Below are 72,089 nucleotides of genomic sequence, written 5' to 3' on the forward strand. Positions count from 1 at the left end.
AATTCCAGCTCTGCCACTAGCTATAAAAGCTTGGGCAAGTCAATTAAAAATGAAGATTTTTAATTGGTAATAATGAAGATTTTATATATACAATAGATATAAAATGAAGTTGTTATAAAGTTAAACAACTTGAAGTTGTTTATTTTTTGTTTTGTTTTGTTTTGTTTTTGAAGTTGTTTAAAAAATGAAGTTGTGGGGTGCCTAGGTAGCTCAGTCGGTTGAGCATCCAACTTTTGATTTCGGCTCAGGTCATGATCCCAGGGTTGTGGGATGGAGCCCCACGTTGGCCTCTGTGCTGAGGGTGGAGCCTGCTTAAGATACTCTCTCCTTCTGTCCCTCTTCCCCACTCGTGTGCACTCTGTCTCTCTCTCTCTCTCTCTAAAAAATAAAAAATAAAAATTTAAGAAAAATAAAGTTGTAATAAATACATAAGTTATGGGGCGCCTGGCTGGCTCGGTCTGTTGAGTGTCCGACTTCAGCTCAGGTCATGATCTCACTGTCAGTGGATTCAAGCCCCGCATCAGGCTCTGTGCTGACAGCTGGGAGCCTGGAGCCTGCTTCAGATTCTGTCTCTCCCTCTCTCTCTGCCCCTCCCCCACTCACGCTCTTTCTCAAAAATGAATGTTAAAAAAAATGTTTTTAATTAAAAAAATAAGTGCAACAAAGTTATACTACATATATATATGCAACATGTATACAGTTGATTCTTATACATATCCTAGGATAGGGGTGCTGTGGAAAATTCCACATATAATTTTTGATTCCCCCAAAACTTAATCACTAATAGCCTACTGTTGACTGGAATCCTTACCAATAACGTAAACAGTCAACACATAACTTAGATGTTATATGTATTAGATACTGTATTCTTACAATAAAATAAGCTAGAGAAAAGAAAATGTTAAGAAAATAATGAAAAGAATACATTAACAGTACTATAGTGGTTTATAAAAGAAAAAGAATCCCCATGTAAGTGGACCCACAAGCCTGTGTTGTTCAAGAGTCCACTGTATACAGTTGTTATGAGGACAAAATGTGTTACCAGTGTGCACTAGATTGATCATTTCCTGCCAACTGAACCTAAGAATTTCTTCATACCTCAATTTTACTTATTTCCTACTTTAATCCTAACCAGGTTAAGTATGTTACACTTAATTTTAAGTTTTCTAATTTTTTTTCAAGCTCTGTATTTCGGTATACAATTACTACCTCTAGGGACATCTTAACCTTCTATGCCCTTAAAATACTCCAAACATTTCAGTAACAAGAAATTTTGCCTCAACCAAATTTTTTTTTTTAATCTATGCACACAATAATTTAAAATACACAGTTTTGGGCTGAAAATATGATAGTGGTAACAGTGGCAGAAGTGGTGGTGGCTGCAAGGATCAGTGATGCCCCACTGTGCCGCACAGGTACGTTTTGCAGTACAAATGTTAAAATAACAGCTCCTAAAAAGACCGTACTCAAACCCCTTTAGCTGGGAGATAAGTGAAGTTTGCCCCCTATCATGCCCTGCTCCAAGCTGTTAAGTGTCCTTCTATGAACGTGTGAATAAGGTCGATCACATTGCTATTAAAATTCAGACCCGACTGCAGAAATATTTCCTGATTAAAAATTTTTAAATACGAAGGCCAGTGACCCCTGATTCCGACACTTGTGTAATAAAAGAACTATGCTATTAAAAGAAGAGAGAGAACTATGCATCTGATCCTGTCCCCAAATACTATAGAGTCCATTCCGTGGTGGGCATTCTTTCAGGAAACCTTTATTATCCTACCGTGTGCTAGACCTTGCACAGTGAACACAACAGATCAAAAAAAATCCCTGCCCTCCTAGTAACAGGAACATCTGCCCATACTCTAAGGCTGCCCAAGTCTCAGTTCCTCCAGACCAAGCGCTGGCCGCACCCCCACACCACAAGGGTCAATCCCGGTGACACTCCACCGAAACCAACAAGCCCGCTAGCCTTGCAACCCTGACACACAGCCTCGGCCCCGGCGTTCTTAGCCATTCCGGCCCGGACCACTTGGGCAGGCTGGGGAAGCCCTCCAAGCGGCCACTCCCGCGCCACCCCGGCGGGGAGACAACCGGCGGCTCACCCCCAGACGCGCCACGTGCGCACCCTGCGCGCGCCCCCGCCGCCCTCCGCCCGTCCCGCGCAGGCGCAGGTGCCGCCGCCGCCCTGCTCGCGAGCGGCCAGCAAGCCGCTCGCGGCTCCTGACTCGCGGCGGGGCCTCATCAGACCCAGTCCCACGAAATCGCGGCCCGGACCCCACAAGCCGCCGCCTCTTACCGGCGCTCTGGCCCAGGCGCCCCGGCCTCCTGGCTCCCGGCGGCCGCCTCGCGGGGCGCCTCCTCCTCCTCGCCCTCCGCGGCCGCCGCGGAAGCCCCGACCGCGACCCCGGCGGCCGCCTCCGTCCCCGCCGCCTCTCGCCACCGCCGCTGCGGCTCCCGCCCGCTCGCGGTCGCGGTCCCCGCCCGGCCGGTCGCGGCCCGGCCGGCGTCCGCGGCCGCCCCGAGCTCCTCGCTCCGCCTGCATCTGGCCGCCGCCGGCGATGCTGAGTGTGCCGGAGCTGGGCCGCGGCGGAGACGCCCTTGCCCCACCGGAAACAGGTCGCTCGCAGGAGCCGCGAGCGACAGGCCCCCGGTGGCGGCGAGTGCGGGGTGCGGGGCCGGGGATGGAAGCCGGCCGCGGCGGGGGCGGGGCGGCCCGGGGCCTGGCAGGTGGGGCCGGAACCGGGGCCCCGGGAAGGCTGGGGCTTCAGAGGAAAGGCCCACCCGTGGGAGCGGGAAGTGGGGGACTCGGTGGGTCTGGGGAAGGGGCCGTGGCTCAAGGACGGGTTATAAAGTAAAGTAAATGGATGGGTTAAATTGTTTGTATAATTGGAACTCGTTTTTGTTAAAAAAAAAATTATGAATATGAGTGTATTTGCATTAAAAAAATCTAAAAAGTATATACCAGAATGTAAGCAGAGGTTAATTAACGGTAAGGTGGGACACCCAGTGAGTTCATTTTTCCTTTTTTCCCCCGTTTAATCTCTTAATTATCAAGCATGAATGTGTATAATTATTAAAATTATTCTGAACTCAGGGTTCAGGAGGAGGTATGGAGGAGAAGGTGGGGGGGGTCTCGGGTGAGAGGTGTGTACTGCAGCAGGCAACTGGGATAGCACAGTGCAAAACTGGTGATGAGTGGAAGGGCTCTGAAGTCCTTGCGAGAACTTCTGTAATAATGACTACTTTAGCCCACACCTATTGAGCACCTGAGTGTTTAATTCTCCTGGCAGCCCTTTTAGGTAGATACTAGCGTCACTCTTATTTTGCAGATGAGAAGCAACCCTAGAGGCTAAACAACTTGCCTTATGTGGTACAACTGGCATTTTAACTCAGGTGGACTCACTACATTCTATTCAGTGTGTGTGTGTGTCATCACTTCTTTAGTAGAAACTTGTGCGACTTACCCATGATTGAATAATTATATTCCTTTTTATTGCTAAGTGGTAGTCCATTTTATTTATCCAGTCTACTTTTTTAACCAGGAGAAGAAGGGCAATTGGTCATATGGATACATGGGAGCCATTTTTAACTTTGTATTACTGAAACCACATAGAATAAACAAGGGCTAACTAAAACTCCCATCATCCAATCAGCATAGCAAAACAATTGGGTTTTTTTTCCCCTCTTCTCAGTCCTTTCTTATATCCCTATGTACTTAACACTGTTCATTGCTTCTAATCGTCTTCCCTATGCCAGCCACACTGCTTTTGTCCTGGAAATTTACAAAAAAAAACAAAAAACAAACAAACAAAAAAAACAATCCCTGCCCTCAAGAAGCTCTTTTATTTTTATTTTTTTTAATTTCAAGAGAGGGAGACAGAATGCAAGCAAGGGAGGGGCGGAGAGAGAAGGAGAGAGAATCTGAAGCAGGCTCCAGGATTTGAGCTGTCAGCACAGATCCAGATGAGAGGCTCAAACGCATGAACCATGAGATCATGACCTGAGCCAAAGTCAGACACTTAGCTGACTGAGCCACCCAGGCTCCCTGAGTAGCTTGCTTTCTGTAAGGATAACCCTCTAAACAGATGATTGCTCTGGAGTGCTGAGTGCAGTGGGAGGTTCAAGGTGAAGGCCCAAAGGAAGAAACTAGGCCTAAATGAATAATAGCTCAAGGCCTCATGAGAAATACGACCTTGAACAAAGGCCTGATGGCTAAGCAGGAGTTTGCCTCATTGATAAGTGGGATCTGGGAGCTTTCTAAACAGAAGGAACCACTGAAGGATTGTAAACTGGAAAGAAAAAATCTTAAACATAGTGATGCAGAGCATAGTTCAGAGTACAGTTCTGAGTACATGCTACATAGCACCTGATGTAAACCTCACAGCAGCATTAGGAGGTTGTACTAGTGTTGGCCTGGTTTTACAGATGAAGAATCTAAGTAACATCCAAGACTACACAGCTAGTACGTAATTGAAGGATTGGAACCTAGGGCAGTCTGAGCCTATGTTGTTAACCACTACACTCAGAAAATCATCCTATAGAGGAGCATTCAGACTCTAGGCAGAGCCATTAGGAAGCTACTAGAATAGTCCCAGCCACAAATGATTAGGGCCTAAATTAAGTTGAGAGCTGAGGAGGCAGGTAATGAGAAAATTGATAGGACCCCTTGTCCAATTGTAATTGGGCTGGGGGGTGAGAAGTTGGAGGTGATGCCCAGGTTTCTTTCTTGGTAGTTAATGATGCCTTTAGTCAAGAGAGAATACAGTGTGGAGGGAGATGTGTCACAGAAGGTTGTCAGCATAACTATTTTTTTTTCTTTTTTTTTTTTTCAACGTTTATTTATTTTTGGGACAGAGAGAGACAGAGCATGAACGGGGGAGGGGCAGAGAGAGAGGGAGACACAGAATCGGAAACAGGCTCCAGGCTCTGAGCCATCAGCCCAGAGCCCGACGCGGGGCTCAAACTCACGGACCGCGAGATCGTGACCTGGCTGAAGTCGGACGCTTAACCGACTGCGCCACCCAGGCGCCCCAGCATAACTATTTTTTAACATCATATTCTATATTTTTCTGTGTTAATTTGTTGTCTTCATAGTTAACATTTTTTGTTAGTGGACACTATTATGTCTTACACAGTACATCAACTTTTCCTTGTCCACTGATCTCCAGCCTTTCCCCCTTTTTTTTTATTCCCCCATACCCTATTTTCCTCATTTTTTTCCATGTCTCTATTTGTGAAATTAGGACTGTCAGCACCCAGGATTAAGTTACTCATCCCCATGCTAAACTCTCAAATTCAAAGTCCCACCTCTGAACACTAAACAGGAAGATGAGAATAGTAACAACAAATGTATCCTTTTCCCTGTGCACCAAAGAGGAGCTAACAGGAGTTACAAACAGATAAGAAAGCCTTGTTTTAAGACTCCATTGGTCAGCCTGGACCCCCATCTTCTGTGTAGCCAAGAATTAAAATGTTTTGGTACATTATCTCATCCTAACTCTACATTCAGTGACAAAGTTGGTAGCTTGAAATGGGTCACAGTAGGGATTTTTACACCACAGAAATTGGCAAAGTTTTGCACATAATTTGCTCAAATTTATACGTGACAGAACTGGGATTCATACCCATTCAGTCTGGTTGCAGAATCTGTGTTCTTAAGTCTATGCTGCAGATGCCACCAGAGGTCCAGAGCCTATATTACTCCCCTTCCCCTTCTGTCCTTTTGAGTTTTGTTTTGTTTTGTTTTGTTTTGTTTTTAATTTAGCCAGGAGTATTTAGATATGGAGAATTCTTGTATTTTAATGTTTATTTATGTTTGGGGAGAGAGAGAGAAAGGCAGGGAGGGTCAAGTGGGAGGGAGAGAGAAATCCCAAGAATGCTCCACGACACTATCCGCGCAGAGCCCGATGCTGGGCTGGAACTCATGAACCAAATGGAGATCGTGACCTGAGCGGAAACCAAGAGCCATATGCTTCACCAGCTGAGCCACCCAGGCGCCCCTAGATGTGGAGAATTCTGAGATCTCCCTGCTAACACCTCCTAACTGGAAGGACACCTCTAGCTGAAGTTCTTCTAAGATGTTGACTATGCTTTCCTCATTTGATTCTGATCCACATGGTAAAGAGATCATCAAGGATAAAAAAAAAAAAAAATTTCTTGCATTGCAAGAACCCAGAGACCTTTTGATTTTATAAATAACAAAAGGAAGGAAGGTTTTTCCTGCTATTGCTTTCACTTGATACTCCTGATTTTAAACGTATGCCATTGCATGAATAAAAAATTCAGTTTTCCCTTAGGTAGTATTCATGAGATATCAAAAAGAAAATGCTGAATTACATAGGTAGCTCTTTAAGAAAATAAACTGCACTATTTGCATATTTTTTAATATACATGACTTGATTTATTACCAAAAAAAAAAAGGCAGTTAATTGCTTAAGGCAATAGTTTTCAAAATGTGGACCAGCAGCATAGCATTACCTGGGAACTTGTTAGACATGCAAATCTGCAGGCCTCACCCCAGAATCAGAAACTGGAGATGAGGCCCAGCAATCAGTGGTTTAACAACCATCCCCATCAGGGGTTCAGATGCATGGTCAAATTTGAGAACCACTGAATCAAGGTAGTATTTCAGCCTTCAAATATCACCCGGAAACCTAATTCCTAGCCCGAGCTTATACATTCTCACTGTTTGATAAAAGTGGATGTTATGATAGGACTTAAAACTCTTTTTTAATAATAAATTAAAGGGGCGCCTGGGTGGCTCAGTCAGTTGAGTGACTTCGACTCAGGTCATGATCTCGCGGCCTGTGAGTTCAAGCCCCGCGTTGGGCTCTGTGCTGACAGCTCACAGCCTGGAGCCTGCTTCGGATTCTGTGTCTCCCTCTCTTTCTGCCCCTCCCTCGCTCATGCTCTGTCTCTCTCTCTGTCAAAAATAAATAAAAACATTAAATAATAATAAATTTAAAAACACTGTCCCTTTGCAAATAAATGTTCAAGGGATATGCATCTTCCTGATTCTTCTCTTCATAGGCAGATTTTCTAGTTTTGTTGATTTCTGATGCTTAGTATATAAACAGTATAAACTGGAGAACATTGATAAGGTCTCTCCAAAAGCGGTCTCTGTATCTAGTAGATGTTTTTGAACAGCCACAGCCACTGTGGAAAGTGCTCCAGGACTGCAGGGGGAGGAATCTGGCCAGGAACTCTCCTTTCAGCCCAGAATCCTCAGCCTGGAACCTGGTAAAAAGATAAGAGCAAGTGAACTGCCTGTAAGGTCACAACAGTGCCCAGGCCTCTAAAGCAAGAGTCGAGGAACAACCGAAAATGAATGGGGCAAATTCCCAACATACAGGATTCACGACTTGCTCCCTCCTTCTCTCTCCCTCCATCCCCACTCTCAGCTGCTGACCTTGCTTTCTACTTCACAGAGAAATGAAAGCAATCAGGAAAGAATTTCCACTGCCATTACTCACAGACTACCTACATCAGTGCCCGTCTGCCCTGCCGTGTCCTCTCCAGGTTACTACAAAGAGGTCTCTGCTCCCGTGTGGAGCCTGGGGCCTCTATTACTGCACTAAGTCCAATCCCTGCTCACCTCCTCGAGGACATCTCTCCAGCAACTGCCCCCACTCTGTCCTGCTCGGCAGTTTTTACCTTCCAATGGATCATGCACATTAGCATGCAAATATGCTATCCCTCTGCCTCTCTAAAACAAAACAAAAACAAGAAAACTCTTGGCCCCATATCCTATTCCATTTTCATAATGGATTTCTATAGCAAAGCTCCTCAGAAGAGTCCTCTGCGGCACTGTCTCCAGCGTCCTCCGTTCACTCTCTAATCCGCTCCACGAGGCCTTCACCATTACCACCTCACCAAATGACCTCCCAGGGTTGTCTGGGATCCCCATGTAAGTCAGTCCAATTGTCAGTCCCCGGTCCTAGGCTCTTGTTCCATGCACCTCATCTGATACAGTTCATAACTCCCTCCTCCACGGACTGTCTTGCTGCTGCTTCCGGAACAACACACTACCCTCAGAACGCAAAAATAAATATATTCGCCATGCCTTTAAGTCTGTCGGGGGGAAGACTTGGACAATACTGTCCGGAGCTCCCGGACTTCCAGATTCTCACATAAACCCGTCTGGGCAGCACCTCCCAGCCCGTTTCATGTCATGGCACACACAGGAAATGATATTATCCAGCACACTGGGATAACAACAAGACAAGGCTGGTCTCAGCAGGAGGAGTACCTGCCCTGCAGAGGCAACCTCAAGGCGTGGTGGGGCACAGGCATGCACCGAATGGCTCCAGCTGATGCTGTCTTGTAAAGCAGTCCCACCCGTCTTCCTGTCTTACTCTGAAAATACAGTCATTTGATGTGCTCTGTAAGACTTCTGTCACGTTGTCGTGGTATAAAGGCACGACTTCACTCTTCTATCCTCTTTTTCTTAGAACTGTAGACGTCTAACTCCTTTACTGCAAGGACTACTGTATATCTCTTTTATATGCCCCCCTGGAATCTAGCACAGTGGTGAACACAGAATATGTTTTTAAAAACTTATTACGGGGTTGGGGGGAAGGCGCCTGGCTAACTCAGTCGGAAGAGCATCTGACTCTTGATCTCAGGGTCATGAGTTCAAGCCCTACATTAGGTATAGAGATTACTAAAATAATAAGTAAAACTTAAAAACAAAAAATAAAAATAAAAAATTAGAACTTACTGTGTTATTAATAATATTGTAATAACTTAGTATGGTGACAGATGGTAACTATGCTCATCATGGTGAGCATTTCAGAAAATATAGAACTTTCAGATCACTATGTTGTATACCTGAAATTAATATAATATTGTATGCCACCTATACTTCAAGTAAAAATAATAAATACATGGGGCACCTGGGTAGCCCAGTCTGTTGAGGATCCGACTTCTGATTTCAGCTCAGGTCATGATCTCATGGATCATGGGATCGAGCCCAGCATCAGGCTCTGTGCGACATCACGGAATCTGCTTGGGATTCTTTCTCTCCCTCTCTCTCCCGCCCCCTCCCCCCCCACACCCCGCCGATTGTATACACACATTCTCTCTCGCACTCTCTCTCTCAAAAATATTCTTAAATATTATTTTTTTCATATTTAAAAAATGTTTATTTATTTACAGAGCGCCTAGGTGACTCAGTTGGTTAAGAATCCAACTTCGGCTGAGGTCAGGATCTACAGTTCGTGAGATAGAGCCCCGCATGGGGCTTAGCATGGAAGGCAGAGGCTACTAGGCATTCTCTCTCTCTCTCTCTCTCTCTCTCTCTCTCTCTCTCCCCCGCCCCTGCTCATTTTCTCTCCCTCTCCTTCTGCTCCTCCCCTATTCATTTTCTCTCTCTCTCTCTCAAAATAAGTAAACTGAAAAAAAATTTTTTTAAGTGTGTTTATTTTGAGAGAGAAAGATCAGGGGAGGGGCAGAGAGAAAAAGAGAGAGAGAATCCCAGGCAGGCTCTGCACTGTCAGCTCAGAGCCCGACCTCATGAACTGTGGTACCATGACCTGAGCCAAAATCAAGAGACAGACACTTAACCAACTGACTCACCGAGGCACCCTAAGAAAAGAAATTTTAAAAGAGTGTGCATTGCATTAAAATTCAGGCCCAGATATTGCTTCAACAACATTAAGAAGTCATTTCTTAATCACCAGAAATCTTTGGACAGCATTCTATTAATTGAAAGAGGTTAGATACACCTACTTTAAAATACAAACAAAAAAGGTAAGTTCAGAACCTCTTTTACTCCTACATTCCATCACTGGAAATTCTTCCTGACATCTAACCCAATGTTATCATCTGTATTTAAGCTTACTTTCTCTCGATTTATCCTTGAAAAGGAAGGGGTTGGGAGAAGATCAGCTCATGAATACTCTGCATAACAACCTGAGCTGGTTATGATGATGTCCTGATATCACTAGATTGTAGATGCTACTGACATTTTCCACTGCAGTTGCTATAGAAACAGTAAAGCATAGTTCAGACATAAAGCTTCTCAGAGAAAAGGTATTTCAGAAAAGCAAGGTCTAAGCATATCTCATGCAAAACCTCAGAAGTCATCAAGGCCACCAGCAAGGAAAAGAATTAATTTGACACATTGTGTTACCTCTTTTGGTGTTTATGTTGGTTTCCTTCCTTTGTAACTTATTGATAGCAAAGAAGCAAGAAGCAACGTGCCAGAGTTGGGAACAAGGAGACTTTCATTGTTCTGGGTTTGTCTTCTATTTGGGGGTGGAAAATACACCAGGGGTGACTGCTCTCTGCCTAGGCTAGCACCCTAGAAATAAACATACTCTCCATAAAGTTGTGGAAAATGGGAACTTTTAAAATTTGAGTAACCAAAAAAGAGCTCAGAAGAATTCTCACCCCCTCCCCCAGTAACCACCACAACCCCCAAAACAAGAATTACTCCTCCATAAACATAATCTTTTACTCAAAAACCTTTTAAAGGTTCAAATGTTTATTTTGGAAGACTGTTCTGCCTGAAACTCAGTTTTCACACTCAACTATCACCCACACAAAAAAATCAGTCCTTCAAGTCATGGAACCTACCTCATGTCCCTACCTCATATGCTTTTGACATATGCGATCTGTCCATTCCCACCAGCTTAGGACTCAGGAAAGATCACCCTTTCAAACATGAGGGGGGAGGGGGAATGGAAAGAACAGAGAGAAGCAAACCTGGTAGGGAAGTATGTATCAATTTCAAACAGGAGAAATAAAAATAACTCAAATGTCCTTGGAAGGCAGAGTGGGATCCAAATGTTATTGCACATTTCAGTCAGAAAATTCCAATTTTAATAGCACCTGTGTAAAGCTATGGTTGCCCTCTTCTAGGAAGATCAGCAATCATCCTCTGTCTGGCTATTCATAGTACAGTTCAGGAACGCCTCTGACTTCAGTCAGTTAAGCCTCTGACTTCGGCTCAGGTCATGATTTTGCAGTTCATGAGTTCGAGCCCGGCATCAGGCTCTGTGCTGACGGCTCGGAGCCTGGAGCCTGCTACGGATTCTGTGTCTCCCCTCTCTCTCTGCCCTTTCCCTGCTCATGCTCTGTCTCTCTCTTGCTCTCTCAAAAATAAATGAACATTAAAAAAAATAATAATAATAAATAAATAAAGTACATCTCATGGGTCAGCAGCATAGACAGAATGCTCAGGAGCTGTTGATATGGGGATGATGAAATGTAGGATTTTAAACTTCGCTTTTCTGCAGATTAACTAGATCCTCCAGGTAATGCACAAGCATGTTACATTTTGAGAAGCACTGATTCTAGTCCTGGGGACTTTTTCATTTCCAACGTGCTCCAGGGTGGTGCCTGGCCATCAATCGTCTGCACCTTGAGTAGCAAGGATCTAGAGAGGCCACTAGTGTTCCACCCTGGCTTCAGGGGAGAATCACCTCAGGAATTTCAAAACGACATCATGTCCAAGTCTCTCCCACATAGACACCTGTTAACGGGGCTGGGGTGGGGTCTAGACATTAGTAGTTTCCAAAAGCTCCCAGGTGGTTCTAATGAGCTGCCGGTGGATGAGATCCACTTACCTAGACTAACCCTTCATTTTATAATAATTACAACCCCAAACCGACATCAGAATAGGACGTGGTGGTTTCCCTACATTACCTCATTTGGCAGTCCTCAAAACATATCTGTAAGATAAGAGAGAACAGATACTGTTACCCTAGCTTAACAGATGAGAAGCCTGAGGACTCCCAAATTCGTTGAGAGCTGCTTACACTGCACTAACTTCCAGACGGTGGCTGACTGCTGTTTCTCTGGCTGACAGTAGAGGGAAGCGGAGGTCTAAAATTCCTATACTGTCCACTATTTCCCGCAGCGAGTCTTGAAAGCATTTTAGACGGCAAATCATTCATTCCAATCTCTTAATTTTATATGTAGGGAAACTGAGGCCCAGAGATTTGTGTCAAATCACAAGATTTTAGCTGAAATGTGAACTCAGATCTCCATACTCTTGGTTCAGCATGTTTCCCACTAACATGCATCTCCCACCTGTGCTCCACGGATGCCACAGGATGCTAACAGTTGTTCCTCTGAAAAAAACTTACACTCGAAGCCACCTCTGTGTTAAACCAAATTCAATACTGTCCTTGACTTCAGGACTTCCCAGCCTTCTCTGGGCTCATGTGTCTTTTGAATCTCTGTGAGCTTTATATACTATAGGGTATTTTCTCAGCTTCTTTGACTATGCAATCATATCTTTTTTTAAATCAAGTATCTTGAGGTAGCCCTATTCTAACGAGCAGACTTTGAAGAAGACTGTTAACTTGGCTCTCTTCAAGGTTATTCTGCTTTAGTGGATGGGAACAATTCGTTCTGTCCCTAAAGGTGGAGCACAACTACCAAAACTAAAGGGGAAAGTATCATTAGCACCATGAAGCATCTAAAACAGCCACTTCAAGGTTGTGAGAGTATTGTCTTGTCATTTTATACCACTTTGTCCCTTAGTAGACCATGCCTCAGACCCTCTCCCACAAAAGGAAAAGTCATTTTGATGCCCTTCTGCGGGATGGCTACTTTGTAATGAACATTCCCCTGTGTCAGGCTCTATGTGAAACACTTATTGAGGATTATCTCGTTTAATCCTTAAACAACCCAATGAGGTAATAAGGACTCTTAGTATCCCCACTTCTAAGTTTAAAAATATGAGACCTAAAGAGGTTAAGTAACATGTCCAAAGCCATACAGTAAAGAGTGGAACTAGGGGTTTTTTTGTTTTAAAGATTTTATTTTTTAAGTAATCTCTACACCCAACATGGGGTTCAAACTCACAACTCCAAGATTAAGAGTTGCATGTTCTCCCAACTGAGCCAGTCAGGCACCCCTGGAGGTAGGTTTTGAACCTGACACTGCCCACTGCCAGATTCAGTTGTATGATTAAGAGACCACTATAAATGATCTTTACCCCATTTATCAAAGTGTTTATTTCTTTTATGAGAGAGAGAGGGAGAGACTTTTTTTAATTTTTAAGGATTGGGGGGTTTAGCAAGTCTAAAATGTGCAGTGCAGGTTAAAAGACTAGAAATTCCAGCAGGAGTCAGTGTTGTAGTCTTGCATCCAAAGGTAATCTGGAGACAGAAGGAACTCGGCCATTAGCTGATTAGATGAGTCCCACCCACACTATGGAGGATAATCTGCTTTACTCAAAGTCTACTGACTTAAATGTTAGTCACATGTAAAAAATACCTTCACAGCAATAGCTAGTCTCAGGTGTTTGACCAAACAACTGGGAACTGTAGCACAGCCAAGATGGCACATAAAATTAACCATCACACTGTATAACATACAAAATCATGAAAATGTATCTTGCATCCCATTAGTCAAACTTCCTTATTTTTACAAATGAGGAAACACATGGGAGAGCATGAGCCCCTAGTTATACACATGCGTTCGCAGGAGAACATGCACTCCCAAATTCCCAGAACTCTTCATAAATTGCTCACTACCTTCCAATAAAATTAGGTGGAAAAATTAAATCCTTCCAAAACACCATTTATTTCTATTTTGAAGACTTGACTAGAAAAAAACCATCAGTCAGTTCATTTTATTACTTCTCTCCAGACTATCTCCCTCAACACCCTGGATGTTGGGACTACTTTCAGAGCAGATGGGGAGTCTGGAAATAGAAACAGCTGACACAGCTCTCCCAGAAGGTGGACTTCTTTGATCTGAAGTCCACTCCTGTCCCTCCTACCCCACCCCCTCAACCTCTCTAGTCTCACCTCTCATGTCTCTGGCTTCCTCCAGCTTGATGGCTCCTCTCTTTTTAAGTTTTTACTTAAATTCCAGTTAGTTAACATACAGTGTAATATTAATTTCCAGTGTACAATATAGTGATTAAACACTTCCATTCAACACCCGGTGCTCATGACAAGTGCACTCCTCAATCCCCATCACCTATTTAACCCATTCCCCTGCTCAGCTCTGTTAACCATCAGTTCTCTATAGTTAAGAGTCTGTTTCTTAGTTTGCCTCTCTCTTTTCTTCCCTTTGTTCATTTGTCTTGTTTTTTAAATTCCCCATATGAGTGAAATCAAATGGTATTTGTCTTTCTCTGACTGACTTATTAGCATAATGCACTCTAGCTCCAACCATGTCATTGCAAATGGCAAGATTTTATTCTTTTTTATGGCTGAGTAATATTCCATTGTGTGTGTGTGTGTGTGTGTGTACATTTACATATATATATATATACATATATATATATATCACCTCTTCTTTATCCATTCATCAGCCAATGTACATTTGGGCTCCTTCCATAATTTGGCTACTGTTGGTAATGCTGCTATAAACATCGGGGTGCATCAGAATTTTTGCATCTTTGGGTAAATACCTACTAGTGCAATTGCTGGATCATAGGATAGTTCTATTTTTAAACTTTTTTTTAAGTTTATTTATTTTGAGAGAGAGAGACAGAGAGAGCTAGCGTACGTGGGGGACAGAGAACCAGAGCCCGACACAGGGCTCAAATCCATGAATCGTGAGATCATGAGCTGAGCTGAAATCAGGAGTCCGAGGCTCAACTGACTGAGCCACCTGGGCATCCCAATTCTATTTTTAACTTTTTGAGGAACCTCCATACTGTTTTCCAGAGTGGCTGTACCAGTTTGCATTGCCACCAGCAGTGCAAGAGGGTTCCCCTTTCTCCACATCCTTGCCAACATCTGTTTGTGTGTCTGTGTTGTTTTTAGCCATGCTGACAGGCATGAGATGGTATCTCATTGTGCATTTCCCTGACGACTAGTGATACTGAGCTTGGTATCTCCTTTTGCCTCTGGGCTTACTACAAATAAGTTCATCCCCTCCGAGACTGAAACACTCTTTCCCCTGCCCACCCCTACATATCCCCCTTGCCTAGCCAAAGCCCATTCATGCTTCAAGTCTCAGCTTAGACATCTTTTCCTCAAGAAGTGTTTCTCCCCCCCTCACGGGATTGGGTTACATGTCCTTCCATGTACCCTATGGCATGCAGTGCCGCCCCCTTACATTTATTACCTGTTTCTTTATCTACAACCCCACCAGTGTCTTGTTCCACGGTACCCCCACCATTGGAGTCTGTCACAGAAAAGACATTCAATGCATATTTATTGGGGGAAGGAAAAAAAGATAGAATGAAGGAGACCGGAAGGAATTTCTGTGGGTCCTTTCTTGCACGGTGAGACTTAGATCTGCCAACTAGAGACAGCCTGGGATGGAATTTGCTCAGAGAATTGTACGGTGTAGAGCAACTTTCAGGTTGCGCCTTTCAGGTGTTAGGGAGTCAGTCTAGTGACCTGGCATCTGACATGCTTTGCCCTCTTTGGAATGTGGATAACAGCAAGGGGTTATCAGTAGAAGGTAACACAAGGCTAAGCCTGGGTGATAGAAGCAGGAACGTAAAGGGACCCATATGAGGGATATTTCATGGGTAAATTGTACTGCATCTGTTGGAATGTGAAGGAAAAGGGTACACGATCAAAAAGTCAGAAGAATCTAGTTTCTGGCACAAGACAATGTCATCAATTCAATTCCATATGGAATTTGAGGCATTAGAAAAACATCCAAACATGCAGTTGAAAATATAAAACAAAGCCAAGAAAATCCAGAACCGTTCACAAATTTGTCATCTTTATAAAAATAGAAGTTTCAGGACTGGTCAGTAGGCAGAGCAGTGATTGCCCACATGGCATGCTTTGAAAGGGTCATCAAGAAGATTCTCCCTTCATCATATCACGCTGCCTGGAATTTTGCAATTAAAATAGTATTTTTCAGGGGCACCTGGCTGGCTCAGTTGGTGGATCATGTGACTCTTGATCTCAGGGTCTTGATCTCAGGGGCTCTCTTATTGAGCCCCACACTGGGAGTAGAGATTACTTAATAAAAAAAATTAATGATATTTTTCCTATATCATCAAATATATATTGCACATATTATATCTCTGGAAGGAATGATAAGAAATGTTGGTAACAGTGGTTACCTCCACAAAAGGAGGATTAGAAGCTTGGAGGTCAGAGATGGGAAAAAGACCTATCTTTTAGCATTTACATTTTTATACCCACTGAAGCTTTTTATCCTGTACATAGATGTTCAATCTGGAAAATAAAATTTTCCTTTTACTTTTAAAAGTTGGAATTTGTCAGTGAGTGTTGATTAAATTATATTACATCCATTAAGTGGGATAATGTGCAGTCATTAAAATGAAAAAAGGGCTTTGATCCAATAGACATACTGATACAAGAGATCTCCATTTGGGTACCTGGCTAGCTTGGTCAGAGGGACATGCATGCAACTCTTGATCTTGGGGTCGTGAGTTCAAGCCCCATTTCAGGTGGAGAGATTACTTAAAAAACAATAAATCTTAGGGGCGCCTGGGTGGCGCAGTCGGTTAAGCGTCCGACTTCAGCCAGGTCACGATCTCGCGGTCCGGGAGTTCGAGCCCCGCGTCAGGCTCTGGGCTGATGGCTCGGAGCCTGGAGCCTGTTTCCGATTCTGTGTCTCCCTCTCTCTCTGCCCCTCCCCCATTCATGCTCTGTCTCTCTCTGTCCCAAAAATAAATAAACGTTGAAAAAAAAATTAAAAAAAAAAAACAATAAATCTTAAAAAAAAAAGTCCAAGATGAATTGTTAGGTAAAAAACAAAATTCAGAGTGTAAACATTAAGAAGTCACCCATTTAGGGGCCCGGTTTGTTAATCCTCCAACTTTTGATTTCACCTCAGGTCACTATCTCTTGGTTTGTGAGACGGAGCCCCGAGTTAGGCTCTGTGCTGACGGCACGGAGCCTGCTTGAGATTTTCTTTCTTTCTCGCTCTCTCTCTCTCTGCCCCTCCCCCACGCTCATCTCTCTTTCTCTCTCTCCCAAAAATAAATAAACTTTTTAAAAAGTCACCCACTTAAAAATAATTGTATCTAACTGTTCGTTAATATGTGCAAAGGAGAAAGCATTGGTTACCTTTGCAAGATGGAGTCAGAGGAAGCTTGTTTCCAAGCTATACATTTTGACATTGCTTGAAATTTTACAAGAAAATATTACTTTGTAATCAGAAAATAATATAATTTAAACCATTTCTATTACATCACAAATAGCTCAAGAATAGATGGGGGGGAGTAAACATCAGCAGGTGGGTCCAATTTCAAACCCTCTAGATGAAAACCAGGTGCATGCAAGGAGAGTTTGTACATTAAGTCAGGGAGGAGTGTCATAATACAGTCTCGGCTCACAGCAGTACCTCAATAATGTTTAATAATTGTATTTGTAATTAAACTCAATAATGTTTAGTAATCAGACTATAGAGTAGATAATACCTGTCTCTTTCCCCAGCGCATGACAGAATAGGTACTTATCACTGGGAATCTAAAAATGAGTTTCTGGCCTCGAAGCCGTTGCAATATAAAGTAACTTCACATCACCTGCTTTCTTCTCTTTATTGCTCCCAAATTACCCAATTTCCTTTCCCTTCCCCCTTGTCTTCCCAGCCCTCTTCTTTAACTTGCCTATTGCAACCACAAGAGGGCAACAGCCTCAAGCACAAAAAAGGCTCTCAGGCACTGGTACTTGTAACAAGCAAAGGGATGATGTGGTTACAAAAATGTTATAAAAACTTTAGGGATTTCAGCATCTTGCTCTGGATATGTGTGTGACAACATTTAATATTCCATTTCAAATGATAAACAATGAGTGGGGAGAAAAATCTGTGCTGGTGAATGGAGCTAATATACTTCCCTCTCTTCCAGATGCTGGCCAAGAAGAGGTGAGATAGAAAAGAGACGGTCTAGAACCCAAGACTTAATCCTAATGTAAATTCTTGCACCAGGATGGAAGGAGAATCTCACCACAATACAACCATTGTCAATGACACCCCAGTAAATCACCAGCCTTTGGAACGCCATGGGTTGTGGGAAGTCATCACCATCGCAGCTGTGACTGCTGTGGTAAGCCTGATCACCATTGTGGGCAACGTCTTAGTCATGATCTCCTTCAAAGTCAATAGTCAACTGAAGACAGTGAACAACTATTACCTGCTCAGCTTAGCCTGTGCAGATCTCATCATTGGGATCTTCTCCATGAACCTCTACACTACCTACATCCTCATGGGACGCTGGGTGCTTGGGAGTCTGGCTTGTGACCTCTGGCTTGCACTGGACTATGTGGCTAGCAATGCTTCTGTCATGAACCTTCTGGTGATCAGTTTTGACCGTTACTTTTCTATCACAAGACCTCTGACATATCGGGCCAAGCGTACCCCAAAAAGGGCTGGCATCATGATTGGCCTGGCCTGGCTAATCTCCTTCATCCTTTGGGCCCCGGCAATCCTCTGCTGGCAATACCTGGTTGGGGAGCGGACAGTGCCACCAGATGAGTGCCAGATCCAGTTCCTCTCTGAGCCCACCATCACTTTCGGCACTGCCATCGCTGCCTTCTACATCCCTGTTTCAGTCATGACGATCCTCTACTGCCGAATCTACCGGGAAACAGAGAAGCGCACCAAGGACCTGGCTGACCTCCAGGGCTCTGACTCCATGGCTGAAGCTGAGCCAAGAAAGCCAGCTCATAAGGCTCTGCTGAGGTCCTGCTTTAGCTGCCCTCGACCCACACTGGCCCAGAGGGAAAGGAACCAAGCCTCCTGGTCATCCTCCCGCAGGAGCACTTCCACCACTGGGAAGCCATCCCAAGTCACCGGCCCAAGCACCGAGTGGGCCAAAGTCGAGCAGCTCACTACCTGTAGTAGCTACCCTTCCTCAGAGGATGAGGACAAGCCCACCACTGACCCTGTCTTCCAAGTAGTCTACAAGAGTCAGGCCAAGGAAAGCCCAAGGGAGGAATTCAGTGCTGAAGAGCCCAAGGAAACTTTTGTGAAAGCTCACACTGAGAAAAAGGACTATGACACCCAAAAATACTTCTTGTCCCCAGGTGCTGCTCATAGACCCAGGAGTCAGAAATGTGTGGCCTATAAGTTCCGATTGGTGGTAAAAGCTGATGGGACCCAGGAGACCAACAACGGCTGTCACAAGTTGAAAATCATGCCCTGCTCCTTCCCAGTGTCCAAGGACCCTTCAGCGAAAGGCCTGGATCCCAACCTCAGCCACCAAATGACCAAACGAAAGAGAATGGTCCTTGTCAAGGAGAGGAAAGCAGCCCAGACCTTGAGTGCCATCCTACTGGCCTTCATCATCACCTGGACCCCTTATAACATTATGGTCCTGGTTTCCACCTTCTGTGACAAGTGTGTCCCAGTCACCCTGTGGCACCTGGGCTACTGGCTGTGCTATGTCAACAGCACTGTCAACCCCATTTGCTACGCCCTCTGCAACAGAACCTTCAGGAAGACCTTTAAGATGCTGCTTCTCTGCCGATGGAAAAAGAAAAAAGTAGAAGAGAAGCCGTACTGGCAGGGGAACAGCAAGCTCTCCTGAAAAGTAACAACTCCTCTCAAAAGAGTGACCATGGTCAATTTCTTCTGAGGACGGGTGGGCTGATTCTGGCTTATTTGTTTTCAAAAAAGACATATATCATTTTGAGCGCCTGAGGACTTTGTAAAGGCTTCAGATCTGTCACCAAAAGGGAGGAGTCACAGCTGCCACAAGTGCTGCCATATTGAATGATTCTTGTCTAGACCAAGGTCTCCTGATGCCACTGGAGTTCGCTGTTGAAGTGAGGAGACAGACTTGTGTCCCTCCACAGGGGGAGGAACACTGGATCACAATGAACAGTGACTTAGGGAACTTCAGTCCCCTAACCTCTGCAGAGCAGCAGGGACTGGGTGGAAACCTTCCCTGTGGAAACCTGTATTCAGGTTTTGTGCAATATGTGCGTGTCTGTGGGGTTGGCTCCTGTCAGTGAGAATCGGGAGACTGTAAGTCAGTGTTACCTGTTAAGAAGAGTGATATTCAACTGGCGTCTAAGACTCCATTTCTTTATAAACTGATCAGTATCATGCCGATGTTATGTGTTCTGTACTGTGGTATGTTCTTCTGTCCCTACATCTGAGTGAAGCTTTCACAACCGATGCCAATTCCTGGTACCCACTGAAACCCTGCTGGTCTCCATGGAACCATCCTTTCCCCCAGCATCCTGGGTCTGGACTGAAACCTGATCCCACCCAGTCAGATAGAGGGGCCTCTACTCTGCTAATAAAGAAGATCAAGCCTCTGCAGCTGTTTTAGTTTCTACCAATGGGATTTTTTTTTTCCTTTCATCTAAACAGATATTGTGTATTCTATTTTGTGACTATTTGGGCCTATTTATTCATGCTCTGTTCATGCATAAAGGTCTTCTCTGGGCTTTTTCATCACAATTCTTTTAATTGTTTTCAGAGGCCTTGCTTTCTAATCTCTTCACAAGGCAAACCTGAGGCAAACTGTAGAAAACAAATTTGGTTTCACTCCATGCTTTTGAGCTTCTTCCAAAACTCTTTTGCCAGCCCCCAATTTCCCTCATCCAGAGGCAATTCACAGCCAGGCTCAAGCAGGTCACCGTGCAGCCTCCAGCCAGAAGTGCTATTTGGAGGACAGCAGGGGAAAGACTTTTTTTCTTTCTTTTTTATTTTTATAAGTCTTTCAAATCATGGCTCAGAAATGACTTATTCATTCACCTCCAAATTCACCATCAAAGATGAGAAGCTCAGAAAAGTACAGTTAAGGTCCAGCAAAGCTGGCGACAGTCATTAAAAATGAAAGCCTCTTAGGGCGCCCGGGTGGCTCAGTTGGTTAAGCGTCTGACTTCAGGTCATGATCTCACACTCCGTGAGTTCGAGCCCCACATCGGGCTCTGTCCTGACAGCTCAGAGCCTGGAGCCTGCTTCAGATTCTGTGTCTCCCTCTCTGCCCCTCCCCTGCTCATGTTCTGTCTCTCTCTGTCTCAAAAATAAATAAAAACATTAAAAAAATTTTTTTAAATGAAAGCCTCATCTTTAAGAACAAAATGTATATCATAGTAATAAATAAAAATAGAAGTTATCAACATAACATACATTAGAGTATCAAAATGATCAAAAGCAAATTTGATTGGAATTTCTCTTCTATGTGTATAAACAGTGTATATAAACAATTTTTTTTTGAAAATTCTGAGAATAAACCAATGTGCAAGAAATGGAAACTATAAAACTGCATACAATTAATAAAGTGGCAGTGTTTTAGAGATGAAGTTTTAGAGATGAAGTTCTCCCGTCAGACAGAACCCCATTATCTAACCTGTTGACAACATCTGCAGTTGTGTCTTAACACCTCCAGACTTCACTTAACGTAGGCCAGTCGTGATTCAATCTCATTTGCTAAGGGGTTGTATAAATAGCTGCTTTAGTTGTCCTGGGAATTACATATGTACTTGAGTATAAAAGAACTTCCCCCTACCACAGAAGAAGGAATCAGTCTGTTAAACCAGATCCCAAGAAGGCTTCAGGGCGGGACACACAGGTGCACCCAGGTCTCTCCCCCACCCTTATGGGGACTTGATGTTGAGATGAAACATTTTAGAAGCAATGTAGCTGCTGAGACTTTGTGAAGGGCAGGTTGACACCCGCCAAGAATTTCATAAAGAATATTAATTAATTGGCTCAGTTCTCCAGGAGAGAGGCTCCCAGGCCTACATGATGCTAACAGGGTGTGACTTCATAAGCAAACCTGTTCTACCAGCTCTAGATAGACAGTAGATTCTTTTAGTTTAAGACTTTCATTCCTGACAAAATCGCAAATCCCTCCAAGAGCACTTTGAGCCAACACTGGGCATTTACTGTTCACAGCAGAGAGAGACACAAGCTAATTCAAACAAAAGAATGCAGAGGTGGGGGAGGGGAGGAACACTGGGGCACATTTTTCATATGCCACAATTGCCTAGGACTTAGCCTTTTGGGTTTATCTTTTGTGAAACTGAGAGGGCTATGCTTTCCTTTTTTTGTCATTGGATTTGGGAGGCAGCCCATTTTACAGACTACCGACACCCCTTGACATAGACAAAACAAAACAAAACAAAACAAAACAATCTAGGAGAAACTATTCTTTAGAATAGGGCCTATGGTAGGGCCCTCGGAATGAAAAGATCCAATTGTAAACTATAGGGACCTGGCGGGTGGGTGGGTTGGTGAGGTGAGGGCTGACTTTGGATCTTAGGCTTTTTATGCCCCCAGTCTCCCAAGCTCTGTCTATGGTAAACTGTGTACAGCTTTGACTCGTCACCTATTGAATGCTGCTATGTTGCTAACATTGTGGCTTGTTTCTCCTTGACTGTGAATTTGATAGCTTGTCGAGGAATCTGTTTTCACTCTGCTGTGCTCCTTTAGGGAAATGTCCTTTGACAGCAATGCTGATGTTTGCCTCTTTGTAACTGTGAAATCTGTACCTAATCTCTGGATGGGAATATCCACTTGTCTACTGTAAATACTGGAATTACAACTAACGATGTGGGGACTAGGCTGCTTTTTCTGTATCGTGCTAGTATTACTCTGGATATTAAAGAAATTTAACCGTACACTAGTCTAATGGAAAGTGTTTAAATAAGAAAACATGGGGCAACTGCCTAGCTCAGTCGGAAGAGCATGTGACTCATGGGGTCTGGGTGGCCCAGTTGGTTAAGAGTCCAACTTTGGTTCAGGTCATGATCTCACTGTTCCTGAGTTCCAGCCACGAGTCAGGCTCTGTGCTGACAGCTCAGAACCTGGAGCCTGCTTCAGATTCTGTCTCCCTCTCTCTTCCCCTCCCCCTTTTGTGCTCTCTCTCTCTCTCTCTCTCACACACACACAAAAATAAATAAACATTAAGAAAAAAAAAGGAAGAGCATGCAACTCTTGCTCTCAGAGTCATGAGTTCGAGCCCATGATGGGTGTAGAGATTACTAAAAAAATAAATATACATACATAGGAAAATGGTCTTCGTGCCTGGCTGGCTCAGTCGGTAGGGCATGTAAGTCTTGATCTCAGGGTCTTGAGTCTGAGTTCCACACTGGGTGCAGAGATTATTAAAAATAAATAGATAAAAATGAAAAGTGTTTTTTAAAAAAAGAAAGAAAATGGTCTCAAATTAGCTTGATAGATCCATCTATATGAGAGATCCTACACACATTTGCACATTCTGGTCTTTTAAGAAGGGAGGGTCTAGAGACTTTTTTTTCTTAAATTTTATTTATTTTTATTAAAAATTTTTTTTTAATTTGTATCCAAGTTAGCATGTAGTGCAATAATGATTTCAGGAGTAGATTCCAGTGATTCATTGTATAACACCCAGTGCTCATCCCAACAAGTGTCTTCCTTAATGCCCCTTATCCATTTAGCCCATCCCCCCACCCACAACCCCTCCAGCGACCCTCAGTTTGTTCTCTGTATTTAAGAGTCTCTTATGTTTTGTCCCCCTTCCATTTTTATATTATTTTTGCTTCCCTTCCCTTATGTTCATCTATTTTGTGTCTTAAATTCCACATATGAGTGAAATATGATGTTTGATATTTGTCTTTCTCTAATTTTGCTTAGCATTATCCCCTCTAGTTCCATCCACGTTGTTGCAAATCTTTTTTTTAATTTTAAATGTTTATTTTTGAGAGGGAAAGAGAGCACGAGCACAACTGGGGTAGGGGCAGAGAGAGGAGGACAGAGGATCTGAAGCAGTAGAGAGCTCAACTGACTGAGCCACCCAGATGCCCCTGGTGACAGGTTAGAGACTCTTAAAGACAGAGAACTGAGGGCTGATGGAGGGAGGTGGGTGGCGGATGGGCTAGATGGATGATGGGTACCAAGGAGGGCACTTGTGATAAACACTGGGTGTTGTATGTAAGTAATGAATCACTGAATTCTACTCCTGAAACTAATATCGCACTGTATGTTAACTAAAATTTAAATAAAAACTTGAAAAGAAAAAAAAAAGCAGGCAGGGTTGATAGACAGTGTGGATACAGGTCCTTCTTGCTACCCTGATGATTTCCCCCTTTCCTCTCAGCTACCAATGACTAAACGAAGATGAAATAATGATGACAAGATTCCTGTGACTAAAAGTCTTCCCTTTCCCTCCAGGACACGGGAGGTAGGACAGACCCTGCAACAGAACAGAACAGCAGCATTTCCTCTGCAGCTACTCAGAGCTGGTGCCCCAGTCATTCATTTCCATTATAAATGGTTCTAATTTCCATCTCCCCCATACCATTTCACCAGGAAAGTTTGAGAATATGTGTACTCTTGCCCAATAAGGAATCCAGATTGTGAGTGGGAGGAGAAAGGGAAAATTTTTTTTAAGTACCAGGGAAGGAGCCAGAAGGAACTTTAAAAGAAAAACAAAAATTTTTTTCGAAATAATTTTAAACTTAAAGAAAAGCTGCAAGAATAGTACAAAAAACTCCTTAAACTCCTTATTTTTCACCCACATTCCCCAATTGTTAACACTTTGTTACATTTGTGCTCTGTGTGTGTGTGTGTGTGTGTGTGTGTGTGTGTGTACACACATGTATTTTTTCCTCAACCATTTGGAGGAAGTTGCAGACATCATGTCCATTGACTTCTAAATACTTCATTGGCGGGTGGGGCGTGGGAGGCAGGTAGCTGCTTGGGTGGCTCAGTTGGTTGAGCGTCCAACTTCAGCTCAGGTCCTGATCTCAGTTCATGGATTCGAGCCCCTCCATCAGGCTCTGTGCTGACAGCTCAGAGCCTGGAGCCTGCTTCAGATTCTGTCTCCCTCTCTCTGCCCCTCTCCTGCTCGTGCTCTGTCTCTCTCTCTCAAAAATAAATAAATGTTAAACAACAAACAAATAAATAAATACTTCAGTGGCTATTTCTTAAGAAGAAGATTATCTTATATAACCACAACACAAATATTGAAAAATCAGGAAATTTAACATTGCTACAATATTTTTATGTAATACATAATTACATAACTGTGTAATACATTGCATACTCAAATTTTGGCTGTTGTCCAAAATAATGTTCTTTATAAGAATTTATTTTCCAGTTCAATATTACACACTGCATTTTGTTCTCATGTCTCTTTAAACTCTTCTAATCTGGAAATGGTCCTCAGCTTTCCATTGTCATTCATGACATGGTCATTTATGAGTGCATTCAATCCAATAAAAAAAAAAATCATCATTTCCATCGATTTGGGGTTGCCTGGTATCTCCATATTAGATTCGTTTTAATTTGTCTGCTACTTTTGATTTGGGCAAGAATATCACAAATGGATATTGTGTCCTCGGTGTATCACATCAGGAGGACATGATCTTTTATCCCATCATTGGTGATGTTAACATTGGTTACTTGGTTAAAGTGCTCCCCACTGCCTACCCACCCCAGTTTTCTCCACTATAAATGTACTATTTTTCCCTCTGCAATTAAAAATTTTTAAGGAAGAGACTGATTCTATGTAAATTTCTTATGGATTTTCACCCAATAATGGCAGCATCTACTTATTATTCTCACCCAAATAAGTTATTTCTATAATAGCCAAATGGATGGCATTCTACTATAAGGAAGACTTTTTCCATTTATTTATTTATTTGCTTACTTACTTACTAATACTATGGACTCCTGAACTCATTTTAGTAATTGGTTAAAATCCATTACTATCATTATTTCAGTGCTCAAATTGTCATAAATGTAAGCACTGAGAGCCCCTTCCAGATGACTCCTGTGGCCCTTTGACATACCCATACTTATTTTCCAGAGAGAGACAGGGAGAGAGAGCCCCAAGCAGGCTCCGTGCCATCAGCACAGAGCCCGTGTGAGGCTCCATGTCACTAGCCATCAAGGGCATCTGGTGGTATGAGGCTTATTCAAGTATAAGAAGATGAGGACCTTTTGGAGAAATAGACTGCCATAAGGCACACTAATGTAGACAAGTCTGGATGATGGTCAAGCCCAGTAAGCAGAGCTAGACCTTGGCTTTCTTTGCCTAATCACAAATAAACTTAAGGTTGTAGCACCTTCCCCGCACCCACATTAATTCATCAAAGGAGATGGGGACAAGACAGTTCACTGGGAGGGTAATTTACCCTGCTGGATGTGTCCTCTTTGACTTTAATGTGAATATTTAAGTGTCAGTCTTTTGCCTGTTATTACTTAATGTCTCTAGACATTAATGCCCTTATGTTCCTGCTAAGGGCAGTTCTCCAAAGTTTCACTCCCAGGCGTTGGCAATGATTTTCTACGGAGAGCTATCTTGCATAAATGTATCTGCAATGGTGTCCTCATTAAAGGAATGGGGACACTTATCTTCAGCAAAGAGCAACTCATACTCAACCCACTTATTGCCAATATCAGTAGCTGGGAGCTTGTGCTTATTTTTTAGTAGTCCCACATATACCCAAGGATAAGTTTACAGTGCAGCCACTTTCCATTACAATCCATGAAGCTATTGACCATGATATGCTAACTATAGCCAAGTCTTCTTACTATATGGTACAGTAGGTTGCAGAAGAAAAAGCCACCAGCCAGAAGACAGCAAAGAAGAAACAGTACAGATTACACCTGGGATGTGGAGAACCATTCTTCTCCCTAAAAAACTAGATCACCATGGTTGAACACCTTTTGACAGGTCCTTTATACCCAGAAGTAGGGCCTATGCAGGAGAGTCTGAAACAAAAAATAAGATACTAGGTTGTTGGGTTTGTTTTTTAGGCTTATTTATTTATACTGAGAGGGAGAGAGAGAGAACAAGCAGGGGAGGGGCAGAGAGAGAAACCCAAGCAGTCTCTGTGCTGTCAGCAGAGCCCCAGTGGGGGCAGAGAGATCATGATCTGAGCCAAAATCCAGGCTGACGCTTAACCGACTGAGCTACCCAGGCACCCTCTAGGTTTTGTTTTATCATTATTATATTTAATAATATAGTGACTAATAAAATAATACATATTTTCACGGAAAACTTGGAAAATAAATAAGGAAATAACAAAAAACTACCATCAATTCTATAACCTCTGCTAGGTATCTCAGTGTCTGTCCTTATAGTCTTTTCTTCCAAGTACAGACATACACTTTTTAAAACTCACAGAACTGCTATGTATGGTCCAGCAATTTTCATGATCAGATCTTGCAGAAAATATCTGGCGACTCAAGCTTTTCCTAAGCAGAAAATCTCAAGGTTTCAATTAACATGGGGAGCTCCCATCCATAACTAGATTAGAAAGAGGTTACTTCTGTTCTTTTTCATCTTTGATAGATGCACACAATACAGCTTAGTCCTCTACAGTTTGAACTTTGAGATGAACCAATCATTATCCAGAGATATTATTCTCTAACTTATACAGTCTAATTTTTTAAATAACTATATTTGTTTCCTAGGGCTGCAGTTCCACAAACAAAGTAGCATAAAACAATGGAAATGTGTTATCTCAGTTCTGGAGGCCAGAGATCCAATCGATACCCAGGTGTCAGCAGGGCCATGCTGCTAGGGAAGGCCCCAGGGAAAGATCTGTTCTGGGCCTGGTAACTTCTGGCCTTCCCTGGCTTGTAGGTAGCCATTTTTCTCCCGGTGTCTCTTCAATGTCATCTTCCCTCTGTGTCTAGCTGTCTCTGTGTCCAAATTTCCCCTTTTATAGGCACACCAGCCACACTAGGTTAGGGCACACTAAAGATCTCATTTTAACTTGATTACCTCTAGAAAGATCCCATTTCCAAATAAAGTTACATTCTGAGGTACTGGGGGTTAGGGCTCCAATATTCTGGGGGGACACAATTCAACCCACACAATAACCAAGAGAGAAAAACACTTTCCTATTTTATAGATGGACAAACTATAGACCAATGCTGGGTAGTATCAAATGGGAAGGATTTCAGGGTCACTACTGAGAAGATACGTGGCATCCTCAACTGCCTCAAAGAGGCCTGGCAGGACAAAGTGGTCTTGACTGGCATAGGATAGTTACCAGTATTTATCTATCTATCTATCTATCTATCTATCTATCTATCTTCCCAGACGTATTTATTTATTTATTTATTTATTTATTTATTTATTTATTTTTATGTTTATTTATTTTTGAGAGAGACAGAGACAGAATGTGAGTGGGTTAGGGGCAGAGAGAGAGGGAAACACAGAAGCAGAAGCAGGCTCCAGGCTCTGAGCTGTCAGCACAGAGCCCGACGCGGGGCTTGAACTCACGAGCTGTGAGATCATGACCTGAGCTGAAGTCGGACGCTCAACCGACCGAGCCACCCAGGCGCCCCTATTTTTCTTCTTTTTAAAATTATTTATTTAGGGCAGCCTGGATGGCTCAGTCGGTTAAGCGTCCGATTTCGGCTCAGGTCACGATCTCACAGTTTGTGAGTTCAAACTTGGGATACATGGGAACCCTGCTCCCCAAGAACACGGACTAACAGAATGGGTTACAGAACAACTACAATACAGAGAATCAGCCCAGTGATGGCTGAAGGCCCTTCTCCTTCTCAAGCACCAAAGTTTCCCTTCTCCAGGCTTCTTCATCCCTACTGTTTGGCACAAAAGGGGAAGCTTGCACCTGAATTGCACAGGGTAGACCTTTATATGATTGAAGAGAGATGATAAGTGAAGAATGATAAGATGAATGTGGATTATATCCAGTATTCTACTTAGAAGCTCTCAGGAGCACAATCCTCTGGTCTCTTTTTCCAATGTGGTTCCCAGTTCCTGGGCTACATGCCGAGATTATATGCCTTCTAGAAAGGAGCCTTGCCCTGTCTGGATATAGCCCAATCCTCCTCTTCCATAATCCAACCTCTTCTCAAGGGCAGAGGTCACGTAAGAATGCACAAATTAGAGTGATCAGTAGGATCCTGCAAAACCAAATACGTACAATCACACATCTATTTACATACATACAACTTGAAGTAGGGAGGACAGAAAAGAGCCTGAAATTCAAGGTGGGGGCAGCTAGTTCAGAGTGGGAGGGCTAAAAGCCTACCAGGAACTAAGAGCCCTCTGAGATCTTGAAGAAGAGCAGCAACCTCCTTCCCAACCAATCCCCATCAGCTCCAAAAAGGATGAAGGGGAAAGAGAAGTCATCTTCATGCCAGCCTCTGCTGGACTACATCATTTAAAGATTAGAGGTAGGGCCAGATGTGGGCAGGGAGCAAGGCAGGAGGGAAGACCAGGCTTCTTTTCTTCCAATTAACATACTATCTCAATATTTGGGGGACCCTGACATTTCAACTAAAGAGTTTGGGGCGATGATTTTCATGTTCCTCAGTTTGCTCAGACTGATTATCAGTAATAAGTCATAGCCAGGTGACTGTGGAACGCCGCACATGGGCCTCTCCCTCATGATCTGTCCCGAGAGGAGCAAGCATGTCCAAGGGAAGATAAGGCAAATTCAGGCCTGTGACACCTCCAGGCGGCCTCTGCCTACCCAGGTGTCCAGGTGCTCTCTCCTCCTCTGGAAGTGCTTTATCTACATTGTTCTTTCAGTTCCTTCTGGAGCCTACCTCCCTTCTACTTCAGCTCAGGCTAGGAAGCTCCTCACTCTTATCCCCCTTCTTCTCAGCCTCAGCCTACTTCATTCCCACGTAGTCTTTCATCTTACCTCACAGGTCACTGCATTTGCCTTCTACCCTCCCATCCAGGTGCCCATGTTATAAGCTTTTCTGGCAGCTTGGATTTTCCTTGGAGTACCTATCAAGGTTTTCATTACACATCAGTATGTGTTTTGATTAGTGTCAATTTCTCCCACTAAACTCTTAAGCTCTGAAACCAGAGATCATGCTATTTTGTCCATAACTGTGTTCTCTCACCCAGTAACCCTTGGCACATTCAATAGTATAGATGCTTCGCATATATTCTTGACTAAATAAGTATGTGCAGACCTTAACATAGGAAATAGTTGCAAGACAAGGTTTCTGGGTTTTGGAGGGGGGCGGGTTCTGGCGTGACTAGCATCTTTGTGGTTCCCTGAGAAGTAGCTTAATTCACCATGAGCCTCTGATCTCTATCTTTGCCTAATGATTTGAGTTGTGATCCCAACAATGCAAGTTGAAGCTAGGTTCAGTTGCAAATGGCAGCCACAGCAGAATTATTTTAGAAGAGAAGTTAAGATTCCTTCTACCTTTCCTTGAGGACAGGACTATTACTAATGCCTTACAGTCCAAGCAGCTTAGGGTCCAGAGAGGGAACACAGAGAAGTAAAAAGACAATCCAATAAATTGAGGTGCTCTAATGGCTTAAGCATAGGCAGGAAGGGGGGGGGGGACAGAAAAGAGACTCTTATCTAAGCTTTGGGGGCATCTGGAAGATTTCTGTCAAACGTAATTTCTACACTAAGTCCTGAAGAAGATGTAAGAGGTAGACAAGAGAATGGGATAGGGGTGGTGCATCGAGTTGAGATGAAGAAATACTTGAAAAGGCCCAGATCAGAGGTGAAAGGGAGTATAGAGCATCCAGTAAACTGTGGGAAAACTTAAGATGTATGCAGGAAGGAAGTGCAAGAGGTGAGTCTGGAGAAAATGTGACTGGGGGTGGGGGGTTACCTAAAATCCATAGAGAGTCCACAAAGGATTTTAATAGGGGGGTGACCCTTAAGATTTGCCTTTTAGAAAGATCTTTAGGCTCATGGTGTTGGAAGCTCTAGGCACCAGAGACTAGGACTAGAACCGCTTTCTCTTGGAAGTCAATTTCTCTTAACTACACCACACTCCTCTCTGAGAAGTGTTTGGAAGGAGAAAGGCAAGTCCCTAGATGATGCCAATAAACGCAGGCAGAGGGTGGCAAGTTGGAATAGATGTATATCTACGTGTTGGTTATGGGTATAGAAATATTTAGTTTTTTAGTTTAGCTTGTGAGAAGCCCTGGAAGAAATAGCAGGATTCACACCAGGGGACCAGTTGGTGAGCCTGGGAAATTTTTAACTTCTGTTTCCTCATCTGAAATATGAAAATACTAATAATTACAAACTTTTACTGAGGACTTATGCATAGGGTTGGTGTGGATATTAAATAATACCTGCGAAGTTTTCTGAAAAGTTCTACTCATGAAGCAGTTATTTCCCCCATTTTACAGTTGAAGCTTTTGACCTATTTTACACATGATAAAACTGAGGTTCAGAAAGGTTAAGTAACTCTCCCAAGGTCCGAAAATTAGCAATAGGACCCATTCATTCAAGACAGACGTGGAGGCAACACGGTCAATTTGGCACTGACTGAGGGAAAAGGAGGGGCTTTCAGCAGGCTGGAGATCATTTTGGTCAGTTCTGGAAAAGTGTGTAAATGAGGACACTTGGATTCAAGTGATAGAAACCTACTGTACAACTTCTGAAACAGTAAAACACAGAAACACTACATTATAAGATCCAGCAGAGCTCCGTGGAACCCGGGGACAAGAATGCAGGCATCTCAGGAAAGAGTTGGAACAAAGGTTCGGTTCTCAAAATTCATCTTGCATTTCAGCTCCTCTCTGTGCATCTGTTCCTTTCTATTTTTTTCTCTTTGGAACTGTTTTCCCTTTTTGTGTGTGTGGTTTGCATGATAGAATACATAGCCATGAATACCTTGCAAGTTTATACGTTGCCATTTCTTCTCTAGTCTCTCGGTTTTAATTTCAAATTCTCAAGGAACAGCCGTCGGCCTAATCTGGGTGAGATGCTCTTCCTAGAAAAATCAGCAATACCCATAAAAGCAGGGCCACCTGCCACAAACGCAGCTGCTGAGAGAATACTCCTGTGGGCTGCACCCAGTGCTCAGGGGAGAGCCAGTTACAAGGGGCAAAGTGGATGACAACCCTACAGATAGATGTACATTAAAGAAAAGAAATTGCTTATTTTCAGTTTTTCCTCTTCCTTCTCCACAGCCCAATTTTGCTGGTATGTCTCATTTCCTTCTCCATTAAAATATCGATCTTACCGTGCTTTACATTCTGGGGAAAAAGAATTCACTTTTTGGGATAGGGAACTGTCAGGTGGGTATATATATAAGCCATCCTCAGAGGTGACTTTTTGCCCAGTGTGTTAACTCCAAGAAAAGCAAATCTCATAGTCACTAGCATTTCACAATTTCGTTTACCGTGCCAAGAAATTCTTCACAACAAATTCCTTCTGCTGCGATTTAAGTCCATTTCCTTTCTCAGACCGCTGATTAAAATTGGCTGATTAAACAGCTGATTAGAATTGGCTTTAAAGGGATTAATAGGCACTTGAGAACTCCTCAGCATTCTCTTTACCAAACTGCAAAAATTACAGACCCTTCAATACTTCCCAAATTAGATCTAATTGATATAGTCATGAGGTTAGTAGAACCAATATATGAGTATCACTCACTGGCACGTTTTCTCTCAGCCTTCGAGTATCCTATTACAGAGGATAAAAGTGCACGCAGGACTCACCTTGTCAGGATAGTTGATAAGTAAGGGGTTAGGGCAGAGGCAGTGAGGGAAGGGATTCAAGAGGCCTTCACAGAATCCACTGCAAGAAGACCAAGTGTGCCTCCATGCACCTCCACGCATCCAGCAGCTACTCTCTCCATCCCTCCCTAGGGGTCACCATGGTCTCCTACCTGGGCATTTGCTATCCTCTTTGTGGGTCGGATTCCTTTGGTAGATTCCACTGTTGATTCTGCTTACCTGTGGCTCAGGGTACTACTTTCTCTGATCCAGTACCACCCAACTGATTGGCCAAGTCCCACCCTCAGTCCAACCAGCTGTGGGTGGGAAGGCAGGTCCAGCCAGTCCTGTGGAGAGACGAGCGCAAAATGGTATTTCTCCTTCTTTCTTATGTGTAATGCATAAGACTCCATGATAGCAGTTTTTTGCAAGGAAGCTTTCCTTATACGTCTTCTCACGGTCCTTTATGGATCATCTCATAACACTTCTGAATGATTCCATTTCTCACTCTGCATGCTGAATTTTCATGATCGTTTAATTCTAAATATTTTCTAATTTTTTTAGAAAAAAATTAGTTATTGGGGCGCCTGGGTGGCGCAGTCGGTTAAGCGTCCGACTTCAGCCAGGTCACGATCTCGCGGTCCGTGGGTTCGAGCCCCGCGTCGGGCTCTGGGCTGATGGCTCAGAGCCTGGAGCCTGTTTCCGATTCTGTGTCTCCCTCTCTCTCTGCCCCTCCCCCGTTCATGCTCTCTCTCTGTCCCAAAAATAAATAAACGTTAAAAAAAAAAAAAGAAAAAATTAGTTATTTAGAAGTGTTTTTAAAATACTCAAATATATGTGGGGCGCCTGGGTGGCTCAGTCGGTTGGGCGGCCGACTTCGGCTCAGGTCATGATCTCACAGTCCGTGGGTTCGAGCCCCGCGTCGGGCTCTGTGCTGACAGCTCAGAGCCTGGAGCCTGTTTCAGATTCTGTGTCTCCCTCTCTCTGACCCTCCCCCATTCATGTTCTGTCTCTCTCTGTCTCAAAAATAAATAAACGTTAAAAAAAAAATTAAAAAAAAATACTCAAATATATGTAGTAGGAGCTCATTAAAAGTGAGTACACTATACATTCATATATATGGAAAACTTGATTTCAAAATTACCTGAGGAGGTACACTTATGAATCTTCAAAGTTACTAGTTTACTAAATTTTAGTGGAATTACATGCCCTATCAAACGCTCTCTGTTGGAAATGCGGTGCACAGCTAGTTTTTATGCCTTTACTCATTCCTCTTATTTACTACTTGACCTTCTTAATTTACTCCTCCCTGTTCTCAGGCATGCTAGCCTGGCTGGCTCAATCCTACTGGACTGTAGCCATCATGAATGGCTTCAGTTCCCCTACACTCCCATAATAAAGTTGTGTTACAAAGAAAAAAGAGATAAGCTAATATTTGAGGCTATTTGAGGAGGGATTTTTTTTTTAATTTTTTAACCTTTATTTACTTTTGAGAGACAGAGTGTGAATGGGAGAGGAGCAGACAGAGAGGGAGACACAGAATCCGAAGTAGTGTCCAGGCTCTGAGCTGTCAGCACAGAGCCCAACGCGGGGCTCGAACCTACGAACCATGAGATCATGACCTGAGCTAAAGTTGAACACTTAACCAACTGAGCCACCCAGGGGCCCCTAGGAGGATTTTTTTTTCTAAAATAGTTCTTTTATTCTCACATACCTTACAAACTAAAAAAAAATCTGATGCTAAATGATGACAACAATCATATATACAATGCTAAAAGAAGAGCACAGTACAACTAGGTCCTGTTTCAACATACTCCCTAAACTGAACTAAAGGATTTAGCCACTAGTTTCTATTGTATTCCCTTGAGATTAGTACTTAGAATTTTTGTTGGGTTTAAATACAAAATGGCACATAAATAATTGTAAACATGCAAAAGCAGGTCTATACGTAACCTGGAAGGCAATAAACAAAAATAAAAATAGTTGGATTAATTTTCTAAGATATTCAATAAAAATATTTTCAATAGATTTTTTGAGCACTTCCTGAAAGTTTGAGTGACCACTTAAATGACATTATTGACATTCCTCATCAGGACCTTGAAAGCTTTCCAATTACTGAAAAGTATGGTGATGGTTGCTTCTTCTCTCCCATTAGAGGAAACATAAGAAATAAGATATTTTGCTACTCTGGGCAAGCTAGGTAAAATCCTGAATCTTTTCAAAATGTTTACCAGACTCAAGGTGAGTCCTGAGGTTTTGACTCCTAAAACACTGCTTGAAAACTTAGGAGGTATGGATCCTCCCTGGAAGTTATTCTGGGCACTGAGGACTTCCTGGAAAAAAAAGACAACAAAGATCTGTTTTGCATAAAGTCACTACTCAGGTTTAACTTAGTAGATGTGAAAAATTTTAAAACACAAAGCTTATATTTAGGAGATATATGTAAACTGAATCTAAGAAAGGCCCTAAAGAAGAGCAAAATATTACTTTGCCTCCAAATGATGAATAACAGCAAAAACAATCAAAGGAAGTGGGAAAAAAAAGAAAAATTTGGCACTGATATATGGTTTTTGTGGATAGGAAATAATAGGACCAGGTTAGAACTATAGTGGATTTTTAGATCTTGAAAAGGAATTTACAGGTTTAATCCAAATCCTTCAATTTACAGATGAGGAAACTTAAGGCCCATTATTTTATTCATTCAAAAAACATTTATTGTGTGCTTATATATACGCTCAATGCTGGAAATACAACAATGAACAAGATAAAATATGGTTCAAAGAGGGAAGTGACTTGCCCAAAGTCACAAAATGCAAGTTAGCAGCTAAACAGTCTCTTTGCACTGAACCCAATATTGTCCAATAAAATACAATAATTTCTTCACCTGTAAGCACAATAAGCATTTGACGAAGGTTCCATGCAAAGATAAGATGTTCATATACAACTGATATAATAATATTCCATAATATAAGGGATGTATATATATTATATTCAGATGGTTTTAGAATCTATGTAAAATAACCACAAACTTTCTTAATTAAGATATGAAATCATTTCCTTGAAAGTCTTTTTAATTTTTTGGTCATTAGATATTCTATGTGCAAATTTTGACACCCCAAATTTTCAAATTTTTCAAGATGATTTCCAGTCATATAACTATGACTCTCACTATATCCTGTCTCCTTTAAATTGCAACTTTCATTCAACTAGCATTCTAATATTTAAGTTATTTTCAATAAATGACTCCATTTCCAAAGACCTACCTAGTTCTACCATTGCCCAGTTTCCCCCCTTAATCATTCATAGCTTAACCAGTTTGGTAACTTTAGCATATAATAATACAAACACTATATGAGTTAATAAAATGTCCTGTATCAAAGCTTATGTCTTTAAAAGAAAACCTATGAACCTCATTTCAAAATGAACAATTGTACCTACTACAAAAGGGTAAATACGAGTTTGGAATATTTTTTTGTCATTCTGGCAGACTTAATAACCTTAAGAAAGCAATAGGGGAGTTCTTTATCATAGAAGAGAATAGGAGACCTTTACTACAGTAATACTATAAATAGTCTGAGTTCCTTTTTAATTAAAAACAAAAGGTATGAAATTTTTATAACTTATTGGCATAAAGTTTTTGAGATAATCCTGATTGGAAAGTAATATTTACATTCCAACAACTCTGAAAATCAATGATGAGAGAGACAAGAGGATTTAAAAGGTACCTGTGCTACACTACCAACGTTACAACATGGAGCTCTAAGGTTGATTTTCCATCCTCAGTCTCCAGAAGGCTCTCCTACTGCTGCACTTCCTTCCCCTGGCTACGCATTCCCTGTTATTATTTGGGCTTCCTCTTTCCATAATAAGCTCTGTTGAGGACAGCCACTGACATTCTCCATCTCTGAATCCCTCCTTGAAGTACAGCACATAGCTGATACTCAATGAATCCCAATGATGGTAACAAAAACTTAAAAACTGGTAACATCTACTCTAATTCATATATCCATACTCTGAAACTAACTGTAATAACACAAATTAAGACATCAGAATTTGGTTCTACCTCAAACATCAGGAAATGTTAAATGCAGGGCAGGGCTGATAATTTTCAAGGTCTGGCCATTAAAAAACCCAATGGTTCATGCTGCTCTAAAAACAGCAACCACTTCTTTTTAGATAGGAAAGATCAATGAAAGAACAAAGCTGTCTGGAATAAAAGAAATATCAAGTAAAGAAGAAATGACAAGATAATTCTATCTCTGGATTAAGACATTTTAATATACATAATGTATAGAACTTCATATAATTTATTAATGTCATTTTCTATAGGACACTGTAATTAATTCAGTGACATCAATATTGACCTTATACAGACAAAAGATGAAAGCTGGGTTTTCTTGTGTACCAAGTACAAAACACGTGCTAAAGAATTACCACACACAACAGTTATAAGAGATCAACTTTAAGGATGACTCAAGTTTACAGTAGTTGCTTCACGGTTTTCCCTCAAGGCTTGGATGTCACCCAGTGTTGCCATGTCTGTGCAAATGCTATCTCTGGACTGTCCAACTACCTCCTTTTGCCAGCCCCACTTTTGCCTGTTTTACTGCTGCCACTGCTCGACTTGCCAGATGATTTTGAAGAGAAGAGTCTTGTCATGAACTCAGAAACATCAGGCAATTCATGGTTGGAATTCAGCATATTCATTGACTGTTCCATCTCCTGCAAGACAAAGTACAATAATACAAAAGGCACTGGGATCCTTCAAGTCATTTAACAACTAACATTTCCATCAAGGAAGAAGAGGAATACAACAAGTAGAAGCTACTGGTTCTCAGCAATGTTATACCCAATAGGACTTCAGAAACCACGTTTCTTTCTTTTCTTCTTTCTTTTTCTTTCTTCCTTTTCTCTTTCTTTCTTTCATTCACCTAATTTATTGTCAAGTTAATTAACATACAGTGTACATAGTGTGCTCTTGGCTTTGGGAGTAGATTCCCATGATTCTTCGTTTACATACAACACCCAGTGCTCATCCCAACAAATGCCTTCCTCAATGCCCATCACTCATTTTCCCCACCTCCCCAAGCCCTGCCCGCCCCCGCTCCCCCCCATCAACCCTCGGTTTGTTCTCTGTATTTAAGAGTCTCTTATGGTTGGCCACCCTCTCTGTTTGAAACTATTTTTCCCCTTTCCCTTCCCCCATGGTCTTCTGTTAAGTTTCTCAGGATCCACATATGAGTGAAAACATACATCTGTCTTTCTCTGACTGACTTATTTTACTTAGCATAATACCCTCTAGTTCAATCCACGTTGTTGCAAATGGCATGATTTCATTCTTTCTCATTGCTGAGTGGCATTCCATTGTGTATATAAATCACATCTTTTTGATTCATTCATTCACCAGTTGATGGACATTTGGGCTCTTTCAGTAATTTGGCTATTGTTGATAGCACTGCTATAAATATAAGCATTGGGGTACATGTGCCCCTATGAATCAGCACTCCTGTATCCTTTTAGAAACCATGTTTCATACCTCCTTTATACTACTAAGCATTGTGATCCTTTAATAAATGTCCAATAAATCTTGCCTAGGGCTTATGTTTTGGCTTATGTTTTCATAAACAGTACTTTCTATTATTATATGTGACCATATTCCTGTTTTGGCTTATGTTTTCATAAACAGTACTTTCTATTATTATATGTGACCATATTCCTGTCATCTCATTTTATGCTTTTCTTTTTTTAATTTTAGAAAGAGAAAGAGAGAGAGAGAGAGAGAGAGACCATGAAGTGGGGAGAGGGGCAAAGGAAGAGAGAATCCTAAGCAGGTCCCATAAGTTCCATGCTCAGTGCTGAGCCTGAAATGGGGCTCAATCACATGACCCTAGGATTACGACCTGAACCAAAACTGAGAGGTGGACACTCAACCGAGCCACCCAGGTGCCCGTTATTTTATGTTTTCTGATTAAAATGCTTTCTGGGGCGCCTGGGTGGCTCAGTTGGTTAAGCAGCCGACTTTGGCTCAGGTCATGATTTCGCAGTCCATGAGTTCAAGCTCCATGTTGGGCTCTGTGCTGACAGCTCAGAGCCTGGACCCTGCTTTGGATTCTGTGTCTCCCTCTCTCTCTGCCCCTCCTCTGCTCACTCGCTCTCTCTCTTTCAAAAATAAACATTAAATAATAATAATGATAATAAATAAATAAATAAATAAATAAATAAAAATGCTTTCTTACTGTTTTAATGGGTGTTTTCTTTCCTTTTTAAATTTTTTTTTTTACCTTTTGAGAGAGAGAGAGAGAGAGTGTGAGCACAACCAGGGGAGAGGCAAAGGGAGAGACTCTTAAGGGGGCTCGATCTCATGACCGTGAAATCATGACCTGAGCCGAAATCACGACCTGAGCCGAAATCAAGAGTTGGACGCTTAACCTACTGGGCCACCCAGGCGCCCCTAAATGAGTGTTTTCTTAAACTCATGCTTTCTTTAAATGCATATAAATAAGAATATCAGAGGTGCCTGGGTGGTTCGGTCAATTAAGTGATCAACTGTTGATTTTAGCTCAGATCATGATCTCATGGTTTGTGAGTTTGAGCCCTGTGTGGGGCTCTGTGCTAATAGCATGAAAGCCTGCTTGGGATTTTCTCTGTCCCTCCCCTGCTCACACTCTCTCTCTCTCTCTCTCTCAAATAAATAAAAAATCATTTAAAAAAAGAATATCAATCTTTAATTATATATCAAGGCTATTAGAAAAGTTCGGAAAATAACTACAGTATTTCCAACACTTAATTCCTAAGGCCCTTAGTAGTAAATCTATGAATACTACTATGGACCTTAACAGCATCTAAAGCCAGCAATAAAAATGTTACAAACAAGTCACTGGCAGGACCTCATAAGGATCTGGCACTTTTATTTTGAGGTTTTGTCCTCTCTCTATTTAGCCAACAATCAATAAAGTATTGTTCTACCTTCAACAATATTGATGTAATATATGCTACATATGAATTTTATGTAACATTCCAAAAATGAACTTAAAATAGTATTAGTTCACACATGGAAAAAATAGCAAATATTATATTATCTCTCATGTAAAGTTGAACACCACTAGGATATTAGCTTAGGCTTTCTCTCCAAAGGTAGAATTTATACATGGGTTCTCAAGGAGAATGTGCTTTTACAGATATGGACAGGAAAAGAAACATTATAAGCATAAATCAAAAATGCTAACATGCTCCCCCCGAAAAAAAAGTTAACATGCCCTCATAATCAAATATATATCATAACAAGTCTTGAGACCCTGCAAAAATATATCATCAAATCTATGTTTTAATCTGTTCAATTCTGAAGCTCTCAAATAAAGAACTTTTTATACTGCTTACTATGTGCAAAGCACTTTGCAAGGAATGAACTTTTAATCCAATGTGACCTCTAATGTTTCCTTCTATTGATGCCACAGAGAGTTACCTGGCTTAACAGATACCAGGATTACATAGGATGTATACTTTCTGACCAACACTGAAGCAAAGATGTCAAATTTGGCAATGAGACATCATGAAATATCTTAAAACTTTCTTTAATCATGAAGCTTTTTCTGCTGTTCCAGCTTGGAATAAAATGCCTTGCCTTCTACAGAACTTAATCACCTACTACCTCAGCAAGTATTTTTATTTATTTTATGCATATCTTATTTTCCCATTTAAAACACAAATACACTCCCTCACCCATACACCCACAATCCTCTGACGGCAAGAGAAAGTATTTTATAAAGCCATGCTATTTCCTACTCTTGACTCTGAACTCATTGGCAACAGGGATGATATACAATTCATTTTTGTATCCCCAGTATCCATAACCTAAACACTGATTAATAAATGTTCATTCAGCAAAAATAAGGTGTCAACACATCAATATATTACATACAGTGGAAAAACTCAGAACTCAGGAGGTATTTGTTAATCATTTCCAGGTGGAAGAAAAACAATGGTTTAAAAAAAATTCTGAAGATTTTATGGAAGCCAATATTTCAGAGGGACAAAGTAGTGGCACTAAATTTGAAGAATCTTATTTGGCAATCCTCTGCCCATTGCCAAACCAGTATAATTTGGGGGTAAAGAGTCTGGAAGTCGCTATTCTTTTTTCTTCCCTTGGTTATCCAAATTTGTGTGTGTGTGTGTGTCTGAACACATAAACTAAATGTGTACTCTGAAGAGTTTTGTAAAGTAAAGGTAAATTGTAAGAAGCTATCATTTTGCAAACTATTTGGATTGGACTACCAGGATTATTATGCATTTCAACTATTTAACAAGTGAGGCACAAAGAGAGCAGTCCTAAGCAGTGTTTTAGCTGTACGAAGAGACCCAGGCTTTTATCAGGCAGAACCAACTGAATTTATCTGGTCCAATGGAAACAACTAACTAATACCAGGAACATAATATTGTATTAATACAACCTCTGATTGAATTTGGCTTGGGAATTAGGATAAAGCTAAAAAATCCAAGCCATTCAGCCACAATGAATGATTCAGGCATTGGAATATGGTTCAAAAATTCACAGTGGGGGCAATCACCTTACCCGTCTCATGTCAGGATCACTTGTGTTGACCACTTTGGGCAGAAGCACAAATATCAATAATGGAAGAACCATCATCATAACCTATGGAAGAAAAAAAGAAATCCAGAAAATGTTTTTCCCCTTTAACGGCAGAATAAAATCTGCATTTCACAACCCATGATGAAATTAAAGATTCATATGTTATAGACAGAATAAACCTAGCAGCACCACCTCAAATCTACTCACTCAGCCTGTGTGATACAGGCGCTAATCAATGTCTGACTACTGTAGAGAAGAGCCTTATCTATGTGGATTTGGAATTTATTGACACCTCGCTTTATATTTGTGCTTACAGTTTTAACACAAACCGTTTGCAAACGTAACTATCTATTCACTTTCTTCAATCTGCAGTCTGGCATTGGGAATAGCGACCCTGATGGCCAGCTGGTCTCTTTCCGGATGACTTTATGGTTCTTGAAGAAAATATTATATTGCCCCTTTAATGTACATTCTCTCGAGACTGCAATATAGTACTAGGTGACTAGTTTTGAAAAATGACCTAGAAGCTTTACCACTGTATATGTTTCCATGAATTTCAGAAATGAGAACATGGAATCTATTTCTCAATAAACTTTGGAATCTCATTGCTGGTTTCCCCTATCCACTCTACCTTCCGGCTTCTTTACTCCTGATAGCAGATTCTAGGTACTATTTATTCCTCTCAAAAAATGTACAGTCCCCAAATATTCCTGTTTGTGATCTAAATAGCCATCAGCAAGGACTATGATCACCACTTAGACAATTACAAGATAATAATTCAACTTCCAGAAGCAGGAAAAAAAGGTCAATTTGTTTCTAAAGAATGTATTCTATTAGTGATTTATTATTAATGGATACCATAACATCATTTTTATACCAGGGATTTAAATTACCACAGAAAAAAGTCTCTGTTTACCACACATGTGAAAAAGGAGAAAGACCCTTACTCAAGCCATCAATAGTAGCTGATTAATAAATGAAGGCACATTCATCAGTGGACTTATATGCAGGTAGTATGAAGGATGAGACTGCCAACTCCATGGGACTTACCACATACTCTTATTCCATTTAAATTTTAAAGCATTTCATCATAAATAAGTATTTATCCCATTTCTGTTGCACATTTCAATATCAAATCTACTGTGCAATTCTCACCATATTCTTTTCATTAGTATTCCTAAAGCTACTATTTTTATGAAATCAATAAACTTCACAATTATCCTTTCATCTAACAATCTGACCTCAGCTTTCTTTCTCAGAAGGGCTAGAAATTTTCAAATTCCTAGATTCAAATTAGAGATTTGTAAAGATGTTTAACTGTAGCCTGATACATACCATTGGGTTCATTAGAAAGTCTGTCCAGCCCCATGATTCCCTCTTAATAAAGTAAGAAGGTGGGCCTGAAGATTTCATTTGGAGAGGATAGGGAAGTCTGACCACTTCTGATGTTTTGATGTAATTCACATATCTTGCTCTGATGAAGCAACATGAAAAAAGCATCAGTAATTTTATCAAAAACATTACTAGTTAAAAGAACTGCTTATATTAACAATGCCTTATAATTACCTTTAAAATTACCATTTTTCTAAAATGCTTTGGCATCTAAACTTTTGATCTTAAAAATTGGATTAAAGTAGCTTTATCTGTATTTCTAAAATATTTAGCAAAATGTAGAGAGAGAGACTTAGTTTCTAGCTGTAACTCTTGTTATTACCTAGTCCTGTGGGGCTAGACAAGTTCTTCTCTGGATATATCAAAAGCTCTTTTAGAATTCTTCTAACTCTAAAGCTCTTTGATTATATTTAATAATAAATTAATTTTGTTATAAATATACAAAAATGTTGTATTTTATTTCTTTGGCTGTCTGAGATAGGCATTAATGAGCACACCCAATTTTTAAGTCTAAAATTTTGCAGAAAAAAATTATGATTTAAGAAAGTCCTGCAACAGTACCATAGGTAACACTACATTTTCACCAGAGATGTCACTAATTTTAATCAAAACTCTCAACATGTTCATACATGTTCCAGGCTACTTTTTGAAAACTGCCTCCTCTTTTCTCTCTCATTTCCTCCCAGAACTTCTATTTGACACCAGTTAGAACTTTTTCTTTCTTTCTTTTATTAAATTTTTGGCAGAGCACAAGCAGGGGAGGGGAGGGGGGAGACCAGATCCAAAGCCAGCTCTGAGCTGACAGCAGCAAGCCCGATGTGGAGCTCAAACTCACGAACCGCGAGTTCATGACCTGAGCCAAAGTCGGACACTCAACTGAGCTACCTAGGTGCCTCTAGACCTTTTCATTTTTTACTCTGCATCTTGTTAAATTCTTTCACAGTGCCCATTCCTTTATGTGTACTGTATTCTGGGTAAGTTTTTTCCTATCTGTCTTCCAGTTCACCAAACCTCTGTTCAGTTGTTTAACATATGCATTGAATTTTGTATTCCAAAGCCTGTATTTATTGTAGAAGTTCTATTTTATTCTTTTTCAAATATCAATGGTCTGTTTTTGTAGTATCTTACTCTTACAACAATAGATCTTTTATTTGTTTAGGCATTTTAAATATACTTTAAACTATTTCATAGTCCATATCCAATAATCCTATTATATAAGGTTCTTACATATCTAATTCATCTGCTGACTCAATGTACATTGTTTTCTTGGGTATTTGATAACTTTATTTATGTGTGGGCCTGAATAGAGAATATCTCCCTGCAGAGAGTTTATGCATTTGTCTTCACCAGGAGTTCAGGATTATGACCAGGGATGATCTTGTTAATTGCACAGCTTGAAAGTTTCTGGATCATGCAGGAAGTAATAAGTTCACACCCCAAATTTCAGTGAGGGAGGACTGTGACTATCAAATTTCAGGAGAGATTTTCCCCTTCAAAAGGCCAGGGCTAGATTGGGAGACTAGTGGATTTTAATGCCAAGAGTCAAAGGGGGAATCGAGTCTTAGATCTAATTCTTGCCCAAAGCAAGCCTAAGGCTTACCTCTTACCTACATACTGCTAATAAAATCTAAGCATTTTGGTTAGAATATCAAAACCCCCAGGTAGGAAAGTGGTTTATGGTTTGTCCCCCAGGGATTTCCCTTGCTCTTCTGGGAGCTATATATTTAAAAGGAAATGTCTGTCATGTTACCATGCATGCTTACAAAATATTGGTCAAGAATATGAGGATTTTATATGAATCCCATCTGCTATTTTGTTCCACCCCCAATTATTTTTTTTTTATTTTTTATTTTTTTATTTTTTTATTTTTTTATTTTTTCAACGTTTATTTATTTTGGGACAGAGAGAGACAGAGCATGAACGGGGGAGGGGCAGAGAGAGAGGGAGACACAGAATCGGAAACAGGCTCCAGGCTCTGAGCCATCAGCCCAGAGCCCGACGCGGGGCTCGAACTCACGGACCGCGAGATCGTGACCTGGCTGAAGTCGGACGCTTAACCGACTGCGCCACCCAGGCGCCCCCCACCCCCAATTATTAAAATGATAAGAGCCTCATTTTTTTACCTATGCTTCAGGCATCCAATCATCAGGAATGGAACTGAGAATATGAATCCCACTGCTGCAACCAGTCCTTAAATGCTAAAGCAGGAAGTACTCTTTACCCAAAGCAAAAAGCAAAAAACTTTATACACAGAAAAATATTTCTATTTGCTTAAACTACTTAATGCAAAATTCAGAGCAAAAGTAAATAAAAATTATAGGTGTTAACAGACAAATACCCCCTTTTAACAACCCTCATTTCCTCCAGTACTGTTTTCAATATTAAAAAAAAAAAAAAAACTTAAATATGTATATAAGTATAGTGCAATCAACACACCCAACCCATCTCCAAGCTTCCAATTCTAAAATATATAAAAAGTCATAAGTCCTTTAAAGTTTAAATTTAACATTAGAATTTTACCTATATATTTCCTTAAAAATCGTTATGCCTTTAAGACATGAGAAATTTGATACCTAATAAGGTTCACCTACTCTGAAACAATTCATTTATTCTATCAAAAAATATTTATAAACATATTTACAAGACATTACCTTCAATTCAAGCTTCACCCTTGCCCTAAATAGCCAAGAGCAAGAAATACGATTAGAATTTGGACAAACTAGACTATTCTAAGACAACAATTTAACTTCAAATAGGGGGGAAAGTAATTTGTTTTTAAAGAATGTATTCTTGGGGCGCCTAGGTGGCGCAGTCAGTTAAGCGTCCGACTTCAGCCAGGTCACGATCTCGCGGTCCGTGAGTTCAAGCCCCGCGTCGGGCTCTGGGCTGATGGCTCAGAGCCTGGAGCCTGTTTCCGATTCTGTGTCTCCCTCTCTCTCTGCCCCTCCCCCGTTCATGCTCTGTCTCTCTCTGTCCCAAAAATAAATAAACGTTGAAAAAAAAAAAATTTAAAAAAAGAATGTATTCTTAGTGGCATCATAATATTAGTTTCATGATAATGTCAAGAATTTAAATTACTACCAAATAATCATCTCTGTTCACTACACATGTTAAAAGAGGAGAAAGAAAACCCTACCTGTCCATTAATGGGCATCAGCATCAATGGACTAATATTCAGCTGATATAAAGGATGAGACAGTTCTACGTGTGGCTCACTCTATGTGAACTATACCATATTTACATATACTTTTCAAACTTTCAATGTCCAAAAAAAACCAAAGAAGGCAAAGAAAGAAGAAAACATTTTAGGCATAAACATTAATGCCAATGTAAATATTATGGTACTAACTGAACATTATCTCTATTAGATCAGCTCAACTTGGGAGTCTCTACAAATCAACCTAAATATTTTTGGAACATATACCAAAAAGGTCAGTCATAAAACAGAGTTCCTTGAACCCCAAAATTATTTTTGCCTTTGCGAGACCTGTGCTTTATTACTGCAACATAGAGTTATTTTGTGATAATTCAAAGAGGCATAACCACTCAAAATTCTTTCATATTTGCCATCATACCTCAATAAAGCTAGAAAAAAAAAGCAAATAAATAAAATTGTTTCATATATTTCCTGGTCATTAGGCCAAAGAGACAACTACTGGCATGGGACAATAAAAAAAAATAAACCAATAAACTGGGGTTATAACAGAAAGAATCTGAACACTGTGGACATCTATACAACGGATTCCAACTGCAAATGGATTTGTGGTATTCCACACACAGCCTGAATTTGTCCAGCATTCTTTTCTCCTCAACTTCAAAGCATGTGTTCATCTACTTAGAAATTCTGAAATTTTTTCCTAGTCTGCCAGCCTCTGATACTGCCCTTTCTTCTCTTCTTATCATGATCCTCACGTAGATATAAACTTACAATACAATCAATTTTCTCAAATAAAACCAAATTTCCACTGCACACTAAATATTTCAGAAAGAAAGAACTGTAGAAATTTCTAGATCAATACAACTATTACATAGGTATTAAGGGTATTATGAAAATATCCCAATGAGAAACAGGGGACGATTAATATTTCTAATTTAGAAAAGTTAAATTATTTCCCACTTTAGGAATCCCATTTCAATTACAACTTCTATAGGGCTTTTGCTCTCATAGTAGGTAATCTTGCCTCTTCTCTATATACTCATATAAAGGACTTTAAAATAAATTTTAAAGCAGAGAAGGAGGAAGTTCAACTTTATAATATTATCAATACACAGATTAAAACAATATAAGGAGGGCACCTGGGTGGCTCAGTCGTTAAGTATCTGACTTCATTCAGCTCAGGTCACGATCTCATAGTTCGTGAGTTTGAGTCCCAATCAGGTGAGCCTGCTTCAGGTGAACACCAGCCCCGCTTTGGGTAAAAGCCGCTTTTCTCTCTCTCTCTCCCCCACCCCTCTCTCTGCCCCTCATGGGATTCTCTCTCTCTCTCTCTGCCTCTTGCTCACTTGCATCCTCTCTCTCAAAACACACACACACACACACACACACACACACACACACACACACACACACACACCAATATAAGGATATTCTAGGGGGAACAGAGTGAGAAAAAATTTTAAATTAAAAACAATATAAGGATATTTTAATTGTTTTAAGGGATACCTGTAGTTTAAATGAGAAAACTTTTCAATCCTAACTATAAAATCCAAAAGGAATATAGGAGGTATTCAGTAGTCTATCCTTTAGTAAAAACTACATCAGGTACCCTTACCTCATTTTTCCTTTTGAAGTGATATCCACTCGGACAGGATCAAACCTGTAAGCTGGAGATATAACTTCTACTACATAAGATCCAGAAGGTATATCATGAACCACAAAACTCCCATCTGTCCTAGAAAAATGAAAATCGTATTTAGACACTTTGGATCAATAGCTTGTATTCTTCTGTTAAATCATGTTAACTCCTAAATCAACTCCCCCCAAAATGACGTTCAGAGCAATTAGCAAAAGAAAAAACAAACAAACAAAACCCCACAAAAAACTGGCAAGAATTGTCCCTACACTTCAGCTTCCATAATCACACTGCCAGGCTTCTGAAAATAGCCCAGAGCACTCCACAGGAGCAGAGAATCCTGACATAGAAAATACTTCTAATTCCTTCTATGAGACAGTGATATAACAGGAACACAGTTCCAATTCTGAAGCCATATCTTCATTCAAGGGAAATTACCACTTTACATTATTACTACAGTATTAGGGTTCCCATTTTGCAATACCCTGCAACAACTTCTTAATTAAAAAAAAAAATGGCTGGCACAAAAACAGATTACTCAGATCAAAGGAACAGAATAGAAAACCCAGAAATGGACCCACAAACTAATCTTTGACAAACCAGGAAACAATAGCCAATGGAATAAAGACAGTCTCTTCCAGCAACTGGTGTTGGGAAAACTGGACACAGACATGCAGAAAAATGAACGTGGACCACTTTCTTACAGCACACACAAAAATAAATTCAAAATGGATGAAAGACCTAAATGTAACACAGGAAGCCATCAAAATCCTCGAGGAGAAAGCAGGCAAAAATCTCTTTGACCTCAGCTGCAGCAACTTTACTCAACACGTCTCCAGAGGCAAGGGAAACAAAAGCAAAAATGAACTACTGGGACCTCATCAAAATAAAAAAGCTTCTGCACAACGAAGGAAACTATCTGCAAAACTAAAAGGCAACTGACGGAATAGGAGAAGATATTTTCAAATGACACATCAGATGAAGGGTTAGTATCCAAAATCTATAAAGAACTTATCAAACTCAACACCCAAAACCCAAATAATCCAGTGAAGAAATGGGCAAAAGACATGTATAGACACTTCTCCAAAGAAGACATCCAGATGGCCAACCGACACACAAAAAAATGTTCAACATCACTCATCATCAGGGAAATAGAAATCAAAACCACAAAGAGATACCACCTCACACCTGTCAGAATGGCAAACATTATCAACTCAAGTCAACAACAGATGTTGGTGAGGATGCAGAGAAAGAGGATCTCTTTTGCATTCTGGTGGGAATGCAAGCTGGTGCAGCCACTCTGGAAAATGGTATGGAGGTTCCTCAAAAAATTAAAACAGAACTACCCTATGACCCAGCAATTGCACTACTAGGTATTTACCCAAGGGATACATGTGTGCTGTTTTGAAGGGGCACATGCACCCCAATGTTTACAGCAGCACTATCAACAATAGTCAAAGTATGGAAAGAGCCCAAATGTCCACTGATAGATGAATGGACAAAGAAGATGTGGTATATATATACATATACAATGGAGTATTACTCAACAATCAAAAAGAATGAAATCTTGCTATCTGCAACTACGTGGATGGAACTAGAGGGTATTATGCTAAGCAAAATTAGCCAGTCAGAGAAAGATAAATATCATAGGACTTCATTCCTATGAGAAATTTAAGATATAAAATAGATGAACATAAGGGAAAGAAGCAAAAACAATACGAAAACAGGGAGGGGGACAAAACATAAAAGACTCTTAAATATGGAGAACAGAGAGTTACTGGAGGGGTTGTGGGAGGTGGGGTGGGCTAAATGGGTAAGGGGCATTAAGGAATCTACTCCTGAAATCACTGTTGCACTATATGCTAACTTGGACGTATATTAAACAATAAATTAATTGATTTTTTAAAATAAATGGCTTTTTTCTAGTTTTTGTTTGCATTTTGTTGTCTTTCTTTCTAAAAAATGGGGTATTAAGTACCATTTGTTCCACTCGTTACAAATAGCTCCCATCTACTTTGGTTACTTTAGTTTGGATATATAAAAGTCTAACGTGTTTATGTAGTTAAAATCACCTGCCTTTTCCTTAATGATTTCTTCTAAGTCTTCTAGACTTAGAAAACCATCCCATCAAGAGCTGATAATTTCAGGTTCATAGATCAAAATTAATTTGTTTTGATAATGAAAACTGACATTCTGAGGAAAAAGAAGTTTCTGTTTTAGGAAACAAATGATCCTAAAAGGATTGGCTTTATCAGATAATTCTCAGCATAATATATTAAATAATCCTTCTTAAATCATTAGACTCTCTCAAAGCTAAAGCAGTAATTGATTCTGCAACATGCACAATATTTACTAAAATGTAAGACAAAAACATATTCCTTGCTACTTCAAAATACAAACTAAACTAAAACAGAATCGAAATAAAGACACCAGCGTGCCTGGGTATCTCAATCAGTTAAGCGCCCAACTCTTGATTTCAGTTCATGCCATGATCTCACAGTTTGTGGGATCAAGCCCCTTGTCGGGCTCTGGGCTGATATTGTGGAGCCTGCTTGGGATTCTCTCTCTTTCTCTCTGCCCCTCCCCCACTCTCTCTCAAATAAATAAACATAAAAAAAAACGTAAAACATCAAGTTCACTTATTACTGGGCTGGATGTCTTTCATTTGCCCTTCGGACCCACTCTCCACCCTTCTCTTTGCAGACTGGACGAAGGAAAGAAAGAACATGAGCTTAGCATATTTTTCCCCAGCTTTCTCCCTGAGAAGCCACCTGTGACTTGTTTTGTCAAGTGACACTGCTCCTCTCAAGGCAGTCCTTTCTTCTACGTCCCAGTAAACTTTACTTCCCCTACATCCTTCAAGCTCAGAGGTGATAATAATAATAGCCTTGAGGCTGTAAACTCTAGAGTACTGTACAATCTGGTTTCCCTACACCACGACTATACTATTTAATCCTTTCATTCGACTTTCCTGGAATTATTCTAATTTGAGTGTATCTTCTGCTTCTTCACAGGACCCTCAGTGAACAAAATTTCAAAGCATTTTTCTAGGTCCAGAAAAAATTTATTAAAGCAATGACTGTGCAATGCAAATAACAGAACTAACTGCCCAAAGGAAAAAGCAAATCTATTTTTCAACCTACGGTAAATATTTTACTTTAGAAAGATAATATACAAATTTTATAATGAAATTTTAAAACTTGGTTTTACAAATGGACTCTGCAATATGTAAGCCTTGTTGGATCCTGATTCAAAGAATACATAAAAGCATTTTTCAGATAAATGAACGAGGTATTAGATGAAGTTATAGCATTATTATTTACTTTATTAAATCAGTAATAGTATTGTGGGGGTTTTTTCAAGCCCTTATCTTTTAGAGACACATAACTATGTTTTTTCACGTGAAATTATATGATGTTTAGGGTCATATTTAAATATTCCAGGGAAAAAAATTAAGTACAGAGGAGACACTAAAAAAAAATGGTAGACTGGGATGGGTACCTAAGTATTCACTAAACTACTGTTTATTTTAGTGTATGTCGGCAACTTTCCATAATAAAAAGTTCCAAAAAAGTATCGTGCAGAATTTTACTATGTCAAAAAACTGAAAACTACCTAAATGACCCCAAAAAGAAGATGTCTAAATAGATTATGATTTATGTACACAGTGATGAGAGCAAGAAGTGGCACGAAGCATCCTCAGTCAAAACTCCCCTCATCTCCATTAGCCAAGACCAATGCCACCTCCAACAAACATAAAACTGCATGCTAGTTATGCATAACATGTACAAGAAAAATTACCTATCCCCCTTTGGACAAGTTCCCACCATAAGCTTCTCACATTAATTTTAAGCTTTCTACATACAAATGGAAGAACATGAAATGGTATCAGAAGCTGCTCACAAAATATTAACTGAAAAAAAAAAACAAACCAGGTTACAAAGTACTATATATTTTACTATTAAAAACAGGTCATATGATTACAAAATGACTGCAAAATATACAACAAAATGTTAAGGCTTGCTACCCCTAACTTGTTATGTTTTCTTCAATAAACAGAATATTTATACATATTTTAATTTTTTAAAGTAGGTTTCAAGCCCAGTGTGAAGCCCAATGCCAGGCTTGAACTAAGAAACATGAGATCGGGGCGCCTGGGTGGCGCAGTCGGTTAAGCGTCCGACTTCTGCCAGGTCACGATCTCGCGGTCCGTGAGTTCGAGCCCCGCGTCGGGCTCTGGGCTGGTGGCTCAGAGCCTGGAGCCTGTTTCCGGTTCTGTGTCTCCCTCTCTCTCTGCCCCTCCCCCGTTCATGCTCTGTCTCTCTCTGTCCCAAAAATAAATAAACGTTGAAAAAAAAAAAAAAAAAAAAGAAACATGAGATCAAGACCTGAGCTGAGATCAAGAGTCCAAGGCTTAACCAACTGAGCCACCCAGGTGCCACAGCATACACATTATTTTAAAATTAAAAAAAAAATTATGGTTTTTAAAGTAATTATATACTGCAGAAAAGAGAAGCCAAATGGTCAATTTAGGCTAGTTTTCCAAGGCTTAAGAGAGTTTTTTCATTAAAACATCATTACTTAGGGCAAACTCTAAAGAATACCAGATTCGCAAAGACAAATAGCATCAAAATACTGATTGTAACCTTGTTGTCATTATCTATTAATCTGGGATTCAAATTCTCATTCAACAGCACCTGGATGATCTGAATATCTGCAAATCAGATTTAGAAGTGTCAACATTTAAGTTGTCCGGGTTTCAAATATCATTTGCTGGTGGACAAACCTATCAAAGAAACATTTCCTTTCCTAAATATTTTCTTTCAGTTTGTAGTTTCACCTCCCAAGAAGCGATTGAAAGATACAAAACATCACATTTGTACCTAAACATCTGAAAAGCAGGATGCTGCAAAACTGGAGTGCTAATAAATTCACCAGGTCCTTTAATATAGACTGAAATCCTATTCTGCTAATAGCTAGAAAAGACAGAAGCATATAAGCAAATGTAGAGAAACCCCAGTCTCACATAAATACCAGCAAGTGTAATGTTGCAAATCCCTCGATGAATTCAACTGTAAAAAAAAAAGAACAACAATCCCACCTCCAGGCAAAAAAACGGTGCTTTGATTAGGGACTTCAGGGCCCATTAATTTGAGAAGCGGCAACATTAGCCTCCCAGTCTATGCCATCATAGAAGTCCCTTTGGGCTTTGAGAATTCCCATTTGTTTTTAGCATCTTTCTACACAAATCAAGCTGCCAAAAGACTGAAACGAATGCAAAAAAAAAAAAAAAAAAAAAAAAAAAAAGGCCAGATTCCATGGAAGCTAGATGAGACGCAAAGAATTCAGCATGAGACAAATAAGGGGCCCACCTGTCCCCAGTGCCCAAGAGTGGTCGACCCCATATGTGGCAAAAATGGAATTGAAGAAAACTGACCCCACTGCGCTGGCCCGGGGGCAAGCACCTGCCATCCTCATTTCCGAGGTCCAGGGAGTGGAGTGAGGGGGAAACGGGGGGAAAGCGTCGGGCTGCCCCCCCCCCAAGGTCTCCCGGCACACACCGCTAACGGCGCCCGCCCCTTCACCCTCCGACAGCGACGTCGTCAGCTCCTGACACCTGGCTCTCCTAGAGGGAATTCCCTTCCGGCTTCCACGCCAACCTCTTTCCCGCTGCCCACAGGATGCTCACTTAAGGAACCCGACGTGCTCTTCTCCGTCTACCAGCACTCGGGCTGCCGAGATCCAATCCTGGGGCTTCACCCCTGGAACAACCGCACGTCCCTCAATCTTGAAGCGATCTCCTATGCCGACCCCAATCCCTCCTGAACCATCGGCCGTAGCCCCAGGCAGCTCCGAGCTCTGGGCATCCCCTGATAGCAACAGCAGAAGGACGAAAAAGAAGCCCCACAGAATGGCCGCCATGACAGCGGCTCTCAGCGGCCAGGCCGGCCCCGGAAGCCTTCCCAGTCTCCCAGTCGTCGCCGCCGCGGCCCGATGTCGTCATCACTGCGCGCCGGGTCTTGGCGCGAGCTGTGGGCTCAAACCCGAGGGAAGGACTCTTGGGCCAATCGCTTTGCGAGGCGGAAATGAGGCAAGGTACTACCGCGAACTCCCCGCGCTCGAGATTGGAATGCGGTCTGAGGAAAGTGTCAAGTGCCTTGGAAAGGGGGCCCCCCACAAAGTGAAAGTGGTGAAGTGTGTTGCTGTGGCAGCCGGGGTCGCGCTGGAGTAAAAGACGAAAAGACTGAAAGCGACGACGATCTGAAGTAGTGTCTGCAAATGAGGCCCTGGCTCTGGAGAAACAGGCCCAGAAGAGAGCGTTTAAAAAAGTTCTAAAAAGGGGCGCCTGGGTGGCTCAGTTAGTTAAGCATCCAACTTCGGCTCAGGTCTTGATCTCGCAGTTCCTGAGTTTGAGCCCTCCCTCCGACTCTATGTTGTCAGCTCAGAGGCTGAACATGATGGGACTTCTGTGTCTCCCTCTCTCTCTGCCCCTCCCCTGCTCGCGCTCTCTCTCCCTCAAAACTCAATAAACATTTAAAATATATACATATTTAAAAATATTTTTTAAAAAGTTCTAAAAAAAAAAGAAGAAATTCTAGAGATTCCCTAAGACGTGTGAGATTAAGTCTCCCATTTGTATGTTTAAAGGAGATAATGTTTCGGCATAGAAAATAGCTAGAAAAAGACGTGAACTATTTGCTAAGGGTTGCCTCTGCTGAAAAGGCAAGAGTTGAGGGACCTTTATCAGGTACTACACCCTTCGTTCTGATTTGAATGCTTTACCGTAAACATAACAGCGCTGGGGGTGAGGGACTGCCAGTGTTGATCGTGGGGGCTAAGCCGAGATTTCAGAGATCGTCCGCTCCAATCTTTTCCATTTTCTTGATGGTACAAAGGGAAGGAACTTGCCCACGGTTTCTGTTGGCCATAAACGTTGCCTTCTCTTACAAATCTCTGTTGAAGATTATCGAAGGGAGTGCATGTTTTTGCCCTGTGAACTCTTTAGACTTAGCCTCCCAAAGAAAAATAACAAAAATTGGGGAAAGGGATACAAGAGATGAGTACTCTGAGTCCCTGGCAAGGGGTAGAGACGCAGCAGCTGGGGCCAACCATACTCTGCAGTGTCCTGAGCATCAGCAACCGCCAATTGGAGGTACTTTCCCTCTGAATGTAGCCATTTCTTCACATTTGACCGTCGGAAGAAGCAGGGCTACTCTAAAAAGGTTATCTTATGCTACAACGCTCTCCACTACCACGACGCCTCAAAAATACACTAAACTATGAAATAAAATTTCACTTTTCTAAAATGACACAAAAATTACAAATATGCTGAAATAAAAATGGCTTCATCCCCAAATTTTCTGATAATTCACATATTTTTGGTGACCCTGCTTTGTTGGTGTCTTAGACACATGTTCAATTTGATTAATAGGTAATCCGTGTTGGTCTTCATAAATCAAGTAGGAACCGGGGAGTTTCCTTTTTACAGAGAGCAAAGAGTGGAAGAGGACCAGCCGCAAACAGCAACTAAGCTCTCTGCATCCCTTTTCTCTTTTCCCCTACCTTATTGTCACTCTAATACCAAACAATCCAGTGATTTGAACCCCTCAAATGCAAGGCTGATATTTTTAAAGCATAGATGAAGTAGAGAAGCCTAAACAATGCTTTCTGGCAGTGTGAAATTCTATGACTTCTGGTGTTTTCCAGGTAGACCACAGGAACTACATAGGTATTCAACTGTATACAAGAGTTATTCCATAATGTATCTCTTGGACTGATGCCTAATAAAAGAAACTATACTTATAATGAAATATTTCAAAAAGATTTTGCACTGGACTTGCTCTGTTTGCCCAGCCAGATCCACTTTCTAGCCTCTACTCTGCTTTGTGCCTTGGAAGGCTGGATCTTGAAGGATTGCAAAAACTTGGTTCCTTTGACCTCTGGGAGCTTCCAGTTGGGTCCGGCCAATAGGAGGTATATGGAGGACACCTTATTATTCAGTTTCCCTTACTTCTGCCCATACTTGCAAGAAACTTTAATGAAGGGATCATTTACAATAACCCCTTCAAGCCTTGCATCTATTTCCTGCCAATATCTTGGCCAATATAGATTTCAGGCAGACCTACTTATCTCAATTATGGAAAATACTGTTAAAGTGAGGTCATCAGTTTATTATCCAGGCCCTTTGCTTTTCTCTCTTCCTTTTTTGTTGCCCGGCTCTTGGCTTCTTCATAGCGTGGCCACAAGGGGGTGAACAAGGATAAGGACAGAGACAAAACTCAAAAACTACACAAAGCGTTTTTATAAATAGGGGATTGTACCAGCAGAGGTTAAGTCTGGGTTTTACAGGTGGTATGTGTTTTCTTTTTTTAAAAACTGTTATGTTTCTGATTTTTGGCAATATTTTTGTAATATAAGTGTTTCATCAATATAAATATAAATTACAAAAATATAAACCTATTTTTAAAAATAAAGGGAGAAGCTGGCTAACATTAGTATAAGTATATAACAGAATTTTCTTTGAATTCTTAATGAATAAGCCAAAAAAAACCCTGTTGCCATCCTTATCTAGAGTTTTCATTATCACTTAAAGCGTCTTTGATGGTGGTTTTGATCTCTTCCTCCCTCTCAGTAATCCGCTTGTCAGCATCTTTCAGTGTCAAGGTGCTTTTCAAACAACTCTTTATACATTGATTGTTAAAGAAGAGGTAATAGGTTATAAGTTGTGGCTACAAAGTAATGAGGATCATACCCTTTGCTGCTTCTCTCATATTTAAGCCAATGGGTATTTATTTATTTATTTATTTTCAACAGGTTTATTTTTAAAACATAGAGTAATAGTAGCCGAATGCTTGGAAAACATCAGCTGTGCTGATCCCCAAACACCTTGCTATTTTACTTTAAGTGATTTTCGTCCTTTGAGTTCTCAAACTTCATTTACCTCAAGTAGATCAGCTAATGTTTTTCACTCAAGTAAACTGGAGCCAATTTCCTTAATATTTAAAAATGCCTGTCATCCGCTGGGACTCCAGGTTTGGCTTTCTGAAGTTACCTGTAGAGTCGTCTGAAATGGGATGCGTCATCCACCATTCTCAGAGGGAGTCCCAGAAGCATCTAACTTGCCTTCATGTCCTGCAAAAATAAATCACAACGGAGAGATTTCACTTTCCATTTTACTCTAAATTCTCATCCCTTCCACCAAATTCTGTAAAAAACCATAAGTAAAATAAATTGGAGCAGTGTGAAGATAATGCTAAACAATTTACAAGCATGAGGAGGAAACAATTATCTTTAATATTAAGAAAAAAAGGCAAAATTCTCAACATCCCAAGAACTTCTAGGGAAACTACTTTGTTGTGTTTTTTTTTTAACTTTTTTTTAACATTTATTTATTATTGAGAAACAGAGAGAGACAGAGCATGAGCATGGGAGGGGCAGAGAGAAGGGGAGACACAGAATCTGAAGCAGGCTCCAGGCTCTGAGCTCTCAGCACAGAGCCTGATGCAGGGGTTCGAACTCACAAACCGTGAGATCATGACCTGAGCAGAAGTCAGACACTTAACCAACTGAGCCACCCAGGCGCCCCTAGAGAAACTGCTTTGTAAACACGAAAACATAAATATTGTTAGTTGTTGTGTTTGAACACCAGTGAATAAGAAGCTAAAGTGTTAGAATGAAGGAGTTATGTAACACTACCCTCTGTGCATTTGGGCTCTCTAGGCCTGAGGGACCCAGCTTCTCACTGGCCTGTGGCTGCAGGATAGCAATGTTCAATGCACCACAGGGACCTAGGCTAAAGGACTGGCTCCAAAACCAGTCACAGAACTTGAGAAGTACAGTAGTTGAACTCCAGTTTCACACAAGGTATCTCTAAGCCCTCTTTGCAACATCCCTGTTCTGTCTGACATACGCACCAGCGTTTATAAAAGCAATAGCCCTCTAAGTACATCTGTGCATAATAATTGTAAAAACTGGATCTTCTTGATTTGAATCTTACCATCTTTTAAAAAAACTTGTGGTAGGGCCACTTGGGTGGCTCAGTCAGTTAAGCATCTGACTTCAGCGCAGGTCATAATCTCACCGTTGGTGAGTTCAAGCCCAGGTTGGGCTCTGCGCTGACAGCTTGGAGCCTGGAGCCTGCTTTGGATTCTTTCTGTGTCTTTCTCTCTGCCACACCCTCCTCCCCCACTCATGCTCTGCCTGTCTCTCTCTCTCTCTCTCTCAAAAATAAATAAATAAACATTTTTAAAAATGTGGTAAAATACACAGAACACGAAATATACCATCTTAACCATTTTCAAGTGCACAGTTAAGTAATGTTAAGTAAGTTCACATTATTGTACAACCAATCTCCAGAACTTTCTCATCATGCAAAATTGAACTCTATACTCATTAAACAAATTCCCATTTCCCTCTGCCCCCAGCCCCTGGGAACCACCATTCTACCTTCAGTTTCTATTAATTTGACTACTCTAGCTAGCTCACAAAAGTGGAATCATACAGTATACATCTTGTTGTAGCTGGGTTATTTTACTTACTATACTGTCCTCAAGGTTCCCCCCAGTTGTAACATATGTCACAATGTTACAATCTTCTTTTTTAAGACTGAATAATACTCCATTGCATATTTATACTATTGTTTTTGTGCATTCGTCCACTGATGGACATTTGGGTTGCTTCTACCTTTTAGTTCTTGTGAATAGCACTGCTAATACTGCATGGGTGTATAAACATCTGTTCGAATCCCTGCTTTCCCTTCTTTTGAGTATGTACCCAGAAGTGGGATTGCTGGATCATATGATATTTCTATGTTTAATTTTTTGAGCAATCTCCATACTGTTTTCCACAGCAGCTGCATTTTACTTACATTCCTACCAGCAATGGACGAGCGTTCTGGTTTCTCTATATCCATGAAACACTTGTTAATTTTTTTTAATAATAGCCTTCCTAATAGATGAGAAGCAGTATTTTATTGTGGTTTTGATTTGTATATCCCTAATAACCAGTGCTATGATCTGAATGCTTGTGTCCCCTCAAGATTCATAGGTTGAAATCCTAACTCTTAGATGGTACTAAGAGGTGGGGACTTTGGGAGGTGGTTAGGTCATGAGGGTAGAGCCATCATGAACGGGATTTGTGTACTTATAAAAGAGACTCCATAGAGATCTCTAGCCCTTTCCACCACACGAGGACACAAGACAATGGCCATCTATGAACCAGGAAGTAGGCCCACACCAGAATGAGACCATGCTGGTGGCTTGATCTTGAACTTCCTAGTCTCCAGAGGTGTAAGAAATCAATTTCTGTTGAATATAGACTATCCAGTCTGTGGTATTTTGGTAATAGCAGCCCAAATGGACTATGACTACTACTGATGTTGAGCATCTTTTCATATGCTTATTATTCATTTGCATATTGTCTTTGGAGAAATGTCTATTCAAGTCCTTTGCCCATTTTTTAAGATAGTTGTTATTGTTGAGTTATAGGACTTTTTATATATTCTGAATATTAACTCTTTATTGAATGTATGATTTACGAATATTTTCTCCCATTGTGTGGGTTGCCTTTTTCACTCTGTTGATATGTCCTTTGTTGTACAAAAGGGTTTTTTTTTCGATTTTTATCTAGTACATTCATAAACATCAATGCAATAAAATTGAGAGTACAGAAATAAGCCCTCACATTTACATTCACATTATTTTTGACAAGGGTACCAAGACAAATCAATGGGGAAAGAATAGTCTTTTAAAGAAATGGTGCTTGGGCAACTAGATATCCACATACAAAAGAATGAATTTGGACCCTTACCACGCACCATATACAAAAATTAACTCAAAATGGATCAAATACTTAAATATAAGAGTTAAAACTATAAAAATCTTAGAAGAAAATATAAAAATCTTCAAGACCTTGGGGTAGGCAATGTCTTCTTAGATATGACACCAAAAGGACAAATAGCCAAACAAAAAAATAGATAACTTGAATATCATCAAAATTAAAAACTACTCTGCTTCAAAGGGCACCAACAAGAAAGTATAAAGATAATTCAAATAATGGGAGAAACATTTTGCCAACTATATATCTGATAAGGGACTTGCATCTAGAATATATAAAGTAGTCATACAATTAACGATGAAAAGACAAATAATCCAATTTACAAATGGGCAAAGGATTTAAATAGACATTTCTCCAAAGAAGAAATACATCTAGTCAATAAGCACATGAAAAGATTCTCAGCATCAGTAACCACCAGGGAAAATGCAAATCAAAACCACAATGTGATGCTGCTTCACAAATACTAGGCTATAATCAGCGTCAGATAATAACAAGCATTGGTTAAAAATGTAAAGAAGTTGAAACCTTTATATATTGCTGACAGGAATATAAAGTGGTGTGGCCGCTTTGAAAATAGTCTGCCAGCTCCTTGAAATGTTAAACCTAGAGTTGCCATAAGACTCAGCAATCCTACCCCTGAGTATATACCCAAAAGGAATGAAAACATATGTCCAAATAAAAACTTGTACACAAGCGTTCACAGCACCATAATTTTTAATCGTCAAAAAGTGGACACAACTCAAAGTGCATCGACTGATGAATGGATAAGCAAATGTGGCATAGCCATACAATGAAATATTATTTGGCGATAAAAAGGAGTGAACTACTGACACATGCTCTAATATGAATGGACTTTGGAAACATTATGCTAAGAGAAAGAAATTAGTCAAAAAGGACCACCGATTATATGATTTCACTTATATAAAATACCCACAGTAGGGGGCGCCTGGGTGGCTCAGTCGGTTAAGCGTCCGATTTCAACTCAGGTCATGATCTCACAGCTTGTGAGTACGGGCCCCACATCGGGCTCTATGCTGACAGCTCAGAGCCTGGAGCCTGCTTCGGATTCTGTGTCTCCCTCTCTCTCTGCCCCTCCCCTGCTCATGCTCTCTCTCTCTCTCTCTCTCTCTCTCTCTCAAAAATGAATAAACATTTAAAAAAAATTTTTTTAAATATCCACAGTAGGTAAATCCACAGACAGAATGATTAATGTCAGGATCTGGGGGGAAGTGAGGAAAGTGATTACTGACAGATAGGAAGTTTCATTTTGGGGTGGCCAAAATGTTTTAAAATCGTAGTGATGGTTGCACAGCTCTGTGAATACACCAAAAGCTTTAAGTGGATGAATTGTATGGTATGTGGCATATCTCAGGAAAGCTGTTAAAAATTTTCATGTAGTACAATTTGTCTATTTTTACTTTTGTTGCCTGTGGTGACATCTCCAAAAAATCAGTCCCTAATCCAATGTTATGAAGCTTTTCCCCTGCATTTTCTTCTAAGAGTTTTATAGTTTTCTTACTGTCTTTTTATGACTCCTCCTCCTCATTTGTTGGAAGATTCCTCTGCTTCTTGTGGGATCCGAACTACTTATTTTTTGATGGGTTAGAGGTGTTGATCAAGGATTTCTCTCTCTCTCTCTCTCTCTCTCTTTTTTCATTCAATCATGTCACTTTTGGAGAGTTCCTCCCTACGAGAGTGCTGAATAATTCGTAGGTATAGATTCTTCTAAAATGTATAGTGCCGGGGCGCCTGGGTGGCGCAGTCGGTTAAGCGTCCGACTTCAGCCAGGTCACGATCTCGCGGTCCGTGAGTTCGAGCCCCGCGTCGGGCTCTGGGCTGATGGCTCGGAGCCTGGAGCCTGTTTCCGATTCTGTGTCTCCCTCTCTCTCTGCCCCTCGCCCGTTCATGCTCTGTCTCTCTCTGTCTCAAAAATAAATAAAAACGTTGAAAAAAAAATTTAATAAAAAATAAAATGTATAGTGCCTCTCGATTTTCCCAAGCATACTTATCACTTGAGGATTTTGTAAAAAAAAATGTGCATTCTGATTATGAATGCAGAATCTGGGTAGGGCCTAAGGTTCTGCATTTCTAACAAACTCCTTTATGCTCCTTTATGCTATGGGCTACATTTTGAGTAGGGAGGTTGTGGGGGAGAGCTGTAATCATTAAACATGTCCCTCCATTCATGCGTGGACTTATAAGTATCCTCCAGTCCAGAGGCTAAAATACAAGTCCTTTCTTTACTTCTTACGATCACATGGCAAGCAGTTCCATAGGGTTTCGTGTAACACCGAATGCTATATTTTGTAAGTTACTAAGAGCCATTAAAGTTTGGTATCCATGGGCTACATTAGCAGAGTATTCGAGTGTACCACAGGGCCTTATGATCTGGGGACGTCCTAGGCACTTTTGCCTTTGTTGACTCCTTCTTCCATAAAAAAATTGTAAATTTTATTTTATAACTGCACTGGTATAAAGACAAATACAATTTAGGGAGATTCATCATTGTCTTATTTATTTTCTTCTTATTTTAAAAGAAATTAAGGGGGGTGGGGCGCCTGGGTGGCTCAGTTGGTTAAGCATCCGATTTCAACTCAGGTCATGATCTCATAGCTTGTGAGTACGGGCCCCACATCGGGCTCTATGCTGACAGCTCAGAGCCTGGAGCCTGCTTCGGATTCTGTGTCTCCTCCTCTCTCTCTGCCCTTCTCCTGCTCATGCTCTGTCTCTCTCTATCTCTCAAGAATAAATAAACTTAAAAAAAAATTTTTTTAAAGAAATTAAGGGGTGGGGGTAAAAAAAATAAAAGAAATTAAGATATTTTTGTGGGCTCCTAAAAGTATCCTGGGCCCTAGGCATTGTGCCTACCGTCCTTAATACATAAGTTGGCGTTTGGTTTGCCAAAGACTCTAAATCAGAATTCCATGAGGACTCCTGGCAGTCATACAATACTTGGCAGGCGGTTGAGCTCCCACAGTTAATGAGCAGTCAGATAGTTAGAATTCCTACAATTTGCAGACAGGATGCTGTCTGAAACAGTGCATCAGCAGTGCTGTGAGTTGGTCATAATTTTCAACTGCTGCTCTTCTTTTTAATTATAAATCACTGCCAGTGTAGTTTATCTGTTAATTTGTGTGAGACTTAACCCTAGGAAGTTCAGTGGTACAAATCCGTGTATGTTTTCCAAAAACCAGACTTTAAGACACGCATTATTGTAGTTCCAAATGTCATTCAGTCCCTTTTGCTGAAACAGATATGTAATTTCCCACAGTGTAACTTTCAGTTGTCAGGGAATGTCTACACGTTCATATTGTTCTCTTATAAAATAAAGACAAATGACCCAGAAGTGGGTTTCTGTTATTGTTGTTCTTTGTTTTACATCTGCAGAATCAACTTGCATGTTGAAGAGGTCATCGATGATGATAGGAGTGTGGGTACAACCAGATGCTAAAGAGGGGGTGGCAAAATATCTCGGCTGGCTGAGAGCCACAAAAAGAGATCACAGTGATTTCAGGAAAGGAGATCTATGCTAGAAGGTCAAAAGTCTGGAAGTATCAGGAGAGACAGAGGAGAACGGTGGCCTCTCATTCTGGCCCCAGGAAAAGGATACTGGAAAAATGACTGTCTCAAGTTCTGGTTTGTAGAAAGGATGAGGAAAAGGAAACATACACCTCAAAGGAATGTTAGAGGCAGAAGTTCTTGGGTACTACACACACATAAATGTTCTTTTCCTTTCAAGCTTCAAAGGAGCAAAGCAATCACAGGAAGCTGGAGTACATTATATTTCTCATTTAGAGGAGACCTGTTAACACCCACCAGCTTTTTAGAAGATCCTGAACATCTCACAGTGAAAGTAAACAACATCTTAAGCTTCAATTCTGGTGGCTACATCTAACATATCATACTAGAAATATTAAGATAAAATGAAACACTTAGAATGCTTTGAGAAAATGTAAGATCACATTCCTTTTTCTGTCCTTTGGACCTCTATATTTAAATAGCCCCCATAAATTTCTCTATATAGAATTACAAAAATTTATTTGTTTGTTTATATTTGCAGAGGAAAAAATTAGCTTTTTTTTTTTTTTTTTTTTAATTCTCAAGTTAGTTAACATACAGTGTAGTTTTGGCTTTAGGAATAGAACCCAGTGATTTATCTTTTACATACGACACCCAGTGCTCATCCTGAAGAGTGCCTTCTAAAATTTATTATTTTTTAAATCATATGAATCATTAATTTAGTCTAAGTCCTATAATTCTAAGTGCCTCTATCAGAAAATAGCCTGACAGAGAAACTGGCCATGGAACAACAACTTATGTCAAACAGTAAAGGCATCCTGTGAACTTCTAGAAAACAGCAATCAGCAACCTTTGCTTTCTTGAGCAAAGGTTTTGGCTGATTTGGGTGAAACATTCTGATAGACGGGTTAGAACTAGGACAAAGTATGAAAGCTCTCGTGAAATATATTTCACCCAATTAAAGGGAAGAATTTCTAAGTCAGTCAGAAGGAATAGACTGTTCCCAGGAAGTCCCAGCTCTGTAGCGGGAATAGACCACTTAGCCACTTGGTAGAGATGCCGTAAAGGAGAATTCAAGTAACATATGGCTGCACATGCTGACTTCAATCTTGGGGTTTTGTGATTCTTTATTTAGAGTCTGCACAGTTGTTGTGTTAAACTGCTTGAGATTTTATTCATAGTGGTTACCCAAACACACACAAAACAGAGTGTTAGCTATTATTACCAAACAATTTTTCAACAGGGAAAAGAAAAATGAGGTGACAATCAGTTCCATTGTGATGGGTCATATCATAGAGGTTGCCAATTGACAATTATTCTATAAACTTAGACAGGATGATGGTTTGAAACTTATGTATTATAATTTAGCCATTCCCAAGCTTCCTGTGAAGCCCTCAGTAACACTATGAACCTGGGAATGATCCTTCCTGAAGAAAGCCCTCCTACCATTCACAGACCTCAGTGATTCTCAATCTTCTATGTGTCAAAATGAGCTGGGAAGCTTATTAAACGTCAGATGCCTGGTTTCCGCCCATGGGGATTCTGACTCAGTAGGTCTGGGATGGGGCCCTGGGTATCTCCAGGTTTATAAGCTCCCCAGGTGATTCTGATGCACCCCAAGTTTGACCTAGCTCAGGAGAAAGCATTTGCATTAAATAAGTAGTCTAGTAAAGCTTTCAGAAAACCAAGTATAATGTAAATGCCAAGCTCTATTTTTAAGCAGAACGCTTCCTGTGTGGCTGTTAGCAAATACCCAGAAGCCGAATTATTATGTCCATATATCAGGTTAGTAACAAATTTCTCTTTAGCTCCAACTCAACCCTTAAAAGTATAGGGGTGCAGAATACACAAACAGGCTTTGGAGTGAAACCATGGTTTGAATCTTGGTGGCGTCAATTACTAACAGTGAGACCTTGGCCAAGTGGTTTCACTTTGCCAAGCTTCAATTTCCTCAGGTGGAAAAAAAAATGGAATTAGAGTACTTATTTCACAGGGTTGTTGTGAGGATTAAATGAGCTAATATGGGTAGTGCCTGGGTGGCTCAGTCGGTTGAGCTTCCAACTTCGGCTCAGGTCACGATCTCAGGGTCTGTGAGTTTGAGCCCTGCGTCGGGCTCTGTGCTGACAGTTCAGAGCCTGGAGCCTGCTTCGGATTCTGTGTCTCCCTCTCTCTCTGCCCATTCCCCAGCTTACACTCTGTCTCCCTCTCTCCCTCAAAAATAAATAAACATTAAAAAAATTAAAATAAATAGAATAAATGAGCTAATATGAGTGAGCATGTAGCACAGCTACAGGTATGTGGAAAGCACCCAATAAATGGAAGCACTATTATTATGACTAATCAGTAGATGATTTTAGTGTGACCCTACTGTGATTAATGCAGGATTAGAAATAGGATCGATTTAATGAGCTTTCTGTGACCATAGATTAGTTTCATGGGAGGATGAAACATACATGTTTCCATTATATACACATTACAATCAATGTTTTATCTATTTTAAAGTCGGTCATTTTATCTAGTCCTTTTCATTCTTCATTTGTTTATATCATTTTGAAGTTAACTCCCCTATTATCACAGGGATATGATTTTAAAGAAAGAAATTAATGCCCTATACAGGTTGCCTGTGTCATATTCCAGACCACACAGCAGACACAAGCTATGGAAATCCAAGATTTGGATGACTGTTTTCATACTCCACACCATAGCTTTCCCTCAAAACGGGATGCTTTTCTAAAACAAAAAATAAATTAGTTTTTTTTAGTAGTGAGAAGCGTATGTCCTAACACCAGGCAGAAAAGCGGTAACATAATCAGCAAACAACACTAACCATTGTTCTTTTTGCTGGAGTTCTCTGACCCATTAAATTACAATGAATATGAATAGTTTTCAGATAAATAATCTTCAACAACTCTATTTCCAATAGAGCAGTTCAATCTCCCTATCCCAGACTTACCCAACTCTTATTCTCAAATATCCCTAACCTTTTTCCTTTTAATTTTTTTAATATGTACTTATTTTTGAAGGAGAAAGAGAGCGTGAGCGGGGGAGGGGCAGAGGGAGAGGGAGACAGAATCTGAAGCAGGCTGCAGGCTCTAGGCTGTCAGCACAGAACCCATGAGCTGTGAGATCATGACCTGAGCCGAAGTCAGATGCTTAACCGACAGAGCCACCCAGGCGCCCCTCCCTAATCTTTTTCTATAGGAATAACTTTTCATTTCCCGATACTATGATTTTCTATGGGTAGGGGTGGGGGCGAGGAAAGGGCAGAAGAAGGCTCAGAAGCTGACGGTGAGGTCCCTGAACAGAGGCAGACAGTGCTGGCAGCAACATCGCTAAGCTCTGTACTCACATTCCTCTCTGGGAACCAGTCAGAGGAGCAACCAGTGTGGTGAGGGAATAACTTTCACACCAGATCCTGATCAGCTGCTGCCAGCCCTCCTGGGTTTTATCGTAATGATCAGCACATATCTATCAAACAATGAAACTGTAAAAGGCACTGTGTTGGGTACCTTATTGAGCAACCACCTGCCATTAAATCTGCAACAAAATAGGCAGTCTCACAATCAATGATCCATGTGTAAGGCAGCAAATCCCGGGCAGTAACAGGGTTTGCAGATGTGCTCATTGACAGCACAGCTAGGTCCTGTTACAGGTGCTCTGTTGCTGAGTGAATTGTCTCTTGATAGAAAAACAGGTGTTACCTGGTGGCTACAGCCAAGAATGAATGCCTGATAAACACAGGCACCTGGGTCTTATCTGAATATTCTAGTTTAATAAAAACACCCAGTAGCCCTTTGTTCCTCTGTTTACTCGTTTACTCGACGAATGTGTTATCGACCATTTCTTCTCTCTCTTTTTTTAAGATTTTATTTTTAAGTAATCTCTACACCCAATGTGGGGCTTGAAGTCACAGCACTGAGATCAAGAGTTGCACGCTCGGGGCGCCTGGGTGGCGCAGTCGGTTGGGCGTCCGATTTCAGCCAGGTCACGATCTCGCGGTCGGTGAGTTCGAGCCCCGCGTCGGGCTCTGGGCTGATGGCTCGGAGCCTGGAGCCTGTTTCCGATTCTGTGTCTCCCTCTCTCTCTGCCCCTCCCCCGTTCATGCTCTGTCTCTCTCTGTCCCAAAGATAAATAAACGTTGAAAAAAAAATTAAAAAAAAAAAGAGTTGCACGCTCTTCTGGCTCAGCCAGCCAGATGCCCTTGTATCATACGTTTCTTATTTAGGACATACAAAGCTGGGAGGTGGGGATAAATGTTACACTGATCCTGCCTGAGAAGCTGCTGACAAGTAAATAGGTAAAAATGCAGTACACTCAATTATTCTATGTCCCACGACAGGGGAAATACGGAGTACCCTGACGTAAACCAAACTGGAGGACTCAAAGATTCGAGGGAGAATTATTTTAAGAGAAGCTGGGGAGGGTGACTGGACAGAAAAGGCAGAGAGGGAGGGAGGCGAGTTCTTCGCAGAGGGAACAGAATGTTTGAAAGCTTGGAATTGAAAATGAAAGTGGTTCGGACATACTGGCTGAAGAGTGCACTGGCTCCCAGGGGTGGAGTGTGCATGTGTAAGTATGTGTGTGTGATGGCAAGATGAGATGAGGCTGGAGAGGAAAGCAAAGCCAAGAACACGAGGGGTCAAGCAAGTCAAGGCACTTTATCCTGAGACGATAGACAACTACTGAAGAATTTCACATCAGGAAATGAATGGTGGCATGTTGGAAAGATCCCTCTAGCTTTTGGTTACAAGGGATAAGGGAGAAGATTTAGTCATTCTCTTAAACCCCACCTCAAAGACAACCTGGCAAGTAGGTTCATAAAGTTTTGCCATCCACAAAGAAGTCAAACTTTCAGTCTTTGCAGATGACATGATACTCTACGTGGAAAACCTGGAAGACTCCACCCAAAACTGCTAGAGCTGATCCATGAATTCAGCAAAGTTGCAGGATATAAAATCAATGCACAGAAATGATCGCACTTCTGTACACCAATAATGAAGCAACGGAAAGAGACATCAAGGAATCAATCCCATCCACAATCAAACCAAGAACCACAAAATACTTAGGAATAAACCTAACCAAAGAGGCAAAAGTTCCGTATGCTGAAAACTATAGAAAGCTTATGAAGGAAATCGAAGAAGACACACAAAAAAATGGAAAACTATTCCATGCTCATGGTTTGGAAGAACAAGTATTGTTAAAATGTCGATAATACCCAAAGGAATCTACACATTCAATGCAATTTCAATCAAAATAGCACCAGCATTCTTCCAGAGCTAGGACAAACAAACCTAAAATTTGTATGGAACCACAAAAAAACCCAAATAGCCAAAGGAATGTTGAAAAAGAAAACCAAAGCTGAAGGCATCACAATCCTGGGCTTTAGCTTGTACTACCAAGCTGTAATCATCAAGACAGTATGGTACTGGCACAAGAACAGACACATAGACCAATGGAATAGAATAGAGAACCCAGAATCGGACCCACAAACATATGGCCAACTAATCTTCGACAAAGCAGGAAAGAGTATCCAATGGAAAAAAGTCTCTTCAGCAAATGGTGCTAGGAGAACTGGACAGCAACATGCAGAAGCCTGAAATGGATCACTTTTTAACACCGCACACAAAAATAAATTCAAAATGGATGAAAGACCTAAATGTGAGACAGGAAACCATCAAAACCCTAGAGGAGAAAACAGGCAGCAACCTCTTCGACCTCGGCCACAGCAACTTCTTACTTGACATGTGTCCAAAGGCAATGGAAACAAAAGCAAAAATGAACTATTGGGACCTCATCAAGATAAAAAGTTTCTGGGGCGCCTGGGTGGCTCAGTCAGTTGAGTGTCCGACTTCGGCTCAGGTCATGATCTCGCGGTCCGTGAGTTCGAGCCCTGCATCAGGCTCTGGGCTGACAGCTCAGAGCCTGGAGCCTGTTTCGGATTCTGTGTCTCCCTCTCTCTCTGACCCTCCCCTGCTCATGCTCTGTCTCTCTCTTTCTCAAAAATAAACAAAACGTTAAAAAAAAAAAGATAAAAAGCTTCTGCACAGTAAAGGATACAATCAACAAAACTAACAGGCAACCAACAGAATGGGAGAAGATATTTGACGAGACCAGTGCTCTAACCCCTGAGGTACGGAGCCTGGGAGAAGATATTTGAAAATGACATATCACATAAAGGGTTAGTATCCAAAATCTATAAAGAACTTACCAAACTCAACACCCCCAAAACAATCCAGTGAAGAAATGGGCAGAAAACATAAATAGACAACTTTTCCAGAGAAGACATCCAGCTGGCCAACAGACACATGAAAATATGCTCAACGTCACTCCTCATCAGGAAATACGAATCGAAATCCCATTGAGATACCACCTGACACCTGTCAGAGTGGCTAAAATTAACCCAGGAAACAATAGATGTTGGTGAGGATAGAGAAAGGGGAACCCTCTTGCACTGTTGGTGGGAATGCAAACTGGTGCAGCCACTCTGGAAAACAGTGTGGAAGTTCCTCAAAAAATTAAAAATAAAACTACCCAATGACCCAGCAATAGCACTACTAGGAATTTATCCAAAGGATACAGGAGTGCTGATTGATAGGGACACATGGACCCCAATGTTTATAGCAGCACTATCAACAATAGCCAAATTAGGGAAAGAGCCCAAATGTACGTCAACTGACAAATGGATAAAGATGTGGTATATACATGCAATGGAATACTACTCGGCAATGAAAAAGAATGAAATCTTGCCATTTGCAACAACATGGATGGAACTGAAGAGTAATATGCTAAGTGAAATAAGTCAGAGAAAGTCAGAAAAACATATGATGTCTATCATATGTTTTCACTCATATGTGGAAGTTGAGAAACTTAACAGAAGACCATGGGGGAAGGGAAAGGAATAAAAAATAGTTATAAACAGAGAGGAAGGCAAACCATAAGAGACTCTTAACAATTTTTCTTTTACATTTATTTATTTTTGAGAGACAGAGCACAAGTGGGGGAGGGTCAGAGAGAGAAGGAGACAGAGAATCCAAAGCAGGCTCCAGGCTCTGAGCTGTCAGCACGGAGCCCGACGCATGGCCCGGATTCACGAGCTGTGAGCTCATGACCTGAGTTGAAGTCGGATGCTCAACCGACTGAGCCACCCAGGCTCCCCAAGAGACTTTTAAATACAGAGAAAAACTGAGGGTTGATGGTGGGGGGGGCAGGAGAGAGGGAAAAATGGGTGATGGGCATTGAGGAGGGCACTTATGATGAGCACTGGGTGTTGTATGTAAGTGATGAGTCACGGGAATCTACCCCTGAAGCCAAGAGCACACGGTATATGATGTATGTTAGCTAACCTGACAATAAATTATATATATATAAACAAATAAAAATTAAAAAGTATAAAAGTTTTACCATCCCAAATAGTAGCCGGTGGTATTTTCTAAATTTGCTAAAACCACACTGAGATTGCAAGGTCCAATTGGGTCACTAGCAGCAGTGGGGTAAACTGATTAAATCTGAGCAGATTCTGAGTCAAATTAAAGAGGATTAGGCTTTTTCTGTTTGTACTGCAGGTGTTGGTGCTTTCACTCCATGTCTTTCTAAAGCCTATCTAATCCCAATTAACTGTAAAATTGAAGAGCACATTACTTTGGTTTATGTCAGTAATAAAACTATTCCAATTAGAAGACAAAGGTGAAGACATTCTATCCACAATAAGCTTATAAAGTATTTGAACAAATTTGGCATTTGATATATACTGCCTGAAATTGCTAATTTGACTGCAGACTGAGATTCCCAGATTCCCTCAGGCTAAAGTAACAAATGTCTATCCAACCACATCCACCAAAAAGAAAAATATAAACAAAAACAGTAACACACACAACCACGCCCCTCCCTCCATATGCTTTATGCTACTTATTTAGATTTTTCTCCTGTGTGCTTCCTTCTAGAGTCCACAAAACCTTGTACACAGCAGGTACATACAACAGGGTGTTTTTCAATGAAGATATGTTTTTACACCTGTGCATTTATGTGTATAACAATCTGTTGGTCACAACACACTTGAAAACATAATTCAGAGTTCATACTCTCCCAAACTTTGGTGTTGAATTGGACAGGAAAAGTAAAGCAGTAGGAACTTCTAAACAGATCAACCCAAAAGATTTCATTCCCAACATGAACAAGAGTGTGGCCAAAGGGACCCAGCTGTGCTGATTTCATATGCCCCTCCCATTGGAAAAACTGTACATTTAAAATATTTGAAATTATAATTGCTGTCCTTGAAGGGTAAATGTCAGATTCCTGTGCTTTTCATGCTGCTCTGTGGTACTATAGAGCTTTACTTTTCTGAAATAGAGGGTTGATGCAGGCTGGCTGGGTCCGAGGACCCAGAGGGGTCCTGCTGGACCAGCCAAAAGGGTTCTTGACTTCTCACAGGATAGAAATCAAATGCAAGTAGAGAGAAAGTGAGAGCAGAGTTCACTGAAGACACAGAGAGAGTACCAAATAGAGACAGCATTTGGAAGAGGTGGAAAGAAAAGGAGAGTGAGTCTCATCTTTGCTTTGGGGCTGGGGTTTTAATGAGGACTGTGGTCTGGTGTACATGTCTTCTCAGGCATCCAGGGACTGGTTAAAACAAAGACAGGTACTTAGCTGTCCTCCATAAGTCACTGATGCCCTGGAACCAGGGGGGCTTATGAGGCAGTGGTCTGGAAAACGTACACGATGACCTTGCCAGGTCTCTCCTTAGATGGTACCTATTGTGCTGGACTCCAGAGAAATCATTGATTCCTTGACCTATACAAGGAGGACGTACATTATCTTAAATATAAGGCGTGTATAAGGTGGAGGTGGAGGTCCTAGCAAGAATAGAGGCAGCAAAAAAAGCAGTCTTCCATGGAGTCCTTTCAGTTTCCCTGTCTCAGGGTCACATGGCAATGTCACATGGAAAACCCATGATGCAGGCTGGTAGAGGGCTGCCTTACTGCTCTGTGAGAATGTACTAGTCTTAATTTTCATTCTGCCCTTTTAGGGAGAGACACAGGTTAACAGCTTATCCCTTAGGTTAAAACCTCAGTTAAAACCAGACAAACAACAAAGCATGAATCAACTGGTGGCTTCTTTTAGAAAGGCTTCTGTTGCCGTTTTGTTTCATTTTTCTTTGTTACCTTGCTCTAATACCGGAATCAAGAAATGTTGATTTACAGCATTTTCCAGGGTCTGTGGTGTAAATATTTCCACCAGGACTGATAAAAATTATCATGTCATGCCACGGAAGGCAGAGTTGGGATGTGCACAGCTGTTTTTCCAAGAAGTTGGTGCAGGCTGGTTTCAGCACATCAGTGCCTATGACCACAGTTGAGCCATACTGGACAACGCTAGCCAGTCAGGTCATTCCAGCTTAGGATCCAGTCATAGTGGAGTAGATATGAGCTGTTCCTGCTGTGCTTTGCCCAAATTCCTGACTCCTAACATTGTGAGCAGCATAATAAAAGTTGGGTTTTTTTTAATGCCACCAAGTTGTGTTTTTTTTTTTAAACAGTTTTATTGAGATATAATTCACATACCATGTAATTCACCCATTTAAAGTGTATAGTTCAGTGGCTTTTAGTATTATTTGTATGGTCATGTGTCCATCACCATAGTCAATTTCAGAACATTTTCATTACCACCACCCTTCAAATATTAACTCCTTTAGCTGTCACTTCCC

General features: G+C 41.0%; 3 protein-coding genes across 3 annotated transcripts in view; 1 reads left to right on the forward strand and 2 right to left on the reverse strand.

Annotated features, from left to right (window-relative positions):
• AVEN (apoptosis and caspase activation inhibitor) overlaps positions 1-2,542 on the reverse strand; it is a 195,934-nt gene extending 193,392 nt beyond the window's left edge. The window contains exon 1 of the mRNA XM_047074663.1: positions 2,297-2,542. Within this exon, the coding sequence (XP_046930619.1) occupies positions 2,297-2,542 (246 nt within the window). The remainder of the gene's footprint in view (positions 1-2,296) is intronic.
• Positions 2,543-17,836: 15,294 nt separating this feature from the next.
• On the forward strand, positions 17,837-19,435 carry CHRM5 (cholinergic receptor muscarinic 5). Its single transcript, XM_047075358.1, has one exon. It carries the CDS (start codon positions 17,837-17,839, stop codon positions 19,433-19,435), a length of 1,599 nt encoding a protein of 532 aa, XP_046931314.1.
• Positions 19,436-34,954: 15,519 nt separating this feature from the next.
• On the reverse strand, positions 34,955-52,995 carry EMC7 (ER membrane protein complex subunit 7). The gene is made up of 5 exons (XM_047075359.1): positions 52,725-52,995; positions 47,015-47,134; positions 42,186-42,324; positions 40,833-40,913; positions 34,955-36,985 (listed from the first exon to the last, which is right to left on the reverse strand). Exons 1-5 carry the CDS (start codon positions 52,955-52,957, stop codon positions 36,833-36,835), a joined length of 726 nt encoding a protein of 241 aa, XP_046931315.1. The 5' UTR covers positions 52,958-52,995; the 3' UTR covers positions 34,955-36,832.
• Between the last annotated feature and the right edge of the window lie 19,094 nt (positions 52,996-72,089).

The sequence above is a fragment of the Lynx rufus genome, unplaced genomic scaffold, assembly GCF_022079265.1.
Source record: "Lynx rufus isolate CCGP_SWC_20201006 ecotype Redwood Valley unplaced genomic scaffold, mLynRuf1.p SCAF_13, whole genome shotgun sequence".
Taxonomy (NCBI): Eukaryota; Metazoa; Chordata; class Mammalia; order Carnivora; family Felidae; genus Lynx; species Lynx rufus.

What these genes read in the sequence shown, in the direction of transcription:
- CHRM5 (XM_047075358.1), top strand. Translation starts at nt 17,837, where the DNA reads ATGGAAGGAGAATCTCACCACAATACAACCATTGTCAATGACACCCCA.
- EMC7 (XM_047075359.1), bottom strand. Translation starts at nt 52,957, where the DNA reads ATGGCGGCCATTCTGTGGGGCTTCTTTTTCGTCCTTCTGCTGTTGCTA. An exon ending in GAGCACGTCGGGTTCCTTAA is followed by an intron (nt 47,135 to 52,724) that starts GTGAGCATCCTG and finishes TCATTTTTCTAG; the next exon opens with GACAGATGGGAGTTTTGTGG. An exon ending in ACTTTCTAATGAACCCAATG is followed by an intron (nt 40,914 to 42,185) that starts GTATGTATCAGG and finishes TTTCTTCCATAG; the next exon opens with GTTATGATGATGGTTCTTCC.